Genomic DNA, 72,089 nt, shown 5'->3' on the forward strand with positions numbered 1-72,089 from the left:
TTACATCAGATGGATCTCAATCATGTAAGGCAACTCATGAGATCATTGTATTGAAGTGCATGGGAGAGAGAGTACCAACTAACTACTGCTAGAACCCGTAGTCCATGGGGGAACTACTCACGGAGCATGATGGAGGTGATGGCGTCGATGGAGGCGGCTTCCGGGGGCACTTCCCCGTCCCGGCGGCGTGCCGGAATAGAGATTCTGTCCCCCGAAACGGAGTTTCGCGATGGCGGCGGCACCCCTGGAGTCTTTCTGGAGTATGATTGATTCGTATAGGGTTTTCGCATCGCGAGGAATATATAGGCGAAAGGGCGGCGTCGGAGGGGTCCCGAGGGGCCCACCCCATAGCTGGGCGCGCCCCCCTCCTAGGCCGCGCCACCAGGTGGTGTGGGGCTCCCTTGGCCCCTCTCCGTCTCTCCTTCGGTGTTCTGGGTCCGTCTCGGTAAAATAGGAGGTTTGGATTTTGTTTCGTCGAATTCCGAGAATATTGCCCGAACAGCTTTTCTGGAACCAAAAACAGCAGAAAACAGGAACTGGCGCTTTGGCATCTCGTTAATAGGTTAGTGCCGGAAAATGCATAAAATCATTATAAAGTGTTAGCAAAACATGTAGGTATTGTCATAAAACTAGCATGGAACATAAGAAATTATAGATACGTTGGAGACGTATCAAGCATCCCCAAGCTTAGTTCCTACTCGCCCTCGAGTAGGTAAACGATAAAAAGAATAATTTCTGAAGTGACATGCTACTAACATAATCTTGATCATACTATTGTAAAGCATATGAGATGAATAAAGTGACTCAAGGCAATGATCTATAGTTTGCTAACAAATAGATAACATATAGCAAAAACTTTTCATGAATAGTACTTTCAAGACAAGCATCAAAAAATATTGCATAAGAGTTAACTCATAAAGCAATAAATTCTTAATAAGAGGTTTTGAAACAACACAAAGGAAGATTTAAGTTTCAGCAATTGCTTTCAACTTTCAGCATGCATATCTTATGGATAATTGTCAACACAAAGTAGTATAATAAGTGCAATGAGCAAGCATGTAAGAATCAATGCACAGTTGACACAAGTGTTTGCTTCTAAGATGGAAAGAAGTAGGTAAACTGACTCAACATAAAGTAAAAGAAAGGCCCTTCACAGAGGAAAGCAGGGATTAAATCATGTGCTAGAGCTTTTTAAGTTTTGAAATCATATAGAGAGCATACAAATAAAGTTTTGAGAGGTGTTTGTTGTTGTCAACGAATGGTAGTGGGCACTCTAACCCCCTTGTCAAACAGACTTTCAAAGAGCAGCTCCCATGAAGGAAGTTATCTCTACCAGCAAGGTAGATCATCCCTCTTCTCTTTTGTTTACACATGTATTTTAGTTTTATTTATAGATGACACTCCTCCCAACCTTTTGCTTTCACAAGCCATGGCTAACCGAATCCTCGGGTGCCTTCCAACATTTCACATACCATGAAGGAGTGTCTATTTGCAAAATTAAGTTGCTTACTGATGAATCAGGGCAATACATGTGAAGAGAATTATTAGTGAAGGTTAACTAATTGGGGCTGGGAACCCCGTTGCCAGCTCTTTTTGCAAAATTATTGGATAAGCGGATGAGCCACTAGTCCATTGGTGAAAGCTGCCCAACAAGATTGAAAGATAAAACACCACATACTTCCTCATGAGCTATAAAACATTGACGCAAATAAGAGATAATAACTTTTGAATTGTTTAAAGGTAGCACATGAAGTATTTACTTGGAATGGCGTAAAAATACCACATAGTAGGTAGTTATGGTGGACACAAATGGCATAGGTTTTGGCTCAAGGTTTTGGATGCACGAGAAGCATTCCCTCTCGGTACAAGGTTTTGGCTAGCAAGGTTGTTTGAAGCAAACACAAGTATGAACCGAGTACAGACAAAACTTACATAAGAATATATTGCAAGCATTATAAAACTCTACACTGTCTTCCTTGTTGCTCAAACACTTTTACCAGAAAATATCTAGACCTTAGAGAGACCAATCATGCAAACCAAATTTCAACAAGCTCTACGGTAGTTCTCCACTAATAGTTTAAACTACATGATGCAAGAGCTTAAACATGATCTACTTGAGAGCTCAAAACAATTGCCAAGTATCAAATTATTCAAGACAATATGAAGCATTTTCTGTTTCCAACCAAATAGCAATAAGTGCTGCGGCTTTCAGCTTTCGCCATGAATATTAAAGTAAATTAAGAACACAAGTGTTCAAATGAAAAAGCGGAGCGTGTCTCTCTCCCACACAAGGATTGCTAGGATCCAAATTTATTCAAACACAAACAAAAAATAAAAACACACAGACACTCCAAGTAAAGCACATAAGATGTGACTGAATAAAAATATAGTTTCACTAGAGGTGACCTGATAAGTTGTCGATGAAGAAGGGGATGCCTTGGGCATCCCCAAGCTTAGACGCTTGAGTCTTCTTGAAATATGCTTGGGTGACCCACGGGGGCATCCCCAAGCTTAGACTCTTCACTCTTCTTGATCACATTATATCACCCTTCTCTCTTGACCCTTGAAAACTTCTGCCACACCAAACTTCTCATAAACTTCATTAGAGGGGTTAGTACTCAAAAAACTTTAATCCACTTTAGTTCTGTAGTGACACATGGCAAGAACTCAATAAAACATTAGGTACAGCTCTCAACGTCTAGAAAGCCTTACTTAAAGTCCACAAGAGACAATGCAAAAAACAGAGACAGAATCTGTCAAAACAGAACAGCCAGAAAACACGAATTTTTTAGAGGTACTTCCGTTGCTCAAATAAGAAAACTCAAAACTAATGAAAGTTGCGTACATATCTGAGGAAAACGCATGAAATTTTGCAGAATTTTTAGAGTCTCCTACAGAGAGATCTACTCAAATTCGTGACAGCTAAAAATCTGTTTCTGCGCAGAAATCCAAATTTAGTATCAACTTTATATTAGAGACTTTACTTGGCACAACAATGCAATAAAATAAAGATAAGGAGAGGTTGCTACAGTAGTAACAACTTCCAAGACACAACAAAACAGTAGCAAAATAAAACATGGGTTATCTCCCAAGAAGTGCTTTCTTTATAGCCATTAAGATTGGCTCAGTAGATTTTAATGATGCTCACATGGAAAATAGAAAATGAAGCAAAAGGAGCATCAAGAAGCAAATTCAAAACACATTTAAGTCTAACAGACTTCCTATGCATAGGAATCTTGTACACAAATAAATTAATGAAGAACAAAGTGACAAGCATAGAAAGGTAAAACAAGAGTAACTTCAAAAGTTTCAGCATATAGAGATGTGTTTTAGTACCATGCAAATTTCTATAACCATATTTTCCTCTCTCATAATAATTTTCAGTAGCTTCATGAACAAACTCAACAATAGAACTATCACATAAAGCATGTTTTTCATGATCTATAAACACATAATTTTTATCAAGGTCAAAAGTAATAGGATCAAAACTTTCAAAACCACTTTTATCAATAATATAACAAGATGATTGATCAATCTCAAAAGATATGGGACTCCTAGATAAATTCAAGACCTCTCCAATCCCATTTTCATTAGTAGTACAATTAAATTTATCAAGTAACATAGGACCATCATCTAGAGCTTTATCATAAACATTTGTCAAGCAAAACTCTTTAGTACCATGCATTTCGACATCAGGCACAAACAAAGCATTATCATCAGATTTATCAAAATAGCATGCATTATCATACATAACAGTAGCATAATTATTCTCACAAGTTTTACTCATAGGGAATATTTTAAGAGAATCTACAGGAACATAACATTCATCCTCCTTTGGTAAGCATGGAGGACAATCAAATAGTGTAAGAGATAAAGAGTTACTCTCATTAGAAGGTTGGCATGGGTAGCTAATCCATTCTTCCTCCTTTTGTTCATCACTCTCCTCCTCTTTTTCATCCAATGAGCTTTCGGGTTCATCAATTTCTTCTTTCACAGGTTCCTGCAAATTGTGAGTGCATTCTTGTGCATGAATGAGTCTCTCTTTATAATCAATGATATAAGGATTATTGCTGTAATGTTCTATGCAAAAATCAAGGATAGAAGAGACATAATCTTTAAGGTCCTTACAAGCAACACAGGTTTCATAATTTTTAGACATGAAGGATTCTATTTCGAAGCTCCCATAAATAAAACAAATTGTTCTACTTCTTCGAACCCAAGATGAATATAGTTATTCCAATTATAGTTCATAATTAGAACTTCCTCACTAAAGCCACATTGGAATTTAAGATGTTTAGTATCCTGTTTCGAGCAACAGTTTATATCATGGCATTTAAGCAAGATTTTAGCAATTGTATTCAATTTTTCTATCACGGCACTCATGACTTTACCCTTTCTCGATTCTCTATAATTCATATATAATTCAATACGCTTCAAATAGGTTGTGGGTTCTTCCATAACAATAGTTTTTAATTTTTCGGTTTTTCAAATTTTTATGGATTTTCGGGTATATAGGAAAAATAAAACAAGACAAAAACAAACTAGACAAAAGTAAACTAAGCAAAATAATACTAGACAGAAATAAACTAAGCACGAATAAACTAGACAAAAGTAAACTAAGCAAAACAAAATAAAATAAAAACAGAGAGAGAGGTAGAGTGTACCCCCTAGGTGAACTTATGAGTAGAGATATGCCTCTCCGGCAACGGCGCTAGAAAATAGTCTGGCGTGCAGTTGACGTGGGAGTTAGAAATCTATGTGGTGTAACTTTTCTTCAGGTCCCCGGCAACGACGCCAGAAAATAGTCTTGATAACCCACAAGTATAGGGGATCGCAACAGTCTTCGAGGGAAGTAAAACCCAAATTTATTGATTCGACACAAGGGGAGACAAAGAATACTTATAAGCCTTAACAACTGAGTTGTCAATTCAGCTGCACCTGGAAAAGAACTAGTAACAGGGGTGATGTGAAGCAGCTGTAGTATGAGAGCAATAGTAACAGTAACACAGCAGCAGTAGCAGTAACACAGAAGCAATGGCACCAGAAAATAGTTGATACTACTTCTAATGACATATAGGATCGAGTGAGTATTTGATGATGAAAGATGGATCGGGGTTCCCAGCTATCTACACTAGTGGTAACTCTCCAATAACAAGTGACAAGTGTTGGGTGAACAAATTACAGTTGGGCAATTGATAGGATTGAAATAGCATTAAGACACAACATCAAGTCTATTAATCATGTAGGCATGTTTTCCATATATAGTCATACATGCTCGCAATGAGAAACTTGCATAACATCTTTTGTCCTACCAGACGGTGGCAGCAGGGCCTCAAGGGAATCTACTGGTAATTAAGGTACTCCTTTTAATAGAGCACCGGAGCAAAGCATTAACACTTGGTGAAAACATGTGATCCTCATATCTAAGCCATCCCCTCCAGTTATCCCAGTTGCTATCACTCTGGGGCCTCGGGTTCCGGACATAGACATGTGCAAACAACTTGTAGATACAATCTAAGCAATAATTATAGAGCTTAAATCTAAGATCATGTCACTCGTGCACTAGTGACAAGCATTAAACACAACAAGATTGCAACAACAATAACTTCACAAACTTTATAGATAGACTGATCATAATGTAACAATTAATCGGATCCCAACAAACACAACATCGATTACATCAGATGGATCTCAATCATGTAAGGCAGCTCATGAGATCATTGTATTGAAGTACATGGGAGAGAGAGTACCAACTAGCTACTGCTAGAACCCGTAGTCCATGGGGGAACTACTCACGGAGCATGATGGAGGCGGTGGCGTCGATGGAGGCGTCTTCCGGGGGCACTTCCCCGTCCCGATGGCGTGCCGAAACAGAGATTCTGTCCCCCGAAACGGAGTTTCGCGATGGCGGCGGCGCCCCTGGAGTCTTTCTGGAGTATGATTGATTCGTATAGGGTTTTCGCGTCGCGAGGAATATATAGGCGAAAGGGCGGCGTCGGAGGGGTCCCGAGGGGCCCACCCCATAGCTGGGCGCGCCCCCTCCTAGGCCGCGCCGCCAGGTGGTGTGGGGCCCCCTTGGCCCCTCTCCGTCTCTCCTTCGGTGTTCTGGGTCCGTCTCGGTAAAATAGGAGGTTTGGCTTTTGGTTCGTCGAATTCCGAGAATATTGCCCAAACAGCTTTTCTGGAACCAAAAACAGCAGAAAACAGGAACTGGCGCTTTGGCATCTCGTTAATAGGTTAGTGCCGGAAAATGCATAAAATCATTATAAAGTGTGAGCAAAACATGTAGGTATTGTCATAAAACTAGCATGGAACATAAGAAATTATAGATACGTTGGAGACGTATCAGTATGGTGGACCTATCGGGTCTAGACAATGAGGATTGGGCTCTACGCTACCACCTTGAGGGCCAACTCCTACACCTCTCCAAGGCGGAGGAAGAATACTGGCGACAACATAGCAGGGCTAATTGGCTCACCCAGGGTGACTCAAACACGGCCTTTTCCACGCGTTTGCTAATGGCCGACGCAGATTCGGGGATCATTGTAGGTGAACGGGACTTGCATGCACATATCTATGACTTCTATCGAGGTTTGATGGGTGCTCAAGGGGATCCGAGTTTCCTCTCGCTCTCTTCATCGGTTTGGCACACGATTCGACGGATGTCGGAGGAAGAGAATGATAGCCTTATGCTCACCTTCTCCGGTGAGGAGATGGACAAGGTGCTGGCTAGTATGAAGATAGATACAGCCCTGGGCCCGGATGGGTTCCCAGTGTTCTTCTTCAAAGCCTTCTGGCAACTGGCAAAGCCCCTCATTCTGGCTATCGCCAATGGTTTTGCTTTTGGGAGAGTAGACATTGCCAGGCTCAATCTGGGCATGCTTTCGCTCATTCCCAAGGTTCATGGGGCGGATGATATTAGACAGTTTAGGCCTATCGCGCTTATAAATGTCATCTTCAAGTTTGTGGCTAAAGCTTATGCAATTAGGTTGTCTCGGGTTGATCATAGGACAATTAACTCGACCCAATCGGCGTTTATCAGGGGTCGACATATCCATGAAGGGGTCCTGGCTCTGTAGGAGATCATTCATGAGACCAAGTATAATAAACTTAGGGGAGTTTTCTTGAAACTAGACTTTGAGAATGCATATGACTGTGTGAACTGGGCTTCCCTTCGGGAAGTCTTGCTTCGCAAAGGCTTTGAACTAGGTTGGGTACATAGAGCTTTGAGTCTTGTCTCGGGGCCCAGACTGCTATTACGATCAACGGGGAAGTTGGGAACTTCGTTCGTAACGGATGTGGGGTGCGTCCGGGTGACCCTCTGTCCCCGCTTCTCTTTGACTTTGTGGTGGAAGCCCTTGCTTCTATCCTTGACAAGGCCAGAGAGCCAGGTCACACTACCGGGTTGATCCCGCACTTGATACCTAGGGGGGGTGTATCTCACCTACAATATGCGGATGATACCATCATCATGTTCTAGCCAGATGACCTAGCTATCGCCAACCTCAAATACATACTTCTCTGCTTTGAGAATATGTCGAGCATTAGTATTAACTTCCATAAGAGTGAGGTTATGTTGGTGGGAGGCGACGTATCTGAGGGGACCAGGATTGCCAATATGCTAAATTGCAAACGAGGCACCTTCCCTTTCACTTATCTGGGTCTGCCGGTAAGTGAACGTGCTTTGTGATGTCTACGCACGCTTCTATTCTTGTAGATAGTGTTGGGTCTCCAAGTGCAGAGGTTTGTAGAACAACAACAAGTTTCCCTTAAGTGGATCACCCAAGGTTTATCGAACTCACGGAGGTATAGGTCAAAGATATCCTTCTCAAGCAACCCTGCAATTATGATACAAGAAGTCTCTTGTGTCCCTAACACACCCAATACACTTGTCAGATGTATAGGTACACTAGTTCGGCGAAGACATAGTAAAATGCAAGTGATATGGATGAATATGAGTGATAATAACAATCTGAAATAAATATGGCAGCAAGTAAATATGCAGTAAAACAGTAAATAAACGGTGATACGATGTTTGGAAACAAGGCCTAGGGATCATACTTTCACTAGTGGTCACTCTCAACAATGATATCATAAAGGAATATAAATATAAGCACTTCACTATGCTACTCTGAACTACTCTCCGGCTAGATAACGAACACTAATTCACCGCATAGGGCTGCAAAAGCAAACCTTAAAGATGTATTCCCAAGTACTAATGAACACCCCCATGATGTCACTTTGAGCATTCATAGGAGGTACTAACACACCACAATTTCATAGAGACATCCAACTCAAATCATAATTCAGTGAACAAGTATTCTGTGAAATATAGCCTAAGAGACCCACATGCACACACTGTCACCTTTACACACGTAGGACAAGGAGTATCCGGAGATCACATAAGTAAAATCCACTTGAATATCATAACGACATCTAGATTACAAAGTTCATGGTCACATAAAGATCAAACCATGGGAGAGAGAGATAAACCACATAGCTACCGGTAAAACCCTCAGCCTCGGGGGAGAACTACTCCCTCCTCATCATGGGATTCAGCAACGGCGATGGAGATGGCGGTGGAGTCGACGAAGATGGCTCCGGGGGCAATTCCCAGTCCCGGCAGGGTGCCGGAACAGAGACATCTATCACCTGGATCTTGTCTGCGATAGCAACGGAGCTACGTAACTTTTCGTGGATGGAGGCCGATTCATTTAGGGTTTTTGCGTCGGGAGCTTTATATAGGCGGAAGGGCGAGGTCGGTGGAGGCCTGGTGCCACCCTGTGGCCCTCCTTCGTCTCTTCTCTGGACTCCGTCTTCGCTCCGGGAAAAATAGGAATTTTTTTTTTGACCGACTAAAAAAAATAGGAATTTTGGCTTTTGTTTCGTCCAATTCCAAGAATATTCCTGTATAACTTTTCTGAAATACAAAACAACAAAAAATAGGGAACTGACACTGCGACATCTTGTCAATAGGTTAGTGCCGGAAAATGCATAAAAGTGCCACGAAGTGTAAACAAAAATATAGTTTTAATTGGTGTAAAACAAGCATGGAGCATCAAAAATTATAGATATGTTTGAAACGTATCACTTTGCTAGCCTCAGATTGGGGTCTGTTGACTAAGAAGGTCGCCAAGCGTGCGGATCCCTGGATGGGAAATCTTATGTCTTCCGCCGCCAGGCTGACGCTCATAAACGCATGCCTATCGAGCCTGCCGCCGCATGCGATGGCTGGTTGCCTCTTGGGGGAGGGCACTCATGGCCTGATGGATATAAGGCTAGGTCTCGTTTCTATTGGAAAGCTAACAGGACGAAGCGCAGATATCATTGGGTTCGATGGTCTGCGATGTGCAAGCCAAAATGTCTGGGGGGGGGACTAGGTATTGTAGACACTAGAATAATGAATGTTTGCATTTTGGCCAAGTGAATTTGGAGACTTTATGCTGGGGAGCAAAGTCTCTGGGCGGATATTCTCCGGGCCAAGTATCTTATGGAAAAAGACCTTCTCTCAGATAGGCACTGGTAGGGATCTCAATTCTGGAACGCAATCCAGAAAATCAAGCATGTCTTTAGCTTGGGGGCTAGACACTGTCCACAACGGTCGTGCCACCAGATTCTGGTTGGATTGGTGGCATGCGAGGGGTCCCCTCAAGGACAGATTCCCAGGGCTTTTTGACATTGCGACGGAGACCTTGGCTACTGTTGCTGTGCTTTTTCGGGATAACGCTTGTAGAGTCACCTTCCGACCAAAACTCAGCTTTGGGGAGCGAGTAGAATGGGACAGTCTATCTCGCTTGGTGGAGGACCTCCACCTGTCAGAAGCGCGGGATGCGATTTCCTGGTCCCTGGAGCCGGACGGGAGGTTCTCCGTTCGATCCCTGAAGAGGCCATGCTAGGGCACTCCCCTCAAACACTACGGTGCTGTGTGGGAAATCAAGGCTCCTCTCAAAGTACGCATCTTCCTCTGGCAGTTGACTAAAGAGAGACCCCCATCCAATGACAACATCCGGAAGCGTATGGGCCCTTCCAATGGTGTTCCAACGGGGCGACACTTTTCGGACGCCCAAAAATGGTCGCAAGCGTCCGTTTGCATCGCCTCGCGGACATATTTTGTCCGCGCGTCCGTTTGCGTCTAGGTGTGCGTCCACCGAGGCGACCCATTTTTAGATTTGCAACATATTTGAAAGCAAATATAGTAGTACATTTGATAGCATAGAAACTATACAAAGTAACCTAAAATACTACTTGCTGCCTGACGGGCCAGCCCCGCCGTTGCGTCGCTCCCTCGCCTGCTTCTCCGCCGCCTCCCGTGCGGCCGCTATGGCTTGGTGCGCCACCGCGTCCTCTTGCAAGCAATGTTGCAGCCTCGCGTTGGCGGTGTCGTCCTTGAGCATCTCGAAGGACTCGACTATAGCTCTCTGCTCCGCCGCCCTCTCCTCCGGGGTAGGCGCATCAGGGTCATCAGAAGACCATGATATGTCGGTGTCGGAGTCCTCTGCGGCTGCGGCGGCCGCCATCCTCCGCTGTTCCATCTCGGCGTCGAACGCCGCGTGGGCCGCCCGCTCCTCCTATGCTTCCTTCTCCGCGTCAGCCGGGAACTTGGCGTCCCTGATCGGGTCGAGGAGGTCGCCCGTGCTGTCGTCGGAGTCGAACTCCTCGTAGGAGCTTGAGGCCGGGGGAGGTGGAGGTGGAGGTGGACGCGCGGTAGCCTGGTCGCGGCCGGCGCTGCTCATGGTGGCTGCGGTGGAGTCTGAGCGGCAGCGGCGCTACGGTGGAGGTTGTGCGGCGGCTAGGGTTTAGTGGGGAGGAGATGAGATGCTCGCGCCCCTAATTATATAGATCGGAGGCAGGGCGAGGGCCGCGGCACGCGTGGCATCGACATTACTTCGTGCGCAGAGGTAGGCGACGGCCGCGCGCCACGCGAGGCATCGCCATTACGCGGCCGCAGACTGCCGAAGCGACGCCTCGGCGCCAGTATGCGGCGGAGAAGACGCATAGACGCTGGGTCACTGCCAGGCGGGCAAGAAGAAACGTCCGCCAGACGCGAGCGGACACTTTGCGCGTCCGCGCAGCGTCCGCAGAGACGCATTCGAGGCGCATATTTGGGCCAGGTTTGCGTCGCCGCGGATGGCCCGGTCACTATGCGTCGCCCCGCTGGAGGTGGTACCAGACGCATTTTCGGGCCCGGTGGACGCAAACGGTCGCTCAGCGTCCGTTTGCGTCGCCCCGTTGGAGATGCCCTTATGTGGGGAGGTGGAAGATAATAACCACATCTTCTTTAGCTGCCCGCTGGCCCGCTTCATGTGGAGCGCGGTCAGAGAACTGTTAAATTGCTCTTGGAATCCCTCGTGCTTTGCTTATATCTTTCGGTTTATGTACGTCCATGTTGGCCAAACTCGGAGAGTTTTCTGGCTAGCATGTGCCGCCCTGCTATGGACCCTGTGGAATCTTAGAAACAAATTCACTATAGAGGGCGTGTTCCCGGCCCATCCATCTGACAGCCTGTAGAAAATGACAATGTATCTGCAGGTATGGAAGCTTCTGACTAGGAGAGACGATTGACAGGCGGTGGAGTTGGTGATCGGCAAGATTAGAGCCCTTCATGCTTCTCTGTGCTTTCTATCAGAGACGTGCTTCTTCTTGCCTGGTGTTGTGTGGCTGTAGGTGTGACCTTGGGGCGTGACCTATGGGTGTGCCTAGACTATCTGTATCTTTTTCTTCTTCTCAGGTCTGATGGGGCGGCTATCGTTTACCTTATGTTGTGTGAATTCTGCCACTGGAGTTTTATTAATTTAAAGCCGGGCTCTGCTCGAGGCTTATGTTTAGATATTGCTATTTCCGTCTCTTTTACCATATTTTTTGTAACGAATATAGATTGAAGTGGATAATAGTTGGATGCGGATTCGGATGCGAATTATATCGGATTATGGATATGGAACGGATTCGGATCGGACTCGGATTATAAAGCAAATATACACATAAAAATAGAAGTACATTTTTTGTATAAAATATATTTTTAATTATTGATAATAGCTGTTGTACACACTTGCTCGTACAACAAAGCAAATTGTGTGCTAATAGCATACATAGTTTAGCCGATGAACTAACTATATTGTGCGAATATTTAGGGTTAGGATAATTTTATTGGATTCTCCTCTTTGTGGACCTCAAATAATCCGCGAAAAATGGCGGATGATCCGTATCCATCGGATATTATCAATACTATATCCGCTACCGTATCCGTCAGCTATCCGCTTCACCACTATCCACATCCGCATCCATATCCGGCGGATTTCTAAAAATGCATACCATATATCTGTATCATTTACACCCCTATATACACCGACTAGGTCGGTGCATACCAGGCGTCGCACACCCTGGTCGGCTATGGGCCTGGCCCATTTTCATTTTTTTCTCTCTTTCTTTTTTCGTTTCTCCTTCTATTTTTCCTTTCTATCTTTTTGTTTGTTTTTTCTGTTTTTTTTTTCATTTTCTGTTTCTCTTTTCAGTTTTGTGAAACTAGTTTAAATTTTAAAAAAGTTTAAATTTAAACATTATTCAAATTTGAAATTGTTCGAATTTGAAAAATATTCAAATTTAAAATCGTTCGTATTCGATGCTAGTTCACACCACAAGATTTCACGTGGTTCAACATGTGATTCAGCCCCAATATACCCCAACGTCAATCCTTTGATTTTAAAAGCTGACCGTGCCGGAGAACGCCATCTCTCCCTTCACACATGTTCTCTACCTTGCCGCCGAATGTACCACGCATCGGCAACAACTAAATCGTTGACACTCTATTTCAAAAAAAAAAAAAAAAAAACTAAATCGTTGACACTCAGATTATGAAGACCGGGTGGGGACTATAAATCCTTGAGAAGAAGTTCCTTAAGAATGACAGATCCCAATCTATCGACCTCCATGATTGGACCAATTATCTCATTCAGACCTAGCGATTGCCGAACTTCTTTTGCTCTAGTACATCTAAAGATCAAATGACGAATACATTGAGCACACAATGGGCATTGTCCAGCCACCGGGATGTGCCTATTAGCGAGGATAAAATAGAGAGGAACAGTCCGATGCAACACTTTCCATAAAATTATTTTAACTTTACTTGATATATCTTCAATTTCCAAAGAATATCGTCAGGTATTGGCTCTAGACTAGAATTGTGTTTTTCTGAAATTATTACGTTCAAAAGTTGTGGTTTTTTTTTTACCCTACGGAGTCGGTAGGAGGTGATAGAAAGGCGGCCAGGAAAACCCATCTAGGGTTCTGTCCCCTCGCCAGCGACGTTGTCGGTCCGTCCGCCTCCGGTGGCCTTGTTTCCTTGGAGGTGTGGCGGACCACGGCCTCTCGTCGGCGGAGGGTTTTCGTTTCTTGTTAGGTTATTTTCAGTGTCTTCTTCGGGATGGTGAGGTGGCGGCTACATCCTGAAGTCAGAATAAGGTCCTCCCCGCCCTTTCCTCGCTTCGGTGGTGTCTCTTGCATCGGCGGAGGGCGCGTGGAGTCGTGTGCCCGGCGGATCTCATGGGATCCGAGCGGTTTTCGTATTCCTTTGTGTGGTTTAAGGGTCAGTCTCTTCCGATCTACGATTGTCATCTTTGGCAACGGTTGCTGCTCTGGTGCGCTGGTCCTGTGGGGCCTTAGCACAACGACTTCCCGTTTATCTAGTACAACAAACTCTACTACCACAAGTTTTGTCGGACTCCGATGATGGAGTGACGAGGACGGCGGCGCGCCTTCGGCTCGTGTCAGTGTCCGTAGTCGTCGCTAGGTGGTCTAAAGACCTACTTGTAATTTTTATTCCTTTTGCATCTGTTTGTACTACTATTGATGAATATTAATAGATTGGCGAAATTTTTGTAAAAAAAATTGTGGGTTTTTGTCATAGGTGCGTGGTTTTGTGTAATTAACTCTGCATCATTCAAAAGATAAAACTAAAAGACTTTTTGTGTTGACCATGTTGGACTACCGCGGACCGTAGTCGTCCTCCGCCGGCTCGACACGAACACGCCAGCACCCACCGCAGTGCCGTCCCTCTCATCCTCCTCCTCCTTCCCCTTCCCTTTCCCCAAGCTAGCAAGCCAAGAAGAGCCGGGAGCCCCGAGATCAGCCAGCCGCCCGGAATCGCCAGCAGAAGCCGCCTCTTCTCTTCTGGGGCCGGCGATGGCCAGCAACGTGGCCGTCACGGGCAACGCCGGATCCGGCGCGGATGGGGACGCGCCCAGGAGGAACAGGCCCAAGTGTGAGTGAGATCTAGCCGCTTTTTTTCTCCGCTTGCTTCTTACTGCCCTGTTTCCTCTTGCGGTTGGTGCTGCGGTACGGAGGAAGCGTAATTTAGCTGCACTACACCCATTGCTAAGCAGCGGATTGACAACCCTAGTGATTGATTGATTATTGCTCGTTTGGCCCAGCAAAATACGTCCAATCTACTGTAGTAGTTTGCAATCTAGGAGCGGCCATATGTTGTGGCCAAGAGGGGCCATGCCCCCCACCCCCACCCCCAGCCCCAGCCCAAAATATTACTACCTGATGAAATTATTTGGGATCAGGGTGTTGATATAGTGTTGTTGCCAACAACTTGTTGGAACTCCTGTACTCGTGGTTTGAGTTTGTGTTATGTAGGTCGATACTTACCACTGAATTCTCATGCGCAGATTCAAAGTTCACCCAGCAAGAGCTGCCGGCCTGTAAGCCGATCCTGACTCCAAAATGGGTATGCTTACTCGTTCTACAGGCTATGGTGCTGCTACTTCCTAGAGGACACAAATAAGCATTCTGGACCAGCTCACATATGTTTTGGCTTGTCCTGCGCAGGTTGTCTCGGTGTTTTTCCTTGTGGGAATCGTGTTCGTACCAGTTGGCGTCGTTTCGCTGCTAGCTGCACGAGATGTATGGCACCGGGTGTCTTCTACGCGTAATGTTAAGATAGGCACTCTGTCACTTTCTGGCTTTACCTATGCTTACTGAATGCAGGTTGTGGAGATAATTGACCGGTATGATCATGCATGCGTGCCCCCTAACATGACTCATAACAAGCTTGGGTACATCCGCAACGAGACCATATCCAAAGACTGCACAAGGACTCTCAGGGTAATACTCATAACTCAATGATTGGGTTACAATAAATTGTTCAAGCTTACTACACATTTATAAAATTGGGGTGCGTCTGCGGCTATAAGCAATTTTTGGCCAGTTTTGGCAGGCAAAGTGACCTTCTTAGGGAAAAAATTATTGGCATGGGGGGCTGTGCCCCCACCCCTGAGGCCCTGACATTTTCTTATGTGTGCAGGTTAAAAAGGATATGAAGCAGCCAATCTTCGTGTATTACCAGCTTGACAACTTCTATCAAAATCATAGGAGGTAATATTACTTGATGTCTTCTGGAGGCATATTACGCAACGTATTAACCAATGACTTTGACTACCATATGCTAAGAATAGCATGTATTGGGGGCTTAGCACCATAGCGTGTGTAACACTTCCGATTTCAGGTATGTGAAGAGCCGAAACGATGCACAGCTAAGGGATTATAAGAAGGCAAATCAGACAACGTCCTGTGAACCTGAGAGGTTCACAGCGGATGGAAAACCAATTGTGCCCTGTGGTCTGATTGCCTGGAGTCTGTTCAATGACACATATAGCTTCACTCGCGGTAATGAGAACTTGACAGTGGATAAGAAGGACATCTCCTGGAAAAGTGATAGGGAGCACAAATTTGCCAAAAATGTCTACCCAAGCAACTTCCAGAATGGTGCGCTCATAGGTGGAAAAATGCTTAATGCAAGCATCCCGGTATGCAAATTCTTACTCTGTACTATCACATTGTTGCATATATATGTGTAATGTAGGCTACACGTGTTCACTTCGTACATGACCCTCAACATCTTAATTTGGAACGACAGTTCGTTTGAGTTCTTTCACTTGGATAAAGAACTTTCACTGGGTATGGAATACCTGTAAAGAGTTATTTATGTAATTTCTCATTTTATGCGACAGTTGAGCGAGCAAGAGGATCTTATCGTTTGGATGCGGACGGCAGCACTTCCTACATTCAGAAAGTTATATGGGAGGATATCTGTTGATCTGAAGGTGAATGATACCATAATAGTGAAGCTCAGTAACAACTACAATACATATAGCTTCGGTGGCAAAAAGAAATTGGTCCTCTCCACTGCAACCTGGCTTGGAGGAAGGAATGAATTTCTTGGGTTTGCATACCTTATAGTTGGTGGGCTGTGTATTTTCTTGGCATTTGCATTCACCTTGCTATATGTGATAAAACCAAGGTCAGTATAACTATTTAAGCACGCTGCATCGTTATTGCTCTCGTTGACCTATCTGAATGAGAGCCTTTTGACGTCTAAATTATGGCCTTTTGCAGGAAACTGGGGGATCACAACTACCTGTCCTGGAACAGACACCCTTCAGGCCGCTAAGATTCAGGTGTAGGCGGACACGTGTCAGGCTCCTCTCTGAACCCTGAAGCTTTCGACACTCAACTAGGTTGCCCTGTATGTACGACCGTGGTTCCTACTTACCGCCTCACTGTAATTGCCTTGAGCTATGTAAGCTGAGACAGTTCCAGGGGCGGAGATGGGGGGACGCCCCCCCCCCGCCCCCATGATCTGCAGCACTACGTATATGTGTTGGTATTTTCTGATCAGACTATTTGGCCTAGAGAATTACTCTATTAGAACTTACAGCGCATGCCTAGCTATGTAGAAGCACCGAAGGCCAACAAAACAGCCCAGTTCAGGCCATCTTGCACTCCTTGAGTTCCGGTTTGTGGCCAACATAAGTTGTCGTTCAGGCCTGTTAGATGGGCTAGCAGAAAATTCAGCAATTTTCATCTATAATTTGTATGTCAACTTTGATAACAAATTATCTACACATGAGATATTGTTCAGGTTCACTAAGACTGTATACATGTGATGTGTCTGCAAGGGTGAACTAGATTTTTTTTGAGAAAAAAAATCTCCGGCTGCAACATTTTATCTACCTTGGTGGCCCTGTTTCAAAAAAAAAAAAAATACACTGACTGAAGCATTCTGCCAGGCCAAGGATATGTAACAAGCTCACGAAAATTCATATTGGATCCTGGGCACTAGTGCTCTTGCCAGATTAAAAAATTCAAATTTTTTTTTATATGTTAATTTTTTTTTGTAATAAAACTCTAAAAGTATCTAATGATGTACCCCACTAACCTACAAAATCTCAATTTCAAATGTTCTGTTTTTTGACCTATACAAAAATGACAAAATATGTTTCTTTTTGTAGATTTGAATCACTATACTCAGATCTATGCATTTGTTATTTTTATGCAGCCTAAAATATACATTATTTTCAGTTGAAAATTTACACGATTGTGAGATACAATACCGGCTACATCATGATTTATTTTCCTATTTTTGTGAATCTTAGAAATATGATTTTTAATTTATTTTTTGAAGTGAGATCACTGGTGCTCATGTGCACCAAATCTCTGTCCCATACTCCACCATTTCGAACATTGCAGAAGTTTCAGAACAGTTCGGGGTCCAAACAGTTTCCTACTGCTATAAATAAAATCACTTGCTGTAAGCAATAATGTTGGCATTGTGGTGAAATCTGGGCACATGGACCCAAATGTAAACAGAACCCTAATACCCTATACTACCTGCAATGCAAGAACAAACAACCTGACACTGAGCAACAACATATAGAGCAAGCACCTGAAGGTCAGCTGATGCATGTTTCAGCTCTAGCCCCAAAGGATTTATGGGAGGAAAGAAAACTACTGAACTCATTGATACCAACAGCAACAGCTCATTCCGGCCTTGTTCAGCTAATCCCCACTCGAAGTGGATGGAATCTAATACCCCTCAATACACCTCAAACCCCGTGGATTTTCCTGAAAACCGAACAAGGCCTGCTTCACATGAATTTTCCTGTCAAAGCTAACATTTTTATGTCTGTAGCACCATCATATTCAGTAACGGTGGTTCGAGGAGGATAGTTAGTTTCTGCTGCTGTCAGCAACGGCCATGGGAAACATGAATTCTCCCACACTGAGTATCATGTGCTGGACTGCTGGATGGTAGTATGTATCTTACACGGAAAGAAAGTTGGAGGTTGTAAATCACATATTTGTATCTTGTTATAATCACCATAATAAAAGACAAATGAATAATGGTAGTGAGACCTAGCCTAAGGAAAACAATACTAATGTAACTAGCTTCTCCTCATGCCAGTCCACCACCTATAGGTGTATGACCTCTCCTCCTTGACCTCCTCCGGGGAGGGCTTGAGGTCTTCGTCAAGGCCGTAGTCCATGCGGGGCAGGTAGAGGTGCCTGAACACCTCGGGGTTGCGGGCGAAGCACTCGCGTAGCGCCGCCGTGGCCTTGACGCACGCCTCCACGTTGACGCTCCGGCCATGGTTCTCGCGGGGGTGGCACTCGCTCGTCGCCGTTCGGAACGCTTCCAGGCAGCCGCCCTTGTCCACACGGTTTTGGTGGAAGATTTTGTCGTCCACGCGCGCTTCTACTTTTCCTAGGGACGTGCCGATTAGCAGGGACACGACCAGCCCCATGGCCTCACGCCGGCGTTAATTAGCCTGTGTTTTAGGGTTTAGCTCCCGATCGATCGGCTGCTCTAGCTAGCTACTTGGTTTGCCCTCCCGGAGAGTTAATTATTATCTATCCAGTTATCCACAAGACGTCCCGTGCAAGGAATCATTGTCATGTCGATCTGAGTAGGAATAAAACACCAGTCCTGGTACGTGAACTCCGCCCTTGATTCAGAATCGATCGATCCAAAACCGACCAGCAAATGGTTATCGCGCGCGCGTCATCTTTCTCTCTCGTCAGTTACAGTGACAGACTCGATCAGCTTGTGTTCGAGGAGCGCTGTCGCCGCAAGTCACCTCCTGGATTGGTCGAACGCCGCCACCTCTAGTTAATCACTTAATCCTCATTTCAGTCCATGGCGGAGGAGCGCGGGCTGGCGCTGCCCCCGGCCGTGACGCGCGCGCTCCAATCCTGGCATTGCTCTTCAAGGATGATTTACATCATCAGGTGGAGAAGAAAAGAGAAGTCTTTCTACTTTGATGACTGATGAGGATGATTGGACAGCCATATTTCTAAAGATTTCAATGAGTACCATGAGTGGGGCTGTGTCAACTTTTAATTTTACACCTTTGTCCAAGCGATCTTGGAGAGATCGATTTCCATTATAGCATAAAGCAAAACAGGGAACAGCATCCAGGTACAACGAGAAACTGTTAATTTTTCAACTGCGGAAATGTAATATCCCAGGTATTGGGGTTACAAAAATAGAGGAAACAGATGTGTGCATTGCATTCATGCATAGAAAATCTGGGGAATTTTCGCGCTTTAAAGTAAAACTGTCACAGTAACTGAAGTTTCACTTGACCTTGGTGGAATTGAAGTAGTTCATCAAGTCAAGTGCTATAAACCTCAGTGTGATCTTTGTTAAAACCTGTTTTGGGTAGAGATAATTTGATCTAAGGGGTTAGATCAAATGGAATTAAAACCAACACAAGAACATATGAATCAAGGATCAACTACTTGATCTTAAAAAAGATCACAACATGGTATTCCTTGCCATAACATATGAACACTCATTTAATTGGAAATCAAGTAACAATAAATGAAGAAACTATTCTTCACTTATCTTTTCCATAGACTAATCTATGATCCTACCATGAAACCTCATGGTATTCATTCAACTTCCACATTAGAAACATGACAAGGAGATGAACTCTAGAAATATATATATCCTTCTCTATTCCATATTGTTGTACATCAAACCTAGAGAGGTGAGAGTTCTATTATAATTACTAAAGAAGCAATAACAAAACTTGAGTTAAACCTTGGATATACATCCAAGTATTCAAATCATCATCTTCAAAACAACCCTAGAGAGAGATAACCTAATATCACATAGAATAATAACATATCCATGAATTGATAAAATAAGGAGGAGATTAATTCAACCAAGATAGCCAAGTGGAGTTTTAGACTTGATATCTATCAAGATATGGTGAATACACCATAAACCCTAGAATAAACCATTCCATTAGAAATACTTTAGGAAGCCAAATCTTTGATCATTATAAATTGGGTAATGATCATAAACCCTAAGGACTTGAGGTAGAAGACATTAATAACAAGTTGATCATGTCCAATCCATGATCATACCTTGAACATAAATAATTATAAGTTAAACCCTAGTGGGTTAAACAAATTATATCCAACACATAAAATCATAGGGGGACTATTGGAAACCTAAACCATTTCTCATATGATAATTAGAGAGACAACAGAATAGAAACAAACCTTGTATGGTTCAGCCCCTATATCAATCCAAATGATCTTGGATTGAACCATCCTATGTGTGGTGAAGAAGAGCAACCCTAGATAATTCAACAAGATGTCCACTTACAATTGGAACCAACGACCTATCCAAAAACCTAACTTGTGTATCACATGGGGATCACAAGTCTAATTCTAAAACCATGCCTAAGCTCAAATATGAATAAGGGGATTGTTTAAGCCAACCCTGAAATGAATCAAGATATCAACTTAAACTATTGTTTCCCCATTAATAGAAGTCTCATGAGAGGAATAAGATCCACCTTAACCATTTTAAAATAAAAGGTTTAGAAGATGAGATTAATACTGTAAAATAGCTTAAACAATTATCCAAATCCATAACCACCATGAGCACATGAAATAATGTCATGAGAGCATATGCTCAAATAAGAAACTAAATAATAAGCCATGCATTGTAAAATCTTTTTCGCAAGGTAACAAAAACTTAACTATCAATAGGTACTTGGAAGGGCCTATTGATAAATAGTTGGACCACCCTAAATAGATATTGGAAATTATGACTATATAGGCCCAATCCCAAACTCTAATAACATTTAATAAACCAGGGGTGTCATTATACATATTAAATATTTTTAAGATCTTATATGAAGTTAAATTAGTATCCTTATAAACTCCCAAAAGGATCCACACATTCAAAATCCTGCAAAACAGAACTGAATTAAAACAGAATTCAAAATAGAAAATTAAAACGAGAAAAGGAAAATAGAAAGAAGAAGAGATGGACTTACCTGGACCTCACCTGGATGTAACGACCCAGACAAACAGCCCGGCAGCAGCCCAACCGAAGCCCAGCAACTCCAGTCCAGCCCGACCCACGTAACCCTTCGTATAAAGAAGAAGAAAATCACCTTCTTCTTCTTCCCTGAGAACGACACGGCGGTGGAGCGCCCCGGCCACGTCCTGGACGCCGATAAGGATGATCTGGACGCCAAAATCATGTCCAGAGTTCGATTCAAGTTGCTCCGCGTCCGTGGCTATCTCTAACGCGCCAAGATATGTGCCGAGACGTGCTTGTCGACGTCGCCGCATCCCGGCCGTCTCCGACGGCGTACCATCGCCTCAGAGCACGTCACAGGCTATAAAACCATCAGGAGGAGCACCGTAGAATGCTTGATCTTCGACACCTCACCACAACCTCTCTCAGAACCTCCATCTCTCTCAATCTTCTACACACACCGAGGTCGCTGTCGGAAAATTCTCCGGCTAGCCGCCAATTCAAGCCACCCCGGAGGCCAGGGTTAGAACCAGGAGATGCGCCTCGACTTCTTCTTCATTCTGGCCAAGCTACGCATCCAGGGAACCTCAGAGTCGATCCAATTTGAAGTTTTTCCCCACATAAGTTCGTCGGAATCGGCGACTGTGAGGTCTCCTCCGTCGATAATCCTCTTCGCCGTACCTTCTGCAAGCCTCAAGGTGAGCTTGCGATCGTTTAGAGCTCAATTTCGCGTCCTATCAACCTCTGTAGGCCATATCCGATCAATGGCCGGAGCCCGCCGCCGCAGATGGTGATCACCGGCGATGTTCCGGTGGTCCCCTGCGAGAAACAAGACCACCATCGTGATCAGTACGTCATGGGGGTTCGAATAGTACTAGTTGCGCTTGCTGGGGTGCCGTAAATTGGCGGCGCCGCCTCGCGCTGACCCGCCGGCGTCTAACCGCCGGTAGGTCAAACATCGTGGTCAAACCTGACCAGTCTCTGATTACATGGCAGCTGAGGTGGACACAGGTCCCACCTGTCTGCGTCGTAGGGTAGGATCCAACCGGTGCATTTAGTATTTTAGTTTAATTCGAATTCTAGAAAAAACAACTGAAACTTTACATGAATTTATAAAATTCATATTAACTCAGAAAAACTAAAATAATATATCAAAATTCTTAGAAAAGAAAAATCTATCCAATAAAAATATAATATGAAATTTTTATTTCTAATAAAAATTTAATCATTTTAAACTTAATAATAAAGCCTTTTCTTTTATTCTTAATTAAATTAAAGTTTAATAATTAGGAAAACCTCCTAGAATAAATAAAAACCAGTAAGAAAATAAAGAAAACATTAAAAGTAATTTTCTTTAATTGTTATTTTATTAAATCCTTAATAAGAGGATTTAAACCCTAATTAATAATTGTCTTAATTATTAATTCTTTAGAAAAATAAGAAAAAGTCAAATCCAATATTATTCTTAATTCAAAGTTATTATAACTTCAACTTTATAATGAAGTTATCAAGCTAAGAACTATATGGTGATTAGAAAACCCTAATTCTATATTGAATAAAGAACACAACCTCATAATTATATGTGAAACTAAAACCCTAATTCCACTAGAAACCCTAGCTTCACTATTTTATGTGTGAAACCTAAATTATTCCCAAACCTAAACCCTAAGTAACATGTGATCATGTTACTTCATTAATAATCATAGATTCATATCTAGCAACTAAATACTAGTTCAAATCCACATACAATAGGGGGACCCTATCACTAATAATTAGCATCCCATGTGTTCATCATCATCAGACCTAAGTAATCAAGTAGGGTTAACCAAGTATAAACCCTAGATCCTATTACTAAAACATCAACCTTAACCATTCCTATTTAATTAACATCACACCATGGTGATGATCCCTAATAGCAATTATGCCTAATCCTGAGCATTACCTAACCATATTTCACTAAACCCTACTAGTGTTGGATACTTATCAACCAACCTATTTAGGAGCTTATTATTCCTTACTCAATAGAACCAACAGTAAAACCTAAACCACCTCAACCTAATTGTTATACTTCTTATTATTTAAGAAGTATGTTCTTCAAAAGTTATTCTTTTGAAGAAAATAAGGAATCATCAACAATCCACGCTCATAATGACCTATAAACCCTAGCTAGCTATCACCAACAAGATGAACCAATCTTAATAGCAACCTTGTATGATTAATTGCTTAGAGTGCCAGGCTTAGCTCAACCTTACAATTACTAGTTTCGATAAATCTCACTATGTTGTAATCCATCTTATACTTACTCCGAAACTAGATGAAACCATAGTCAACCATATAACCCACCAACTTAATTATCATACTTATTCTTTATTAAAGAATATGTTCTTCAAAAGTTATTCTTTTAAAGTATATGATAATCAATCATTAACCATGCCATATAGTACTAAAACTGACCACTGTTCTTTACTTGTTAACATTATGCCAATAATCATTCTCTTTGTGCTCAATTGATTATTATGCTTTATTATCTACCTGTTTATAATACCAAGTAATCACACCTGAATAAGAACCTTGTATGTGAATCACTCTAAAAGTACAACACACCCTAAACCAATCATTACCACTCACTAATCCTAAATCATCGGGGTTAGGACACGCTTAGAACGATTGCATCTCATACTTATGCATTATTGCATCCTTGCCAATCTTTTAAACATCGTCCTTACCGGACGATGATGCTATTTCAGAATTTGGAGTTATTGCGTATCGAAGACCTTGTCTGCATAATCTTGCAGTCAAGAAAGGCAAGTTCATCACTTGCTCATGTCATTTGAGTATTTCTATCAAATTACTTGCAAAGTACTATGATTATCACTATTGCATAAAAATCAAAACCACTACTTTCATAACTATGAATATGACTATGTGGTGGGCAATGGAACCATGGATTGTGTTGATATGGTGGAGGTTCCATTGCACGGGTTTATATCCATCTAGGATTAAACAACAAATGTCGCCGATGATTCTTGTGCCGTAATACCCGTGTTAACCATAAGATCCGGAGTGGGACGGAGTAGTCAAAAGTGTTTCCACCTCTCGTTCATCAACGGATGCGCTTTACCGTAGACACTTGTATCTATCGGCGGCAAGCGGTAGGGCTGGGAAGCCTTAAGTCCCCACGGCACGATCCGTAGACACTTGTCGTTCGAAGAACAAGCGGTAGGTTGGGGAAGCCTTAAGTCCCCACGGTATTGCGGTCTATGATGGGTTGCAGCCACCGGCGTAGGAGTGTATGGTAGAGCCCAGCATCGTTGTCGTGGTCGGGGTCCACCCTGAAATTACGGGAATAATGGGACCGACGTGGACCCAGGGTCGGCGCATGCAACAAAGGGTGGGTGTTCGAGGTAGCGGAGGAACATGATTGGCTAGACCTTATACCGGGCCTCACACCAAAGGAAGTGTGGACGAGAACTATAGACTCGATTGGCACCAAGGTTAAGATCTCTTATGGGTAAAGCAACACACCTCTGCGAGTGTAAAGAACCGTGACCTGTCACTCCCTGTTCGGGATATGGAAGCTGCGACACGCTGCGGAAAGGAGCTCCATGAAGTTCTAGTAAACCGGTGAAGGCTGACGGACATAGCTCTTCTGAATAAAAGCAACCTTTTGAAGAAATGGTTATGAAAACTTGCATTGGTATTAGACTTTCTGGTCTAATGTTGTAGCTAGTGCATTAAACACCTCTTTCCTATAATGAACTTGTTGAGTACGCTCGTACTCATCCCACTCTTAAATCCCCTGCTTAGATATGGAGGCCATTAAGGAGGATCTCTAGTACAACTCGAAGACCGAGGAGTCAACAACTACTTCAAGGAACGAAACCTCGCCGGAAGAGTCATATACCACATCCACCATGGAGAAAACCTAGATTAAGCGAGTAGAAGGGAACTAGCTTCCTAAACCTAGCTCCTATTTAGCTAGAATCTATTCATAGCCTCGGTAGCTAGTTAAATACTCTACAAATAGAGTTCGTGTTAGGATTAGACTACGAGTCGTTCTTCTGGAGTTTATTTGCAGTTTTACCTCATTGTAAAGTAGGAGGCTGTGTGGATCTGTTGTAAAGAGTCTATGTTGTAATTCTATAGACATGCCTTGGACCCGCATATGTTTCTGTTGTACCACTCTGAGCGATATAATACGAGTGAAACGGTGTTTCATTGGTGTTATATCAGACTTGCATACTACACCATGCAGTGGTATGTCGGGTCACCACAGTTGGTATCAGAGCAAATGCTTTGACCTTAGGATTAAAACCCTTTAAAGGAGACCTATAGGATTGGTAGTGTCTATAGGAAGTCATCTTAGTTAAACCAAATACTTCTTATGACTTGAGAAGGATATTCACTTGAGAATAATCCTGACACACTTGAGTCAACATGTCTTACCTATCCTTCCAAAGTTAGTTAGCTAATGCAAAACATGTAGCACATCAATACGTCCTTAAAATAATAGATGAGTAGATCATAGTTGGTATACAATACATGGTAGTCCAAAGAGAGGATACAACCATAAGGAAGATATCCTATTGGAAGATGTGTACCAACACATGTTATAGTTAAATAAGAATTACTCGGACTCGCACTAGAAGTAATAACAAGTGATGTAGATAATTAAGATACCCTAATAGAGAATGTAGACCAAGCTAAGTAATGAGTAAGTAAAATATCTCAACTTGTAAAACAATTGATAACAAGTGAGAACTATGAGTCATGTGTGGTAATATAGACCATGACGAGTCAATCATGGGAGATAAGGAAGAGAGATATGAATAAAATATGATTACTTACATGGTAGAGTTGTTAATCATATATTATTCACGTGAGAATCATTATGTGATGGAATAGAACATTATAAGTATTTTGGAGGAGTACAATAAGAAGCCAAGTGCTAAACAATAGTGTAAGAATTATGTTCCAAAAAAAATAAATATGGGAAGTGTGCCAAGCACATCATGTCCATAGCCTTACGATACAATAACTTGGAAGTATAGGAGCTATATTCCAATAGTTATGTGTCTAGAATAGTGATGTTAGAACCAGACATATCATTGAAGTAGTCCTCAACAAAATGGAAGCTAAGTTAGTACTTCCAAAGAAAATTAGGTTAACCACAACTATCCTAGACCACCTTGTTTCAAGTTTATCTCATTGCAAATATGCAATTAAGGTAAAGGTTGAGACAAATAGTAGAATTCCCTATATTCGTGCTAAGTATCACGATATAAACCTATATTATGTGGTGTTCTATACTACACACCAGAGCCTGATGTTTAGAGATGTCTTACTCAACAATCATATTCAGGCTTATGATGATGTGTACTATAAACACAAAGCTGAATCTTTTTGGATTTTATTGGATTTTAATTGTTTGACTAGATCCATGCATGAAGTTTAACTTCGATATTCAAATGCATGTTGCAATATCAAGTTCTTACTTGATGCTATAGATCTAGAGGGTAATGGAAAACGTGTGAGGAAGTGACGATTTCTGAAGATTATGAAGACAAGAAGAAGGTTCATCAGATAAAGGAAACAAAGTTGTGGGAAGCAACCACAATACTCTGAATGAAGTACAATCAGAAACTCATGCTTATCTCAACAGAGGAGTACTTTTGTACGAAAGAAGCATGAAGGTGAGAAATATAATGATTATGGTGAAGCTGAAGCAGATCCATAGTCAACATAGAAGAGGGAATGCATGGGAAATCACTTAGGATACAATAATCATAGTTTCAGCTAGTGGTTTTCTTGCAAAATAAACCCTGAATGAAGGAAGGTGATATATGAATAGCAGACATAAGAAGACCATAGTCGATATCAGAAGACCACAATTGGTATAATATCAATACTGCGAGATAAAGTAGAAGATGTCTCGTCCAGTTGATCGGAACCTATAACGAATCCATTTTTAGATATCAAATAGCCACAGTTGGTATAATAACCACAATGGTATCGGTTGGTATTACAAATAGTCCACGATTTAATTATTTGTAACAAAAGTTTGTGAACAAATAAAAATCTTGTCAGCCAAATAGCTAGATCTATAATCATTTAGTTGAAGGATTCACATTGGATGTCCACAATTGAGTGGATACACCACAAGGATTCTTCACAAGACCTTAGAAGAATATAAACCATACGCCACACCTAGACTAATATTCCAACCATAAGTCCAATAGTTGGAAGAAAGGGAGTTGAAAACCATAAGAAAACTCTAAGGGGTAGAGAAAACATTGAGTTGGATGTACAATAACTCAATATTTTGAGTAAGGTAGAAGAAGAAGTTCTGAACTGAGAGGAAGTTCGATCTTATTTTCATAAGATTATTGAACACTACTTTCAGAAGGATGTTCGACCAGAAGCCGAGGTTCATACCTCGAGGAAATAAGAAGGGGACTATAACTTGAGAAAGTGAGTAGTATTTACTCAGAAGTACGAAAGCTCAAGTAAGTTAAGCATAAAGAAGTTGGGCGAAGAAAATACCATATACCAAATACAGCTCAAGAAGGTCAAAGATTGAAGGGATTTGACCATACCAGAATCAGAGACAACATGAAAGATTCCTTTCATGGAACCTAAATGAATCAAAACAGTTATAGGTACCAACTATAAACCATGATTGGATGGACTAAATGAGTCTAATCCATTCCTAGGAAAATAAACCATCACGACCATTTCCATGGTCAGTACCTTACCAAGTTCCATTATTTTAATTTTGGTAGTAAGGGAAAACAAAGACCTATTTTATCAAATAGGAGAATGTTATCCAATTAGTCCTCAATTAAGACTGCCAGGACAAGACGAAGTCCCAATCATTGAATCTTCAATGAGAAAGGAAACAAGATTATAATATAAAAAGAAATCGTGGAATTGAAGTAAAAATCCATGGTTCAGAGACAAGCCATAATGGATTCCAGGAAGAATCTGGACAAAGGATATATTCAATTATATCTAGTGAGATCACTACGGAGTTCGAGAAAAGTCGTAGTCTGCACAAGTCAGATCCACATTCCGGAAACGTGAGAGAGTTCAAACTTCGAGGACGAAGTTTAGTTTAAGGGGTAGAGACTGTAATATCCCAGGTATTGGGGTTACAAAAATAGAGGAAACGAGATGTGTGCATTGCATTCATTCATAGAAAATCGGGGAATTTTCGCGCTTTAAAGTAAAACTGTCACAGTAACTGAAGTTTCACTTGACCTTGGTGGAATTGAAGTAGTTCATCAAGTCAAGTGCTATAAACCTCAGTGTGATCTTTGTTAAAACCTGTTTTGGGTAGAGATAATTTGATCTAAGGGGTTAGATCAAATGGAATTAAAACCAACACAAGAACATATGAATCAAGGATCAACTACTTGATCTTAAAAAAGATCACAACATGGTATTCCTTGCCATAACATATGAACACTCATTTAATTGGAAATCAAGTAACAATAAATGAAGAAACTATTCTTCACTTATCTTTTCCATAGACTAATCTATGATCCTACCATGAAACCTCATGGTATTCATTCAACTTCCACATTAGAAACATGACAAGGAGATGAACTCTAGAAATATATATATCCTTCTCTATTCCATATTGTTGTACATCAAACCTAGAGAGGTGAGAGTTCTATTATAATTACTAAAGAAGCAATAACAAAACTTGAGTTAAACCTTGGATATACATCCAAGTATTCAAATCATCATCTTCAAAACAACCCTAGAGAGAGATAACCTAATATCACATAGAATAATAACATATCCATGAATTGATAAAATAAGGAGGAGATTAATTCAACCAAGATAGCCAAGTGGAGTTTTAGACTTGATATCTATCAAGATATGGTGAATACACCATAAACCCTAGAATAAACCATTCCATTAGAAATACTTTAGGAAGCCAAATCTTTGATCATTATAAATTGGGTAATGATCATAAACCCTAAGGACTTGAGGTAGAAGACATTAATAACAAGTTGATCATGTCCAATCCATGATCATACCTTGAACATAAATAATTATAAGTTAAACCCTAGTGGGTTAAACAAATTATATCCAACACATAAAATCATAGGGGGACTATTGGAAACCTAAACCATTTCTCATATGATAATTAGAGAGACAACAGAATAGAAACAAACCTTGTATGGTTCAGCCCCTATATCAATCCAAATGATCTTGGATTGAACCATCCTATGTGTGGTGAAGAAGAGCAACCCTAGATAATTCAACAAGATGTCCACTTACAATTGGAACCAACGACCTATCCAAAAACCTAACTTGTGTATCACATGGGGATCACAAGTCTAATTCTAAAACCATGCCTAAGCTCAAATATGAATAAGGGGATTGTTTAAGCCAACCCTGAAATGAATCAAGATATCAACTTAAACTATTGTTTCCCCATTAATAGAAGTCTCATGAGAGGAATAAGATCCACCTTAACCATTTTAAAATAAAATGTTTAGAAGATGAGATTAATACTGTAAAATAGCTTAAACAATTATCCAAATCCATAACCACCATGAGCACATGAAATAATGTCATGAGAGCATATGCTCAAATAAGAAACTAAATAATAAGCCATGCATTGTAAAATCTTTTTCTGCAAGGTAACAAAAACTTAACTATCAATAGGTACTTGGAAGGGCCTATTGATAAATAGTTGGACCACCCTAAATAGATATTGGAAATTATGACTATATAGGCCCAATCCCAAACTCTAATAACATTTAATAAACCAGGGGTGTCATTATACATATTAAATATTTTTAAGATCTTATATGAAGTTAAATTAGTATCCTTATAAACTCCCAAAAAGGATCCACACATTCAAAATCCTGCAAAACAGAACTGAATTAAAACAGAATTCAAAATAGAAAATTAAAACAGAAAAAGGAAAATAGAAAGAAGAAGAGATGGACTTACCTGGACCTCACCTGGATGTAACAGCCCAGCAAACAGCCCGGCAGCAGCCCAACCGAAGCCCAGCAACTCCAGTCCAGCCCGACCCACGTAACCCTTCGTATAAAGAAGAAGAAAATCACCTTCTTCTTCTTCCCTGAGAACGACACGGCGGTGGAGCGCCCCGGCCACGTCCTGGACGCCGATAAGGATGATCTGGACGCCAAAATCATGTCCAGAGTTCGATTCAAGTTGCTCCGCGTCCGTGGCTATCTCTAACGCGCCAAGATATGTGCCGAGACGTGCTCGTCGACGTCGCCGCATCTCGGCCGTCTCCGACGGCGTACCATCGCCCTCGAGCACGTCACAGGCTATAAAACCATCAGGAGGAGCACCGTAGAATGCTTGATCTTCGACACCTCACCACAACCTCTCTCAGAACCTCCATCTCTCTCAATCTTCTACACACACCGAGGTCGCTGTCGGAAAATTCTCCGGCTAGCCGCCGATTCAAGCCACCCCGGAGGCCAGGGTTAGAACCAGGAGATGCGCCTCGACTTCTTCTTCATTCTGGCCAAGCTACGCATCCAAGGAACCTCAGAGTCGATCCAATTCGAAGTTTTTCCCCACAGAAGTTCGTCGGAATCGGCGACTGTGAGGTCTCCTCCGTCGATAATCCTCTTCGCCGTACCTTCTGCAAGCCTCAAGGTGAGCTTGCGATCGTTTAGAGCTCAATTTCGCGTCCTATCAACCTCTCGTAGGCCATATCCGATCAATGGCCGGAGCCCGCCGCCGTGAGATGGTGATCGCCGGCGATGTTCCGGTGGTCCCCTGCGAGAAACAAGACCACCATCGTGATCGCACGTCATGGGGGTTCGAATAGTACTAGTTGCGCTTGCCGGGGTGCCGTAAATCGGCGGCGCCGCCTCGTGCCGACCCGCCGGCGTCTAACCGCCGGTAGGTCAAACATCGTGGTCAAACCTGACCAGTCTCTGATTACATGGCAGCTGAGGTGGACACAGGTCCCACCTGTCTGCGTCGTAGGGTAGGATCCAACCGGTGCATTTACTATTTTAGTTTAATTCGAATTCTAGAAAAAACAACTGAAACTTTACATGAATTTATAAAATTCATATTAACTCAGAAAAACTAAAATAATATATCAAAATTCTTAGAAAAGAAAAATCTATCCAATAAAAATATAATATGAAATTTTTATTTCTAATAAAAATTTAATCATTTTAAACTTAATAATAAAGCCTTTTCTTTTATTCTTAATTAAATTAAAGTTTAATAATTAGGAAAACCTCCTAGAATAAATAAAAACCAGTAAGAAAATAAAGAAAACATTAAAAGTAATTTTCTTTAATTGTTATTTTATTAAATCCTTAATAAGAGGATTTAAACCCTAATTAATAATTGTCTTAATTATTAATTCTTTAGAAAAAATAAGAAAAAGTCAAATCCAATATTATTCTTAATTCAAAGTTATTATAACTTCAACTTTATAATGAAGTTATCAAGCTAAGAACTATATGGTGATTAGAAAACCCTAATTCCATATTGAATAAAGAACACAACCTCATAATTATATGTGAAACTAAAACCCTAATTCCACTAGAAACCCTAGCTTCACTATTTTATGTGTGAAACCTAAATTATTCCCAAACCTAAACCCTAAGTAACATGTGATCATGTTACTTCATTAATAATCATAGATTCATATCTAGCAACTAAATACTAGTTCAAATCCACATACAATAGGGGGACCCTATCACTAATAATTAGCATCCCATGTGTTCATCATCATCAGACCTAAGTAATCAAGTAGGGTTAACCAAGTATAAACCCTAGATCCTATTACTAAAACATCAACCTTAACCATTCCTATTTAATTAACATCACACCATGGTGATGATCCCTAATAGCAATTATGCCTAATCTTGAGCATTACCTAACCATATTTCACTAAACCCTACTAGTATTGGATACTTATCAACCAACCTATTTAGGAGCTTATTATTCCTTATTCAATAGAACCAACAGTAAAACCTAAACCACCTCAACCTAATTGTTATACTTCTTATTATTTAAGAAGTATGTTCTTCAAAAGTTATTCTTTTGAAGAAAATAAGGAATCATCAACAATCCTGCTCATAATGACCTATAAACCCTAGCTAGCTATCACCAACAAGATGAACCAATCTTAATAGCAACCTTGTATGATTAATTGCTTAGAGTGCCAGGCTTAGCTCAACCTTACAATTACTAGTTTCTGATAAATCTCACTATGTTGTAATCCATCTTATACTTACTCCAGAAACTAGATGAAACCATAGTCAACCATATAACCCACCAACTTAATTATCATACTTATTCTTTATTAAAGAATATGTTCTTCAAAAGTTATTCTTTTAAAGTATATGATAATCAATCATTAACCATGCCATATAGTACTAAAACTGACCAACTTGTTCTTTACTTGTTAACATTATGCCAATAATCATTCTCTTTGTGCTCAATTGATTATTATGCTTTATTATCTACCTGTTTATAATACCAAGTAATCACACCCGAATAAGAACCTTGTATGTGAATCACTCTAAAAGTACAACACACCCTAAACCAATCATTACCACTCACTAATCCTAAATCATCGGGGTTAGGACACGCTTAGAACGATTGCATCTCATACTTATGCATTATTGCATCCTTGCCAATCTTTTAAACATCGTCCTTACCGGACGATGATGCTATTTCAGAATTTGGAGTTATTGCGTATCGAATACCTTGTCTGCATAATCTTGCAGTCAAGAAAGGCAAGTTCATCACTTGCTCATGTCATTTGAGTATTTCTATCAAATTACTTGCAAAGTACTATGATTATCACTATTGCATAAAAATCAAAACCACTACTTTCATAACTATGAATATGACTATGTGGTGGGCAATGGAACCATGGATTGTGTTGATATGGTGGAGGTTCCATTGCACGGGTTTATATCCATCTAGGATTAAACAACAAATGTCGCCGATGATTCTTGTGCCGTAATACCCGTGTTAACCATAAGATCCGGAGTGGGACGGAGTAGTCAAAAGTGTTTCCACCTCTCGTTCATCAACGGATGCGCTTTACCGTAGACACTTGTATCTGTCGGCGGCAAGCGGTAGGCTGGGGAAGCCTTAAGTCCCCACGGCACGGTCCGTAGACACTTGTCGTTCGAAGAACAAGCGGTAGGTTGGGGAAGCCTTAAGTCCCCACGGTATTGCGGTCTATGATGGGTTGCAGCCACCGGCGTAGGAGTGTATGGTAGAGCCCAGCACTCGTTGTCGTGGTCGGGGTCCACCCTGAAATTACGGGAATAATGGGACCGACGTGGACCCAGGGTCGGCGCATGCAACAAAGGGTGGGTGTTCGAGGTAGCGGAGGAACATGATTGGCTAGACCTTATACCGGGCCTCACACCAAAGGAAGTGTGGACGAGAACTATAGACTCGGTTGGCACCAAGGTTAAGATCTCTTATGGGTAAAGCAACACACCTCTGCAGAGTGTAAAGAACCGTGACTCGTCACTCCCGTTCCGGGATATGGAACTGCGAACGCTGCCGGAAAGGAGCTCCATGAAGTTCTAGTAAACCGGTGAAGGCTGACGGACATAGCTCTTCTGAATAAAAGCAACCTTTTGAAGAAATGGTTATGAAAACTTGCATTGGTATTAGACTTTCTGGTCTAATGCTGTAGCTAGTGCATTAAACACCTCTTTCCTATAATGAACTTGTTGAGTACGCTCGTACTCATCCCACTCTTAAATCCCCTGCTTAGATATGGAGGCCATTAAGGAGGATCTCTAGTACAACTCGAAGACCGAGGAGTCAACAACTACTTCAAGGAACAGAAACCTGCCGGAAGAGTCATATACCACATCCACCATGGAGAAAACCTAGATTAAGCAGTAGAAGGGAACTAGCTTCCTAAACCTAGCTCCTATTTAGCTAGAATCTATTCATAGCCTCAGTAGCTAGTTAAATACTCTACAAATAGAGTTCGTGTTAGGATTAGACTACGAGTCGTTCTTCTGGAGTTTATTTGCAGTTTTACCTCATTGTAAAGTAGGAGGCTGTGTGGATCTGTTGTAAAGAGTCTGTGTTGTAATTCTATAGACATGCCTTGGACCCGCATATGTTTCTGTTGTACCACTCTGAGCGATATAATACGAGTGAAACGGTGTTTCATTGGTGTTATATCAGACTTGCATACTACACCATGCAGTGGTATGTCGGGTCACCACAGGAAAGGAGATAAACTATCCCAGTAATAAATTTGTTCGTTATCTGGTACCCTGACTAAATAGCTTGGATTGGACTGGATCGCTTCTTCTCTTTTCTGTCCTCGATATTGATAATCTGGCTTTCACTATTCAGACGAGCAAGCAACACACCGTCAACGTTGACGTTAGTTCACCCACTACTGAAATTCCAACTATTTATTCAGACCAACTGCACAAGTTACCGGAAAAGGGGGCGACTGGCCTGTATGATGCAAATTTATTCTCTACATTTACCTGTTCAAGAACAAATTCTACCAGTCATTGCTAGAATTCTTGGCCGATTTCAGGATGTTTTCTCTGAACCTCAAAGGTTTACCTCGTAGCAGAGACCGTCACCACACAATTCCATTGAAAGAAGGATCTGTTCCTCCTTGTATTAGGTCTTACATAGTGCCATATAAACAAAAGAATGAGGTTGAACCACAAGTAAGAAATTCAAAAGCTAATGCATGAAAACGTGATTGGAAAAGGGCAAATTCCAGATGCCTCCCTAGTGATTCTAGTTTTTTTTTAAAGGACACAACATACAGGCAGTGTGTAATATGAACATACTATTAAAAAGAAGTTCCCTATCCCAGTTATAGAAGACTTGCTTGATGAATTGCACAGGTCTAAAATTTTCACCAAACTGGATTTAAGGTATGTATATCACCAAATTATAACGTCTCCTGAGTTTATTCACAGAATACCATTCACAACCTATTTTGGACATTTTGAGTACTAGGTCATGTCTTTTGGGCTTTCCAGTGCACCTGCATTCTTTTAAGCACTTTGAATGTGGTCTTTGAAAAGAATCTGAGGATAATGATCTTCGTTTTCTTTGATGATATTTTGATCTACAGGAAAGACTTACAAAGTCACATGGAAGTTGGAACATCTCACTGTACTCTAGGAAACATTCACTGTGAGCTAAAATGAGCAAATGTTCTTTTGGAGTTCAGCAAGTTGAATAACTTGGTCATGCCTTCAGTGGGGAGGTTTTGCTACTGATCCTGCCACAGTACAAGGAGTAGCTAATTGGACAACTCCAAGCAAGACAACACAACCTAGATGCTTACTAGATATTTCAGAAGGATATGGTTGGTTCAGCTAGGGAGGCAGACCCGGTTTGCTCCTTTGCTAGCCAGCTAGGAAGCATAAAGATGAGTAATACTTGATATAACCATGATTATTGTTGGCTGAAACACGATCCACCTAATCATGATTATTCTTGGCTGAAACATGTCCGGCACATGCTGAATTGCTGTACTGCAAATACTACCAGAGACAGGGAGTAGCTCCAGATAATCAAAATAGCCTATTTCTTCACGTTACTACAACACAGCCGTTTCTTTGGATCCCTCACTCCACAGCAAGAGCACATAAGGAACTTTCCAGGGGGCAAAATTCAGAGTTTCTCGGACATCCTGCGCAGCAGTGCAGCTGCTAATGGTTCCTCCTCGGGTTCCTCCTTCGGGTTCTTGGTGAGCCATGCTTCAGCAGCTTCCAGATCCGGGAGCACCGGCGCACCGGACTGCTTCCAGCTCTCGGCGTCAGCAGTCTTGAATCGATCCAGGAGCAGTGCATGCATCCCGATGCTCCTTGCAGGGACATAGTCCTTACGCATGCTGTCGCCTATGTGGAGTGCCTCTTCTGGTGCGATGTTCCCTGCCATTTCCAGCGCAATCTTGTAGATCGTTGGGTCAGGCTTCTCGACACCAACAATTCCCGAAAACACCCCGAAGTCCCATTCCGAGCCCTATGTGCAAAACTAAGACATGCATCAGGTGACTGCTTTCACATACTAATGGTTGAAAGGTAGTAACTGTCAGGTGTATTGTTATCAAACCTGATTCAGCCCCAATGCAGGCAAGATGACCTCTTTGTAACGATACTCTGCATTGCTGACGATCCCAACTGTGATCCCCTTTTCTCTCAGCCCTCTCATGAAGGGCTGTGCATCAGGAAACACCGAATATGGTGCAGAGGAGCCGAAAGCAGAATAAATACGCTTGAAGACTTTCTCAAATGTCTCATCGTCGTAATCATAGCCAGCCTGCAGTACACCGAGCAATCAGATCACTTGGAGCATAAAATAGGTGCTGGTATTTCCAGAAATACCTCCATATTTGCAAAGATGGTTTACCTTAACAAACGAATCCTTGACACAAATCCGCCACCATTCGATCGTTGGCATCTTTGCCGCAAACCCAAAGCATGGGTATTTTCTAGCCATCTCAGTGTATGCAAGCTTGAAGCCTTCGTGCATTCGGTTATAGTCGGGGCATGGCTTTCCAGCAGACTTGGCTGCCATACAGTAGTAATCACCAAGCCGGCCTTTGTAAGCAATAAGAGTGCCAGTTACATCCACAGTGACCAACCGTAATTTCGAAAGCAGTGACATGTTTGATAATGACCTGAACTACCGCCTTTGTTATACTATCTGTCAGCGAAGCCACAAAATGAATCAGAACAAGATGCAGACAGGCAGTCCACACATACAGCATGCACTTCAGTAAGTACATAATTACTTCTTTTTCAGGGTAAGTACGTAATTACTTATGCACATAACGGAGTTCATAGATAAAATGCGCAGAAGGAAGCAGCAGCTTAAACTAAATCTTTTACACCGGCAATTAAATTTTTAGTAACAAACCCCACCCTTTGACTAATTTCCATTATTTTCTTGCCTCGCCGAATTAATACTATTGCAATGGAATGTAACATGAGGTATTCCACAGGAAGAAGCAAGTGTACGAAATTTGCAGGCTAAGCTAAATGACTCAGAATTGATCCCTCCAATGGAGACAAACCAGATCACACTATAAAAGGGGGGCAGAGTGGACATAGTAGAAAGTAGCAGTCCAAATACTAGCAATTCACATTATCTGTTTCTAATAACCAATCACACTATCACATAATGCATTAAGAGGACAACAAGGATAAATGCGCTTACAAAAGAGGGGCCAAAGAGTTCAACCTGAATAGAACACTCGTTACTGAACAAAAAATTGATGCAATGAAAAATAATATGTAGCTACTGCATAGGACTGGCTACATTCTGGGATCCCCCTTGTTTACAACTAAGATTATTATCTCCTTTTTTTCACTGAACTGAACTGATTGCAAATCATGACAACTCAAAAGTCAAAACAAGTTTAAACAAAACGGTAGTGTGATTGTATAGTACTATATCCTAGTCTAACATCCCCAAATCCAAAGCAAATCTTATCCGGTGCCATTACCTTCAACAGAGGATCAAAGATTACTTAACCGGCCACCAAGAATACCAGCAATTATATCCGTTGCTTGACGGAAAGGGGTCAAAGCCTGGTTGGGAAAAAAAAGTACCTGCAATAATAGCACGGACACAGGATCCGCCTAGGCATCAGCGACAGCCCGAACATCGCAAGATCCTAGATTTTTGCACAAGAACAAAAAACAAAAGAAAGAATCGAAACCAGAGACTACCTCTCGGTCAGGCGATGCTGCTGCGGAGATTACAGTGTTCAGGTTTGGCTGAGATCTCAAGAAACGGAAAGGGAGCCTGATTCTCCCCCGTTTGGTGTGGGAGTGGGGCTGGGAGTTGGGATTCTGCTGTGTTGGTCGCCGACTTAAGTACTGGGAGTGGGTAGTGGAAATCTGTGGAATTTGGGAACGGAATACCGGCGGTGCTAGTCCACGGTTTTGTTGCTTCGTCGGGTCTCACGCTTGGGGAAGAGATGGAGATGGTGTGCTTTGGAAGAGATAGGTGCGCCATGTCAGCAATAGACCAGTTTTTTTTTTTTTTTTTTTTTTTTGAGAAACACGAAAAAAGCAGACGCTTACATACCTCCTCTGTGAACGCACACCCTACCTCTATAAGCACTTTCGAAAGACTGAGTCGGCGGATTGGATCTTGAAATTAACGAAGTCACCACAGGCGTCTCGCTATCGACGTGAACATCGTCTCCTACAGAATGAATATTTCGTCTTTATAAGACATACAGATGTCAAATCTAGGATTTTAATTCTGGTGGGCTGAGGGTACAACCAACCTCCTAAGTCCTAACCACCCAATCTCAGATTGGCTCTCACACCAAAGATTAGTTAATTCCGTATTTATACGTGTTGAATCAAAGGCTAGTGTTATGTGGTATAAACTTTATTGTAAGACGTATAATGATTTATGGAAAATCTGAAGTCTAATTACTAGGGACGTATATACTCTTTTTACACGAGAGACACATATCTCTTGTTGTTGTTGAGATTCGATCCACAGGGGTTTTCCCTCTCCAAAGTACTCGAATACAGTTGATAGAAACAAATATATATGGGGAGTGGTGTTTTGGCACATAAAAACATATATAATGCTCCCTTTGTTTTGAAATGCATATTATACATATTTTTAATAAATTAAAATTGAAACGAAAAATTTACACATTCGCTCTCACAAAGTCGTTTCATGAAAAATCAACTTATCATGTGACGTGTGTAAAAAAGACAAAATTCAATGTTACAAATAAGGCTTTTCAAAAGATACATTTTCCTTTTCTTACGCACACAAAAAAAATATTGGTCAAAAAAATTCGACATTTCGAAATATGATTTTTTTGTAGAGGATGCATATGCACCCGAAAGCCGAATTAAAACCTATATATAGTCCCGGCGAGTTCTTGATCAACCTTATAGATCTAGTTTAATAATGTACATGACGTAATAATATATATGGTCCTCGCCACCATTGGGTGGTGTTCTGGTGGGAGGGTGGGTGTTTGTCCTCTATCACATGTTACCGTTTCTTCTTTAAACTTAATAAAATGATGCACAGATCTCTTGCTGGTTCTTAAAAAAAAATAGACGCACAGAGTTCTCGATCGATCTAGAACTGTAATTTAATAATGTTTTTTACGAACCTAATATATATGGACTTCTTGATCGTTCTAGAACTAACTTAATTCTTCGTTAGATGACATTGTGACATCACCCAATTTTATTATAATTTACTTGTAGTAGGGAAAAAATTGCACACCCGTGTGTTCTCATGTGCATGATCCATGATGCAAATCTAATGGTTCTAGATTCGACCTAGAAATAATTTAATTCTTGGTCACCTAGGATTAATAAAAGGGATTGTATATGATGGGTTTCCCTATAACCAAGAAAGTAGATCTATCCTAATTCGTGTGTCCATTTGTTCATGTGTATTTCATCGAAATATTAACATATTATCAGCACGAGGCTCTGTTAGGATGCACGACGAGGAGGAAATGAAACTCTAGCTCGGCGTCAACCTTGCCATCGCCGACTTCCATCACCTTCTCGTCGACCATCTCTCGCGGGGACGATCGATCACATACCAGTACTGATCTTTACGTCATCATCCCATCCCACATCGAACAAAATAAAATGTGTGAGTTCACCATCATGATTTTTATCGATCAATTTCCAACTCCACCTCTAATACTAGGAAAATACTATATTACCGACGGCACACCAAATATTGGTGTGTCGATGCTGCCTAAATACCGTCGTTGCGCCGTAAAATCCAAGTTAGTTAAAAAATCCGAACGCCCCTTACTGCCAGCGCAACACTATAGTGGGCCGCTGATGGTATATTGATTACCACCAACGCCCCACTATAGTGGTGCGTCAGCGGTAAGTGGGCTCAGATTTGTGCTCCACACCCTTCCTGGATTGCCTTCTGAGTTTCAATAAAATAGTATTGCCCATCATAGCCCAAACATAGAATAAATGTTTCTAAAGAACAAGCAAAATGCCTCAAACATTGCCTCTAGAGGAAAAGTAAAGACATACAATGAAGTGTCTCATGGATTGCCTCTTGACAACTTATCTGTGACATTTTTGGAGTGTCTCATAAGTTGTCTATAGAATGAAAATTGCAATACCTTACAAAAATGTCCCAACTAATGTCCCTACATTTGAGTCTATTTCTGAAGTATCTCAAAAAGTGTCACTACCATATGCACAACGTCTTAATGTGATTTTTAATAAGGCAAAGTAGGAAGTGTCTCTAGTAAAATGTCTCTATGAAAGGTTTTTCTTGTTGTGTTTGTTGTGCTGGTGGTAGCCCCTTTTCCTAGTAGTTATTCAAAAATCAATTTCCATCTCCGCCTCAAGACCAGTTTTTTTCTTGAAAAAAAGTTCACATCTATATTTGATTTTCTTCTCTGAGACACACACACGACCCTTCGGGTACTAAATTTCCCCAATTATATCCTAGTTGTTCGGTAGACGTGCACGAATCGTACACGTTGTGGCATAAAACCCACAGCCTGTAAATCACCGAGTAAATAATAAGATCAGATTGGAATGATCTGATGGGTACCATTTTATTAGCCATTGAAGCATGGTTCCCTACTCTGGCACCGTCCCTTGCTACGCTCTCTTTTAACTTTTTTTTATAAAAGGTGTGTTATCACTTAAAAGATTTAAGTATTACATTCGGTCTCTACATAACTAGAATGCACACATCCGTTCAACATTTTAAAGTAGGAATACAAAAATAATAAGGCTAGATACACAAAATCAATAAAAGTGTATCGACTTCTAAGGCGGTGGGTGATCAATCCTGAGATTATGGTGCCACCCGTGTTGGATGAGTCCCTCGTCGTGTCCGTCAACCGTGTAGACACATCTGTAAAGAGGTTGCGGTTTTTCAAACGCTGAAGAGACGACTATGAGCATAATGAAGTGGTGCACGATGGATAACCTGCATGAGGGAAGAATTTTTTATCGGTAAACACCTTTTCATTTCTACATAGTCAAAACGACCAAATCACGACAAGTGCTCCCAGTCTAATAAGTATTTTAAACCTATGATCCACCACATTAAGCCAATTGGCGAAAATATTGGCAACGCTGCATGGTGGGTATTAGGTAGAACCTAGTTTTATGATTGACCATATATACCTTGTGAACTGGCATTGGAAGAATAATTATTTATTGTCGCATCCTAATGCCAAAATATACACTTATGTACTCGCTTCTAGTTACATTAAGGTTCTCCTTAGTGAAAAGAAAACCTCGACGAAGATACCATGTGAAAACCTTCATCTTCAACAATATCTTCATCTTCCAGATCTTATTATTATCCACTACTGACTCAATAGGCTGGATCAAAACTCTAGAATCCACAAAGAATTTACCATTCTTATTTTGGTTCCAACGAAACTCGTTCGTCCCTTCATCTTTAGCAATGTATTCCGAGATGCAAGTCAGGGTCCAACAAGGTCTCTTCTGAACTTCACACCCGGTGGGGAGGATTCCATCACCTTAGCTAAGGTATCGCCATTATGATGTACAATATTGTACAAAGCTAGATATTGCTCCCGGAACATGATATTTCCTAAACATTTATCCTCTCGGGACCTTATCTCAGATACATCCTTAACAGAGAAATAAACATATGTGAAGAAGTACTTCCTCGTCGCCATAAGGCCAACCCAAAATTGTGAATCCCCATATTTTTAATGAAATTGATATATTGCACGTGAGCCAACATATTTTATCCTCAGAATGGTGAGCCAAAACCTATCTTCTCGAAGTAGCTTGGCAAGCCATTTGCCCAGCAGAGCCTTGTTCTTAACCTCAAGGTCATGAACATCAAGCCTTCATTTATATTTTGTGAGACGAAAAATACTACATTTAGTAAGCCGATATTTCTTTTATCACTATCTCCTTGCTAGAATAATCGTGATCAAAAATAATTCAACTGATGCAAGACTCCTTTGGATATCTAGAAGAAGGAAATCATATATAGTACCATAGTTGTTAGTACTAAATTAATGAAAGCCAATGTTCCATCCAGAGATAGTAATTTGCCTTTCCAACAGCTAAGTCGCTTTTGTAATATCTTGTAGACGAGTTTCCATTCAACATTTGTAAGCATATGAAAATGAATTGGAGTGCATAAATAACTAATCGAAACAGACCCAATCCAAAGATAAAAAGCTCATCATAAAGGTTGGCATCATCTTGGGCTCATCGAAACAGAACAATTTACTTTTGTGGATATTAATCTTCAAACTTGATAATTGCTCAAAAGCTGATAAAATTAATTCAGATTTCTCATGTTCTCAAGGTCATATTCCATAAAGAGAATCGTATCATCGGCATACTGTAAAATCGATAGTCCAACATCCACAAGGTGCGGAATAACCCCTTCAATTTTTCCATCAGCTTTTGCACGCTCAATAATTATAACAAGCATATTGCCCATTATATTAAATAGAATGGATGATAATGAATCGCCTTGCCTTAAACATTTTTCTTCTGGAAGTATCTACCAACTTCATTGTTTACTTTGATGGTTACACTTCCCCCGAAAGAAAGTTATGAATTGGAGCACGCCACTTGTCAGAAATAATTCTGAGTGTTCGTTAAAGGAAATACCACTTAACTTTATCATATGCTTTTTCAAAGTCGATCTTTAGTATGAAACCATTCATCATTTTGCGATGTAACTCATGGATTGTTTCATGCAAGGATACTACCCAATCCTGGATATCTCTTTCTTGCATGAAGGTAGTCTGAGTAAGGCGAACCACATGATCAGCCACTTAATTAAGGGAGTGATGTTTTGGCACATGGGAGCGTATGCTCCCTTTATTTTGAAATACATGTTAGACACATTTTAAAATGTCAAAAAAATTGAAATAAAAATTTCGCACGTACATCTTCATGTGCTACGCGCTCACAAAGTCGTTTCATGAAAAATTGACATGTCATGTGGCGTGTGTAAAAAAGACAAAATTCGGTGCTGAAACAAAGACTTGTCACAAGATAAATTTTCTCTTTTTCGCTTAGACTACAAAAAATATCATTTTTTCGTGAAACTTGACGAATACACATATATTATGGAGATGTACATGTAAATTTTTTTTTCAAATTTTTTTAACACTTCAAAATATGTTTTTATGGTAGAGGGATCATACGCACCCGGGAGCCGAATTGAGTTTCTGCTTAATTAAGCCTCATAGTAGCCTGCTTCTATGAAAATCTTAAAAGCAAGCATTAAGAAGGAAGATCGGTATGTAATGTTGAATCCTTTCTACTCATTAACCTTTGGCAATAGAATAATATCACCAAAATTAAGGCGAAAAAGCTCAATTTGTCCAACATGTAGAGCTCTGAAAAGCTTCATCAAGTCCTCTTTGATTATCTCCCAGAAATTCTTGTAGAATTCGACTAGAAACCCATACCTGGTGCTTTATTGTGCTCCATCTAGAGAATTTCACTTCCCAGCCTCTACACCGACTAGGTATGCACACAACCATTGTACATGAGTACTATAGGTGGGCACGGGTGGCCCGATCCAGCTCGTCATGTCCCGAATTGCATGTCGGGGCAGGGTTAGGTCGGACTATTGAGCCCAAACGTTGGGACGAGATTTGGACCTACAAAATGCACAATTTAGGCTGCAGTCAGGCCGGGGCAGGCTTTTTGGTGTTTCGGGTAGTCTTGGTCCTGATTTCTAGACCCGGTAGTCGAGCCTAGGTTTTCAGCTTCATGCTTTTTAAGGTCCGGCCTAAAGCACGCCCCAGCCCGAGTTTTGCCCAGGTATGATGAGTACTAGGATCTTTAATCTTGGTTAAGATTAAAACCTAGTCTCAAGGTAAATTGTATGAGTATCAAGATCTATCTGAGCCTTAATTATAAATAAGAATATAAATTCGCGTTCGTGAGGATTTGAACTCAGGTGTTAGGTTTGTACATCCACTTCCCCAACAATTAAGCTACACCCACTTCATAATTAAAAATGGAGAGAATTTACTTCGTGGCATTAGCACCAACTTGAGATGCACACAATAATTAAGATGAGTAGTAGGATTTTTAATCTTGGCTATGATTAAAGCTTAGTACTTAAGGTAAATTACATCAGTTCATTATTTTGCCTCTTTTGCAACGAGCTTATGGTATGTTAGTGTAGCCTTAGTTATTTAATGATCTTCCATCATAAGTATGTGTGAATTTTTTCCTATTAAAACTTACTTAATCAGTTCTTAGTGTGAAAAAAAATCCTAGCTTGTTCGCTTGTGCGGTGGGATTTGGCCAAGCAGATTTTCTCAGTTAACCTAAATAGAAAATCCATGACGAATATGAAACAGTGGTCTTTTGAGATACATGCCAATGTCCTCGACTCCTCGTTGTAACGGGCTAGCATATCTGGGAAGTACGAAATAATTCCTAGCATGGCAATGGCCTTTTCCATCCGGAGCGAGTGGCAGGAAAAATTTAGGCCTCTGTTGATAAAATGGTTCTGCATTGCTACAAAAAGAATTCTACCACCAGGTGTGATTCCTCTCTGGTTCGTTGGATTTCACCACCGGCGGGCACAATTTGTGTGAATGTGGAGGCAGCTATTTTCTTTGATGAACAAAGAATAGGGTGGGGGTGCAGTGGTTGGTGATCACAATGGCACCTTCCTACTAGTAGCATCCGAAGGCATGGCTGGTAACTGGGAAGTACTCTGTTCCTTAAATCTTGATCAATAAAGCGCCAAAATTCTCTCTCAAAAACAGTTGGTCTTCGTGATCAAACCTGCAGGGTCTATATATTCACGGTTTGGATTTCCGGTAGATAAGTTGGTCTTTGTGACTCAAATGCAGAGTGTGGGAGAAGCCAGACAAACAATAGATACACAATCAGAACAATAGATCATGCACACATATAATAAAAACCATGTAGCCAATCCACATTTTTATTGATTGATTTTGGGTTTTAATATTGCCACACTTCTAACGCGCACTCATATGCCTAGCAATGATCCAAGGAAGTAATCCAGCACGACCTTGTTCCGGTCCCGCTCAACCAAGGGGTACAACGGCGGCCGGTTCAGCCATGGCGCCAACATACGGTCCCTGCAGTTCTCTATGCCCGTCATCCCTTTTCTGTACTCGTCGGCGAGCCCTCCGAAGAAGCAGTTGGGGAGACTAGTCACGTAGATGAGGTCGATTGAGTTCACCGCCATGACGTAGTCCTGCTGGCACCTGATAACCCACAAGTATAGGGGATCGCGGCAGTCTTCGAGGGAAGTAAAACCCAAATTTATTGATTCGACACAAGGGGAGGTAAAGAATACTTATAAGCCTTAACAACTGAGTTGTCAATTCAGCTGCACCTAGAAAAGCACTAGCAACAGGGGTGATGTGAAAGTAGCAGTGATATGAGAGCAGTAGTAAAAGTAACACAGCAGCAGTAATAGTAATATGAGAGCAATGGCACCAGAAAATAGTTGATACTACTTCCAATGACATGTAGAACGAGTATATGATGATGAAAGATGGACCGGGGTTCCCAGCTATCTACACTAGTGGCAACTCTCCAATAATAAGTGTTGGGTGAACAAATTACAGTCGGGCAATTGATAGGATTGAAATAGCATTAAGACAGAATATCAAGATCATTAATCATGTAGGCATGTTTTCCAATTATAGTCGTACGTGCTCGCAATGAGAAACTTGCACAACATCTTTTGTCCTACCAGCCGGTGGCAGCCGGGCCTCTAGGGAATCTACTGGATATTAAGGTACTCCTTTTAATAGAGCACCGGAGCAAAGCATTAACACTCCGTGAAAACATGTGATCCTCACATCACCGCCATCCCCTCCGGTTGTCCCGATTTCTGTCACTTCGGGGCCTTTGGTTCCGAACAGTGACATGTGCATACAACTTGTAGATACAATCTAAGCAATAAGTATAGAGCTTAAATCTAAGATCATGCCACTCGGGCCCTAGTGACAAGCATTAAACACAACAAGATTGCAGCAACAATAACTTCACAAACTTTATAGATAGACAATCATAACGTAACAATCCATCGAATCCCGACAAACACAACACCGATTACATCAGATGAATCTCAATCATGTAAGGCAGCTCATGAGATCATTGTATTGAAGTACATGGGAGAGATGATACCAACTAGCTACAGCTAGAACCCGTAGTCCATGGGGGAACTACTCACGGAGCATGATGGAGGCGATGGCGTTGATGGAGATGGCTTCCGGGGCACTTCCCCGTCCCGGCAGAGTGCCGGAACGGAGACTTCGTCCCCCGAATTGGAGTTTCGCGATGGTGGCGGCGCCCACGGAGTCTTTCTGGAGTTTCGTCAAAAGGTGTCGCGTTTTTAGGTCGAAAGGACTTATATAGGCGAAGAGACGGAGTCGGAGGGGCGACAGGGTGGCCCCACACCAGGCCGGCGCGGCCAGGGTGTAGGCCGCGCGGCCCACCTGTGTGGTGGCCCCTGGCTCTCCTCAGACTCTCCTTCGGTGTTCTGGATGCTTCCGGGAAAAATAGGATGTTTGGCGTTGATTTCGTCCAATTCCGAGAATATTGCCCGAACAGCCTTTCCGGAACCAAAAACAGCGTAAAACGGGAACTGGCACTGTGGCATCTTGTTAATAGGTTAGTTCCGGAAAATGCATAAAAACATTATAAAGTGCAAGCAAAACATGTAAGTATTGTCATAAAACAAGCATGGAACATCAGAAATTATGGATACGTTGGAGACGTATCAACATCCCCAAGCTTAGTTCCTACTCGTCCTCGAGTAGGTAAACGATAAAAAGAATAATTTCTTTAGTGACATGCTACTTACATAGCCTTGATCATACTATTACAAAGCATATGAGATGAATGAAGTGACTCAAGGCAATGATCTATAGTTGCTAACAAATAGATAACATATAGCAAAACTTTTCATGAAGAGTACTTTCAAGACAAGCATCAAAAGCCTTGCACAAGAGTTAACTCATAAAGCAATAGATTCAAAGTAAAGGCATCGAAGCAACACAAAGGAAGATTTAAGTTTCAGCAGTTGCTTTCAACTTTCAACATGCATATCTCATGGATAATTGTCAACATAAAGTAATATAATAAGTGCAAATAAGCAAGTATGTAAGAATCAATGCACAGCTTGACACAAGTGTTTGCTTCTAAGATGGAAGGAAGTAGGTAAACTGACTCAACATAAAGTAAAAGAATGGCCCTTCGCAGAGGGAAGCATTGATTGCTATATTTGTGATAGAGCTTTGGTTTTGAAAACATAAAGAGAGCATAAAAGTAAAGTTTTGAGAGGTGTTTGTTGTTGTCAACGAATGGTAGTGGGCACTCTAACCCCCTTGCCAGACAAACCTTCGAAGAGCGGCTCCCATTTTATTTTTATTTTTGTGTGGCACTCCTTCCAACCTTTCTTTCACAAACCATGGCTAACCGAATCCTCGGGTGCCTGCCAACAATCTCATACCATGAAGGAGTGCCTTTTTATTTTAGTTTTATTATGATGACACTCCTCCCCACCTTTGCTTTCTCAAGCCATGGCTAACCGAATCCTTCGGGTGCCGTCCAACAATCACATACCATGGAGGAGTGTCTATTTTTGTTAATTAATTTGGGACCGGGAATCCCATTGCCGACTCTTTTTGCAAAGTTATTGGATAAGCGGATGAAGCCACTAGTCCATTGGTGAAAGTTGCCCAACAAGATTGAAAGATAAACACCACATACTTCCTCATGAGCTATTAAACATTGACACAAATCAGAGGTGATAAATTTTGAATTGATTAAAGGTAGCACTCAAGCAATTTACTTTGGAATGGCGGAGAAATACCATGTAGTAGGTAGGTATGGTGGACACAAATGGCATAGTGGTTGGCTCAAGGTTTTGGATGCACGAGAAGCATTCCCTCTCGGTACAAGGCTTTGGGCTAGCAAGGTTATTCGAAGCAAACACAAGTATGAACCGGTACAACAAAACTTACATAAGAACATATTGCAAGCATTACAATACTCTACACTGTCTTCCTTGTTGCTCAAACACTTTTATCAGAAAATATCTAGACCTTAAGAGAGACCAATCATGCAAACCAATTTCAACAAGCTCTACAGTAGTTCTCCACTAATAGGTTTAAACTACATGAAAAAACTTAATCATGATCTACTTGAGATCTCAAAACAATTGCCAAGTGTTAAATTATTCAAGACAATATGAGGCATTTTCTGTTTCCAACCAAATAACCATAAGTGATGTAGCTTCCAACTTTTATCATTGAACATTAAAAGTAAAACGAACAACAAGTGTTCATATGAAAAAGCGGAGCGTGTCTCTCTCCCAAACAAGGATTGCTAGGATCCGATCTGATTCAAACAAAAACAAAAATAAAAGCACACAGACGCTCCAAGTAAAGCACATATGATGTGACCGAATAAAAATATAGTTTCAATAGAAGAAACCCGATAAGTTGATGAAGAAGGGGATGCCTTGGGCATCCCCAAGCTTAGACAGCTTGAGTCTTCTTGAAATATGCAGGGATGAACCACGGGGGCATCCCCAAGCTTAGACTTTTCACTCTTCTTGATCATATATCATCCTCCTCTCTTGACCCTTGAAAACTTCCTTCACACCAAACTTCTCATAAACTTCATTAGAGGGGTTAGTACTCAAAAAACTTGAATCCACCTTGGTCCTGTAGTGACACATTGCAAGAACTCAATAAAACATTAGCTACAGCTCTCCACGTGTAGAAAGCCTTGCTTAAAGTCCGCAAGAGACAATGCAAAAAACAGAGACAGAATCTGCCAAAACAGAACAGCCAGTAAAGACGAATTTAAAAGAGGTACTTCCGTTGCTCAAATCAGAAAACTCAAAACTAACGAAAGTTGCGTACATATCTGGGGAACACGCACGTAAATTGGCATAATTTTCTGAGTTACCTACAGAGAAAACAGCCCAGATTCGTGACAGATAGAAATCTGTTTCTGCGCAGAAATCCAATTCTAGTATCAACCTTCGATTAGAGGCTTCACTTGGCACAATATTGCAATAAAATAAATATAAGGAGAGGTTGCTACAGTAGTAACAACTTCCAAGACACAACAAAACAGTAGCAAAATAAACACATGGGTTATCTCCCAAGAAGTGCTTTCTTTATAGCCATTAAGATGGGCTCAGCAGTTTTAATGATGCACTCGCAAGAATAAGAGTTGAAGCAAAAGAGAGCATCAAAAAGAAAATTAAAAACACATTTAAGTCTAACCCACTTCCTATGCATAGGAATCTTGTACACAAATAAATTCATGAAGAACAAAGTGACAAGCATAAGAAGATAAAAGAAGAGTAACTTCAAAATTTTCAGCATATAGAGAGGTGTTTTAGTACCATGCAAATTTCTACAACCATATTTTCCTCTCTCATAATAATTTTCAGTAGCTTCATGAACAAACTCAACAACATAACTATCACATACAGCATGCTTTTCATGATTCACAAACACATAATTTTTATCAAGCTCAAAAATAGTGCGATTAAAACTTTCAAACACACTTTTATCAATAATATAACAAGATGGTTGATCAATCTCAAGAGATATGGGACTCATAGATAAAATCAAGAACTCTCCAATCCCATTTACATTAGTAGTACAATTAATATTATCAAGAAACATAGGACCATCATCTAGAGCTTTATCATAAACATTTGCCAAGCAAAATTCTTTAGTACCATGCATATCGACATCAGGCACAAACAAAGCATTATCATAAGATTTATCAAAATAGCATGGATTATCATAAATAACAGTAGCATAATTATTCTCACAAGTTTTACTCATAGGGAATATTTCAAGAGAATCCACAGGAACATGACATTCAACCTCTTTCGGTAAGCATGGAGGACAATCAAATAGTGTAAGAGATAAAGAGTTACTCTCATTAGAAGGTTGGCATGGGTAGCTAATCCATTCTTCCTCCTTTTGTTCATCACTCTCCTCTTCTTTTTCATCCAATGAGCTTTCAGGTTCATCAATTTCCTCCTCTTTTTCATCCAATGAGCTTTCAAGTTCATCAATTTCTTCTTCCACAGGTCCCTGCAAATTGTGAGTGCATTCTTGTGCATTAATGAGTCTCTCTTTATAATCAATGATATAAGGATTATCAGTGTAACTTTCATTGCAAAAATTAAGGATAGAAGAGACATAATCTTTAAGGTCCTTACAAACAACACAAGTTTCATAATTTTTAACCATGAAGGATTCTATCTCGGAGGCTCCCATAAATATGACAAATTGTTCTACCTCTTCAAACCCAAAATGAATATAGCTATTCCGATTATAGTTCTTAATTAAAAATTCCTCACTAAAGCCACATTGAAATTTAAGATGTTTAGTATCCTGTTGAGAGCAACAGTTTATATCATGGCGTTTAAGCAAGATTTTAGCAATTGTATTCAGTTTTTCTATCACAGCACTCATCACTTCTCCCGCTCTTGATTCTCTATAATTATTATAATATTCTATAAGCTCCAAATAGGTTGTAGGTTCTCCCATAATAGCAGTTTTTAATTTTTAGGTTTTTCAAATTTTTATGGATTTTTGGGTATATGAGAAAAGTAAAACAAGACAAAAAGAAACTAGACAAAAGTAAACTAAGAAAAATAAAACAAGACAGAAATAAACTAAGCACAAATAAACTAGGCAAAAGTAAACTAAGCAAAACAAAGTAAAACAAAATAAAAACAGAGAGAGAGGTAGAGTGTACTCCCCAGGTGAACTTATGAGTAGAGCTATGCCTCCCCGGCAACGGCGCCAGAAAACAGTCTTGATAACCCACAAGTATAGGGGATCGCGGCAGTCTTCGAGGGAAGTAAAACTCAAATTTATTGATTCGACACAAGGGGAGGTAAAGAATACTTATAAGCCTTAACAACTGAGTTGTCAATTCAGCTGCACCTGGAAAAGCACTAGCAACAGGGGTGATGTGAAAGTAGCAGTGATATGAGAGCAGTAGTAAAAGTAACACAACAGCAGTAATAGTAATATGAGAGCAATGGCACCAGAAAATAGTTGATACTACTTCCAATGACATGTAGAACGAGTATATGATGATAAAAGATGGACCGGGGTTCCCAGCTATCTACACTAGTGGCAACTCTCCAATAACAAGTGTTGGGTGAACAAATTACAGTCGGTCAATTGATAGGATTGAAATAGCATTAAGACAGAATATCAAGATCATTAATCATGTAGGCATGTTTTCCAATTATAGTCGTACGTGCTCGCAATGAGAAACTTGCACAACATCTTTTGTCCTACCAGCCGGTGGCAGCCGGGCCTCTAGGGAATCTACTCGGATATTAAGGTACTCCTTTTAATAGAGCACCGGAGCAAAGCATTAACACTCCGTGAAAACATGTGATCCTCACATCACCGCCATCCCTCCGGTTGTCCCGATTTCGTCACTTCGGGGCCTTTGGTTCCGGACGATGACATGTGCATACAACTTGTAGATACAATCTAAGCAATAAGTATAGAGCTTAAATCTAAGATCATGCCACTCGGGCCCTAGTGACAAGCATTAAACACAACAAGATTGCAGCAACAATAACTTCACAAACTTTATAGATAGACAATCATAACGTAACAATCCATCGGATCCCGACAAACACAACACCGATTACATCGGATGAATCTCAATCATGTAAGGCAGCTCATGAGATCATTGTATTGAAGTACATGGGAGAGATGATACCAACTAGCTACAGCTAGAACCCGTAGTCCATGGGGGAACTACTCACGGAGCATGATGGAGGCGATGGCGTTGATGGAGATGGCTTCCGGGGGCACTTCCCCGTCCCGGCAGGGTGCCGGAACAGAGACTTCTGTCCCCCGAATTGGAGTTTCGCGATGGTGGCGGCGCCCCTGGAGTCTTTCTGGAGTTTCGTCAAAAGGTGTCGCGTTTTTAGGTCGAAAGGGCTTATATAGGCGAAGAGACGGAGTCGGAGGGGCGACAGGGTGGCCCCACACCAGGCCGGCGCGGCCAGGGTGTAGGCCGCGCGTCCCACCTGTGTGGTGGCCCCCTGGCTCTCCTCAGACTCTCCTTCGGTGTTCTGGATGCTTCCGGGAAAAATAGGATGTTTGGCGTTGATTTCGTCCAATTCCGAGAATATTGCCCGAACAGCCTTTCTGGAACCAAAAACAGCAGAAAACAGGAACTGCACTGTGGCATCTTGTTAATAGGTTAGTTCCGGAAAATGCATAAAAACATTATAAAGTGCAAGAAAAACATGTAAGTATTGTCATAAAACAAGCATGGAACATCAGAAATTATGGATACGTTGGAGACGTATCAGCACCCGCCGTATGCGTCCCTCTCTGGTCCAGAGAGCGAGGTGTTTCTGCTGCAGTTGGATCCTCAGCGCCTCCAAGGTGTCGCGGTAGGACGCGGAGGTTTGGTTTGCCGCCAGGATGGCATACACGGTGGTCTCCTCCGTGTGCAATGGGGATGGGTCGATGCCGCCACTCCGCATTGCGTTGATCCAGAGGTCGTACATGAACTTCGTGTTGCACGCGCGGCGGCATGCATTCATCGTGTTGACGTGCGGCACGTCGGGGCACTGGAGGCGGGTGGCGGCCATGCAGAGCGGTGCAAGGACAAGGAGTAGGATGATGATGATCTTCATGGGTGAGGGGTGGGGGTGGTAGGCGGTATGTTTTGGTCGTTCTCTATGAGATCGAGCATGCACTCCATTGCACTGTTTATAAGAGGCTTGCTTTAATCATCCACATAAATGTTGTAATTACATGCCTTTTAATTGATTTTCTGATTTGACAAAAGGACAAGAACTTTCAGGTCAACATATGGTGGCAACCGCACAGGGAAATAGTATGCATGGTGACAAGTCACTAATATACAGTTTTAAAAACGGAAAGAATATATTCAACATTAATATATATAAGATTGTCTAAATTAATTATACAATTAATAATGTGCTCTTTTAGGAGTACACCCTAAGATGATTATGTCCTGTCCATTCTCCTCTTTAATGGTTTAGATTAACTTATACTGGCACACCAAGACACGAAATACAAAGGAAAATAATCTGCTGGAGTACCAAATATTCACATATATCCGTTACATTTTTCGATAAAGGGCGCTTTATTACTCAAGTTTAAGCAATACACCCGGCCTCTGCATAACTGGGATGCACACAGCCGTTCAAGTTCGCACACAGTGATAATAGAAAAACACAAAAAAGATTTGATCTGGAACTAAAACAAAATCCTAGACGTTTGGAGGTAATATTCTTTGATTATGCAGCCACCCATGTTGGGTAGTAAAATCCTTGGCCGTTTCCTCCAACCATGTAGACACCTTCGTAAAGAGGTCGCGATCCTCCAGGCGCTGAAGCGACGACCATAAACAGAGCAAAGCTATAGACCTGCAGATGAGCTGCATAAGAGACGAATTTTTGTTATCAAAAACCTTGTCATTTCTACATAGCCAAAGCGACCATATAATAGCAATCGCTCCTACTCTGATAAGAACTTTAAACCTAGAATCCACTCCATTAAGCCAATTGCCAAAAATATTTGCAATGCTTTTTGGTGGGTATAGGGTAGAGCCTATCTGAATGATGGACCATATAGATCTCGCAAACTGGCAATTGAAAAAAAGGTGTTTTATTTTCTCCTCTTCGTGACAGAAAACACACTTCGTACAACCATGCCAATTCCGCTTTACAAGGTTATCCTTAGTAAGAATCACACCCCGCCGAAGGTACCAAGCAAAAACCTTGGTTTTCAAGGGAATCTTCATCTTCCAAATTGATTTGTTATTTACAACCGACTGAATAGGTTCAATTAAAGCCTTATACATTGACCCAACTGTGAATACTCTGTTTTTGGTTAGGCTCCATCGGAACTCGTCTGAGCCTTGTAATAACTGGACTGAAGCTAATCTTTGTATTAGCTCATTCCAAGAAACCAAACGAGGTCCAACGAGGTCATGCCTGAACGTCATATTCGGAGGTGATGTTTCCATCATCTTTTGCAAGGTATCATGTTTATGACGCACTATATTGTACAAGGCAGGATATTGTTCTCGGAGTGTGGTTGGTCCCAACCATTTGTCCTCCCAAAACCTTATCTCTGACCGATCTCTAATGGAAAATGAACCAAAAGGGAAGAAGTATTTCTTTGTTGCCATAATGCCGGCCCAAAAAAGTGAGTCCCCCGGTTTCCATATAACCTGAGAGATTGCATTTGAGCCACAATACTTCCTTCGCAACAGCTCCTGCCATACACCATCCTCAGTTAGTAACCGAGCTAGCCATTTACCTAGCAAAGCTCGTTCTTAACTTCAAGATCATGAACACCAAGTCCACCTTGATCTTTTGGACGGCAAACAACATTCCATTTTGTCAACCGGTATTTTTCTTCTCACAATCTCCTTGCCAAAAGAATCTTGATCGGAAGTAATCCAATCTATGCAAGACTCCTTTAGGCAACTGGAAGAAGGAAATCATATAGAGTACCATATTCGTAAGTACTGAATTAATGAGTACCAATCTTCCCCCTAGAGATAGGAGTTTGCCTTTCCAGCTACTAAGCCGTTTCTATAGTCTTTCCTCAACGAGTTTCCATTCAGCAAGTGTGAGCCTTCGATGGTGGACCGGAATGCCCAGATAGCTAAGTGGAAAACTACCTAGCCCACATCCGAATAATTCGGCATATAGGCTGGCCTCGTCTTGGGCCTCGCCAAAACAAAACAATTCACTCTTATGGAAGTTTATTTTTAGCCCTGATAATTGCTCAAATGATGTCAAGATTAGCTTGAGGTTTGTAGCTTTTACAAGGTCATGATCCATAAAAATAATTGTATCGTCGGCGTATTGAAGAATTGATAAACCCCCATCAACTAAGTGAGGTACCACTCCTTCAATTTGACCATCAGCTTTTGCACGCTCAATTAAAATCGCCAACATGTCCACCACAATGTTGAATAACATTGGAGATAGGGGATCACCTTGCCTTAAACCTTTTTTTGTTTGAAAGTATCTACCAATGTCATCATTAACTTTGATGGCGACACTTCCTCCAAAAACAAAGTTATTAATTAAAGTGCGCCACTCCTCAGAAAAACCTTTCATCCGGAGAGTTTGCTGAAGGAACAACCATTTAACTTTATCATAGGCTTTTTCAAAGTCGATCTTAAGGATAACCCCATTCAACTTTTTGCGATGCAACTCATGGATTGTTTCATGCAGCGTGACGACTCCATCTAGGATATGTCGTCCTTGCATGAATGCAGTCTGAGTGGGGCACCACATGGTCAGCCACTGAATTTAGTCTAATTGTAGCCACTTTGGTGAAAAACTTGAAGCATACATTTAGAAGGCATATAGGTCTGTATTGTTGAATCCGTTCCGCATCATTGACTTTAGGGAGTAGTATAATTTCCCCGAAGTTATCCGTTACCGTCAAGCTATTCTGAATACTATCTCCGTCACTAATTTGTGTTTAGATATATCCATATCTACATAACCAAAACACTTATTTTAGGATAGATGGAGTATGATGGATATGTACATCATGCAAAAAATGGTGAAGTATCCACGATGGTCCTGGAAGACATCTACATTTTTACTGAAGAGCTCCGTCCAAATCACATGTAAGCATACCGGCACTCGTTGTAACCTGCCGAGGAAAAAGAACGACCCAAGAAAAGGAAAAATTACTCAATAAAACCTTGTCAAATATGCAAGAGCACGAATAATGAAGATGAAACAGAGATAAATAAAGAATTCGCCCACTCCTATTTGAATGGAGTATTCATGGGTCATCTCAGAAAGTTAGGCCCGCGTCCTTCAGTGGGCTGTTATGTTCAGCAGGCCGTAGCCCAAGCAACCTCCACATCATTAATATCGCGTCATTCCAAAGAAAAAAAAAACAAATACTTACTGGGGTCTTTGGTGATGAGCATGGCGGAGCCGGCGAAGTCGCAGGTGCCACCGGCGGCCTTGGCGCGCTGCCAGTAGCTGTTGAAGGCGAAGGAGGCGTGCGCCATCAGCGTGTCCGGCAGGTAGCACGGCCCGCCGGGGGCAGCCATGCCGCAGTCGGCGCCCGACCCGCACGCGTAGTCCATGGCCGCCTGCACGTCCACGCTCTCGACCGTCGGGTTCGCCACGCACCAGAGCCCCGCGTGCGCATCCGGCGGCGCTGTACCGGTTGTAGGGCTTCCCGTCGTAGGAACACCAGCCGGAGGGTCCGCGACGGGGCTCGTCGGCGCGTTGGCTGGGGGGCTGCCGGCCGGTGCCGTGGACGGTGGCAGCACACCGGCTGGAGGGGGGATCGACGGCGCCGCCGGTGAGGTTGGATTCGCGGGGGGAGGGTACGCGCAGTACGGCGGCCGCGTGACGTCGTGTGCCGGATCTGGAGCCCCGCCTCCGATCACGTCTTCGTACGGGGCCAATTGCGGCGAGCTCACAAGGTTTGGGTACAGTTCTCTTGTTCCTGAGGCGCCATCTGCCCAATAATCTGCTTCACATGCATGCATGGAAACAAAGATAAACTTTTTGTCTAGAAATTCAAAGGAAACAACACATATAATTGCACAAAATGCATGGGAGACAATGCACTATACAAAAAAAAACAAGGATGACAAGATAACTAGAGTAGAAAAAGATTATAGAGCAAATAATGAATGTGCACTTGTAGTCCGGTAGGGATTTCACTAATTACCATGTCGTATGGACAAGACGATAGCTAGGAGGATCATGTTCTTGATCATCATTGGCTCAATGGGTCTGGACGGCATGAGCCAAAGTAATGCTTAGCATGCATGCATATATGAGGCATGGGGGCCCTTGAAATTTGTAGTGCTAGAAAGGAATATGGGGGGAGTAGTACACAAGTCAAGTGGTCAGATAAAGTGGAGGCACAGAGGCTGAGAGGCCGCAAAGATTCATTTGATTTGCATCGTGATTCGTGGTAGTCATGAGTTGCAACTGAGATTTGATAACATCATATGAGTGAGAACGAAGTTAGCTCTCAGTCGACTGAGAAATAGTCACACCCAAATCTTTTACATCGTGATGATGTATATATTTGAACGAAGTGAAACAAATATACATCACCAAAAGTGGCGATGTATATTTGTTCCAACATGCCGCGTAGCACACTGAATCTTTCCACGCAACTCTTCCTTGTTGCTGACCGTGTGCCCACTGCCGCCGCCGATTCCCGCCGTCCCTACTACCACGAAACCACCAGATCCGTTGAAGCCTAATGCGTCGTTCAACCGCCAAATCGCGCGGATTTCCAAACAATTCGCCACCGCGCTGCTAGGGAATGCAGCCACGCCGCCGCGGAAGCCCGCCTCATCGTTCCCCCGCCGAATTGCGCGGACTCCCGCCGATCCGCTACCGCGCCTCTGCCCTAGGTCATCGACATGTTTCCCTAGCCCGCGACATTGAAACTTTGGATGTTTTGCTACGAAGATAACCGTGGACAACATCCGTTGGTGGCTCGGGACATTCTCGTCGCTGGAGCTCGCCGCTCGCGCCTAGGACTTCGGCGGCTGGACATTTGGCCAGCCGCGCTCCAAGATGAACTTCCCCGATGTGAAGAGCCTTCGGGAGGCCGCTTTCCTCTCGCCTTAGCTAGGTGCGCATAGTCACTCGCGGGCAGGAGAAGGATAATCACCGCACCTTCTTGCAGATCAGGGCGCACGAGGCCAACGAGGAGACAATGGCGAAGATTCGTCATGATCACCCCGAGCCCGTTCTATTCAAGATTGAGTACTTCGCGGCGAGGGAGAATGCCAAGAAGACGAAGAAGGAAGAGGCTGCGGAGACAGAGGTTGGCCCCTCTACCATCGATCTCTCATCGGGATCATCCTCCAAGTTAGACTCGGACTTCTGGAATAACCTGAACAGTTCTGACGATGATGACTGGGAGTGAACTCCCCCTCCACCATCGATGTCTATCTATCGTACTGTTGAAGTTTATGGTTGAACTATCGAAGTTTAGGGTTCAAGTGTGCGTTGAATTTTAGATATTATCATGTCAATGTAGAATTTGGATATATCACATCTATCTTTATAAACTAGAAGTGTTTGAGTTAAATTACTGGAATTTTTTATTTCAGCTTCACTTGCTCAATTTAAAGTTTGATATGTCAAAAAAGAAGGATTTGTTACAGATGTGTTATATTTTACATCACCTGCTGCAGCAAGAGTGATGTAAAATACATCATTTGTCATATGCAAACGTTTTTCGTGATGTACATTTTTTGCAATGTGATGTAGAACGTTTTACATCACCACTTTTTGATACATCATATGTTAGAGATGCTCTTAGACTTATGCAACTCCCCATAGCACCCCATAGGCCCAATGGAAGCCCGGAAAAGGCCCTAAGAGGTGCAACCCATCCGTCGGGGCTACCCAAAAAGTTTCTGACAACCCCATATCCACCCAAACCTTCGGGCGATGGGTTGTCAGGTACGCCCGAACATGACCATCACGTAGGACATTTAAAGGTGGGTCAAGCCTATCATGGACACCCCGTACACCACCATTCTTCATATCGGGGCTTGTCCTCACAAAGTCGGATCCACAAAAAGCATGGATCGCCGAAGTTTGTTGTCCCCAAGCCAAAGCCATATGATGGCTTCTTCATTCCCAAGCCGGAGGCGTGTGGGGGGGGGGCGCCCGCGTTACCGGACGCCTGCGACACAGCCACACCCTTTGTGCGATCGCGATGACCCGGCCGACACGCTGGGTTTCTGGACTGTTGATAACCCACAAGTATAGGGGATCGCAACAGTCTTTGGGGGAAGTAAAACCCAAATTTATTGATTCGACACAAGGGGAGGTAAAGAATACTTATAAGCCTTAACAACTGAGTTGTCAATTCAGCTGCACCTGGAAAAGCACTAGTAACAGGGGTGATGTGAAAGCAGCAGTAATATGAGAGCGAGTAGTAACGAGTAAAACAGCGAGTAGTAATAGTAACACGGAGGCAATGGCACCGGAAAATAGTTGATACTATTTCCAATGACATATAGAACGAGTATATGATGATGAGAGATGGACCGGGGTTCCCGACTATCTTCACTAGTGGTAACTCTCCAATAACAAGTGTTGGGTGAATAAATTACAGTTGGGCAATTGATAGGATTGAAATAGCATTAAGACAGAACATCAAGATTATTAATCATGTAGGCATGTTTTTCATATATAGTCATACGTGCTCGCAATGAGAAACTTGCATAACATCTTTTGTCCTACCAACCGGTGGCAGCCGGGCCTCTAGGGAATCTACTGGAAATTAAGGTACTCCTTTTAATAGAGCACCGGAGAAAAGCATTAACACTTGGTGAAAACATGTGATCCTCATATCACAGCCTTCCCCTCCGGTTGTCCCAATTTCTGTCACTTTGGGGTCTCGGGTTCCGGACATAGACATGTGCAAACAACTTGTAGATACAATCTAAGCAATAAGTATAGAGCTTAAATCTAAGATCATGCCACTCGTGCACTAGTGACAAGCATTAAACACAACAAGATTGCAGCAACAATAACTTCACAAACTTTATAGATAGACTAATCATAATGTAACAATCCATCGGATCCCAACAAACACAACACCGATTACATCAGATGAATCTCAATCATGTAAGGCAGCTCATGAGATCATTGTATTGAAATACATCGGAGAGAGAGTACCAACTAGCTACTGCTAGAACCCGTAGTCCATGGGGGAACTACTCACGGAGCATGATGGAGGCGGTGGCGTTGATGGAGATGGTTTCCGGGGGCACTTCCCCGTCCCGGCAGCGTGCCGGAACAGAGATTCTCGTCCCCCGAAACGGAGTTTCGCGATGGCGGCGGCGCCCCTGGAGTCTTTCTGGAGTTTCGTCAATTGGTGTCGGGTTTTTAGGTCGCGAGGGATTTTATAGGCGAAGAGGCGGCGCAAGGGGGTGCCTGGGGGTCCCACCCCATAGGCTGGCGCCCCCCCTCTAGGCCGCGCCGCCCTGTGGTCTGGGGGCCCTGGGCCTCCTCTCCGGCTCCCCTTCGGTGTCCTGGTCCGTCTCGGTGAAATAAGATGTTTGGCTTTTGTTTCGTCGAATTCCGAGAATATTGCCCGAACAGCTTTTCTGGAACCAAAAACAACACAAAACAGGAACTGGCACTGTGGCATCTTGTTAATAGGTTAGTCCGAGAAAATGCATAAAATCATTATAAAGTGTGAGCAAAACATGTAGGTATTGTCATAAAACTAGCATGGAACATCAGCAATTATAGATACGTTGGAGACGTATCAAGCATCCCCAAGCTTAGTTCCTGCTCGCCCTCAAGAGGTAAACGATAAAAAGAATAATTTCTGAAGTGACATGCTACTAACATAATCTTGATCATACTATTGTAAAGCATATGAGATGAATGCAGTGACTCAAGGCAACGATCTATAGTTTGCTAACAAATAGATAACATATAGCAAAACTTTTCATGAATAGTACTTTCAAGACAAGCATCAAAAAGTCTTGCATAGGAGTTAACTCATAAAGCAATAAATTAAAAGTAAAGGCATTGAAGCAACACAGAGGAAGATTTAAGTTTCAGAAGTTGCTTTCAACTTTCAACATGCATATCTCATGGATAATTGTCAACACAAAGTAATATGATGAATGCAAATAAGCAAGCATGTAAGAATCAATGCACAGTTGACACAAGTGTTTGCTTCTAAGATAGAAAGAAGTAGGTAAGCTGACTCAACATAAAGTAAAAGAAAGGCCCTTCGCAGAGGGAAGCAGGGATTAAATCATGTGCTAGAGCTTTTTAAGTTTTGAAATCATATAGAGAGCATAAAAGTAAAATTTTGAGAGGTGTTTGTTGTTGTCAACGAATGGTAGTGGGCACTCTAACCCCCTTGTCAAACAGACTTTCAAAGAGCGGCTCCCATGAAGGGTGTTATCTCTACCAGCAAGGTAGATCATCCCTCTTCTCTTTTGTTTACACATATACTTTAGTTTATTTAAGGATGACACTCCTCCCAACCTTTGCTTTCACAAGCCATGGCTAACCGAATCCTCGGGTGCCTTCCAACATTCACATACCATGAAGGAGTGTCTATTTGCAAAATTAAGTTGCTTACTGATGAATCAGGGCAAAACATGTGAAGAGAATTATTAATGAAAGTTAATTAATTGGGGCTGGGAACCCCGTTGTCAGCTCTTTTTGCAAAATTATTGGATAAGCGGATGAAGCCACTAGTCCATTGGTGAAAGCTGCCCAACAAGATTGAAAGATAAAACACCACATATTTCCTCATGAGCTATAAAACATTGACACAAATAAGGGATAATACAGTTTTGAATTTTTTAAAGGTAGCACATGAAGTATTTACTTGGAATGGCAGAAAATACCACATAGTAGGTGATGTCTACGGGAGCTTCTATTCTTGTAGACAGTGTTGGGCCTCCAAGAGCAGAGGTTTGTAGAACAGCAGCAAGTTTCCCTTAAGTGGATCACCCAAGGTTTATCGAACTCAGGGAGGAAGAGGTCAAAGATATCCCTCTCATGCAACCCCGCAACCACAAAGCAAGAAGTCTCTTGTGTCCCCAACACACCAAATAGGTGCACTAGTTCGGCGAAGAGATAGTGAAATACAGGTGGTATGAATATATATGAGCAAGTAGTAACGGCGCCGTGAAAATAGCTTGTCAGGCGTGTAGTTGATGGTGGTAATATGGTAGCAGTAGTAATGCGATAGAAACAAGTAAACAAGCAGCGATAGCGATATTTAGGAACAAGGCCTAGGGAATAGACTTTCACTAGTGGACACTCTCAACTTTGATCACATAACAGAATAGATAAATGCATACTCTACACTCTCTTGTTGGATGATGAACACATTGCGTAGGATTACACGAACCCTCAATGCCGGAGTTAACAAGCTCCACAATTTAATGTTCATATTTAAATAACCTTAGAGTGCATGAAAGATCAACACGACTAAACCAAGTACTAACACAGCATGCACACTGTCACCTTCACGCTATGTAGGAGGAATAGATCACATCAATACTATCATAGCAATAGTTAACTTCATAATCTACAAGAGATCATAATCATAGCCTACGCCAAGTACTAACACGGATGCACACACTGTCACCATTACACCGTGCAGGAGGAATAAACTACTTTAATAACATCACTAGAGTAGCACATAGATAAATTGTGATACAAAACACATTGCAATCATAAAGAGATATAAATAAGCACTTCACTACGCAATTCATAACAGTGAATAAGTATTCTGTGAAATATAGCCTAAGAGACCCACACGGTGCACACACTGTCATCTTTACACACGTGGGACAAGGAGTCTCCGGAGATCACATAAGTAAAATTCACTTGACTAGCATAACGACATCTAGATTACAAGCATCATCATATGAATCTCAATCATGTAAGGCAGCTCATGAGATTATTGTATTGAAGTACATAGGAGAGAGATGAACCACATAGCTACCGGTACAGCCCCGAGCCTCGATGGAGAACTACTCCCTCCTCATGGGAGACAGCAGCGGTGATGAAGATGGCGGTGGTGTCGATGGAGGAGCCTTCCGGGGGCACTTCCCCGTCCCGGCGGCGTGCCGGAACAGAGACTCCTGTCCCCCAGATCTTGGCTTCGCGATGGCGGCGGCTCTGGAAGGTTTCTCGTACCGTGGCTTTTCGTATCGAGGTTTTAGGTCAGGGGGCTTCTTATAGGCGAAGAGGCGACGTCAGAGGGTCGAAGAGGCGGCGACACCATAGGGTGGCGCAGGCCACACCCAGGCCGCGCCGGCCTATGGTCTGGTGGGCCTGTGGCCCCCCTCTGGTCCTTCCCGGGTGTTCTGGAAGCTTCGTGGAAAAATAGGATGATGGGTCTTGATTTCGTCCGATTCCAAGAATATTTCCTTACTAGGATTTCCGGAACAAAAAACAGCGAGAAAACGAGAACCGGCCCTTCGGCATCTCGTCAATAGGTTAGTTCCGGAAAACGCATAAATATGACATATAATGTGTACAAAACATGTAGATATCATCAATAATGTGGCATGGAACATAAGAAATTATCGATACGTCGGAGACGTATCGTAGGTAGGTATGGTGGACACACATGGCATAGGTTTTGGCTCAAGGTTTTGGATGCACGAGAAGCATTCCCTCTCAATACAAGGCTTTGGCTAGCAAGGTTGTTTGAAGCAAACACATGTATGAACCGGTACAACAAAACTTACATAAGAACATATTGCAAGCATTATAAGACTCTGCACTGTCTTCCTTGTTGCTCAAACACTTTTACAAGAAAATATCTAGACCTTAGAGAGACCAATCATGCAAACCAATTTCAACAAGCTCTACGGTAGTTCTCCACTAATAGGTTTAAACTACATGATGCAAGAGCTTAAACTTGATCTACTTGAGAGCTCAAAACAATTGCCAAGTATTAAATTATCCAAGACAATATGAAGGATTTTCTGTTTCCATCCAAATAACAATAAGTGCTGCAGCTTTCAGCTTTCGCCATGAATATTAAAGTAAATTAAGAACACAAGTGTTCAAATGAAAAACCGGAGCGTGTATATCTCACATACAAGGATTGCTAGGATACGAATTTATTCAAACACAAAAAAAAAACAGACAGACGCTCTAAGTAAAGCACATAAGATGTGACCGAATAAAAATATAGTTTCACTAGAGGTGACCTGATAAGTTGTTGATGAAGAAGGGGATGCCTTGGGCATCCCCAAGCTTAGACGCTTGAGTCTTCTTGAAATATGCAGGGATGAACCACGGGGCATCCCCAAGCTTAGACTTTTCACTCTTCTTGATCATATATCATCCTCCTCTCTTGACCCTTGAAAACTTCCTTCACACCAAACTTCTCATAAACTTCATTAGAGGGGTTAGTACTCAAAAAAACTTTAATCCACTTTAGTCCTGTAGTGACACATTGCAAGAACTCAATAAAACATTAGCTACAGCTCTCCACGTCTAGAAAGCCTTACTTAAAGTCCACAAGAGACAATGCAAAAAAACAGAGACAAAATCTGCCAAAACAGAACAGCCAGTAAAGACGAATTTTTAAGAGGTACTTCCGTTGCTCAAATCAGAAAACTCAAAATTAATGAAAGTTGCGTACATATCTGAGGAACACGCATGAAAATTGGCAGATTTTTCCGAGTTTCCTACAGAGAGACCTACTCAAATTCGTGACAGATAGAAATCTGTTTCTGCGCAGAAATCCAAATCTAGTATTAACCTTCTATTATAGACTTTACTTGGCACAACATTGCAATAAAATAAAGATAAGGAGAGGTTGCTACAGTAGTAACAACTTCATAGACACAACAAAAAAGTAGCAAAATAAAAACATGGGTTATCTCCCAAGAAGTGTTTTCTTTATAGCCATTAAGATGGGCTCAGCAATTTTAATGATGCTCACATGGAAGATAGAAAATGAAGCAAAAGGGATCATCAAGAAGAAAATTCAAAACACATTTAAGTCTAACCCACTTCCTATGCATAGGAATCTTGTACACAAATAAATTCATGAAGATCAAAGTGACAAGCATTGGAAGATAAAACAAGAGTAACTTCAAAATTTTCAGCATATAGAGAGGTGTTTTAGTACCATGCAAATTTCTACAACCATATTTTCCTCTCTCATAATAATTTTCAGTAGCTTCATGAATAAACTCAACAATATAACTATCACATACAGCATGCTTTTCATGATCCACAAACACATAATTTTTATCAAGCTCAAAAATAATGGGATCAAAACTTTCAAACCCACTTTTATCAATATAACAAGATGATTGATCAATCTCAAACGATATGGGACTCCTAGATAAAGTCAAGATCTCTCCAATCCTATTTTCATTAGTAGTACAATTAATATTATCAAGTAACATAGGACCATCATCTAGAGATTTATCATAAACATTTGCTAAACAAACTCTTTAGTACCATGCATTTCGACATCAGGCACAAACAAAACATTATCATAAGATTTATCAAAGTAGCATGGATTATCATAGATAACAGTAGCATAATTATTCTCACAAGTTTTACTCATAGGTACTATTTCAAGAGAATCCACGGGAACATAACATTCATCCTCCTTTGGTAAGCATGGAGGACAATCAAATAGTGTAAGAGATAAAGAGTTACTCTCATTAGAAGGTTGGCATGGGTAGCTAATCCATTCTTCCTCCTTTTGTTCATCACTCTCCTCCTCTTTTTCATCCAATGAGCTTTCAGGTTCATCAATTTCTTCTTCCACCGGTTCCTGCAAATTGTGAGTGCATTCTTGTGCATTAATGAGTCTCTCTTTATAATCAATGATATAAGGATTATTGATGTAACTTTCTATGCAAAAATTAAGGATAGAAGATACATAATCTTTAAGGTCCTTACAAGCAACACAAGTTTCATAATTTTTAGACATGAATGATTCTATCTCAGAGGCTCCCATAAATAAAACAAATTGTTCTACCTCTTCAAACCCAAAATGAATATAGTTATTCCAATTGTAGTTATTAATTAAAACTTCTTCACTAAAGCCACATTGAAATTTAAGATGTTTAGTATCCTGTTTAGAGCAACAGTTTATATCATGACGTTTAAGCAAGATTTTAGCAATTGTATTCAATTTTTCTATCACAGCACTCATAACTTTACCCGTTCTTGATTCTCTATAATTCATATATATTTCAATAAGCTCCAAATAGGTTGTGGGTTCTCCCATAACAACAGTTTTTAATTTTTCGGGTTTTCAAATTTTTATTGATTTTCGGGTATATAGGAAAAATAAAAACAAGACAAAAAAAAACTAAACAAAAGTAAACTAAGCAAAATAATACTAGACAGAAATAAACTAAGCACAAATAAACTAGACAAATGTAAACTAAGCAAAACAAAATAAAATAAAACAAAAACAGAGAGAGAGGTAGAGTGTACTCCCCAGGTGAACTTGTGAGTAGAGCTATGCCTCCCCGGCAACGGCGCCAGAAAATAGTCTTGATAACCCACTAGTATAGGGGATCGCAACAGTCTTCAAGGGAAGTAAAACCTAAATTTATTGATTCGACACAAGGGGAGGTAAAGAATACTTATAAGCCTTAACAACTGAGTTGTCAATTCAGCTGCACCTGGAAAAGCACTAGTAACTGAGGGTGATGTGAAAGCAAGCAGTAATATGAGAGCAGTAGTAACAGTAACACAGCAGCAGTAACAGTAACACAGAGGCAATGGCACCAGAAAATAGTTGATACTACTTCCAATGACATATAGAACGAGTATATGATGATGAGAGATGGACCGGGGTTCCCAGCTATCTTCACTAGTGGTAACTCTCCAATAACAAGTGTTGGGTGAACAAATTACAGTTGGGCAATTGATAGGATTGAAATAGCATTAAGACAGAACATCAAGATTATTAATCATGTAGGCATGTTTTTCATATATAGTCATAAGTGCTCGCAATGAGAAACTTGCATAACATCTTTTGTCCTACCAGCCGGTGGCAGCCGGGCCTCTAGGGAATCTACTGGAAATTAAGGTACTCCTTTTAATAGAGCACCGGAGCAAAGCATTAACACTTGGTGAAAACATGTGATCCTCATATCACAGCCTTCCCCTCCGGTTGTCCCAATTTCTGTCACTTTGGGGCCTCGGATTCCGGACATAGACATGTGCAAACAACTTGTAGATACAATTTAAGCAATAAGTATTGAGCTTAAATCTAAGATCATGCCACTCGTGCACTAGTGACAAGCATTAAACACAACAAGATTGCAGCAACAATAACTTCACAAACTTTATAGATAGACTAATTATAATGTAACAATCCATCGGATCCCAACAAACACAACACCGATTACATCAGATGAATCTCAATCATGTAAGGAAGCTCATGAGATCATTGTATTGAAGTACATGGGAGAGAGAGTACCAACTAGCTACTGCTAGAACCCGTAGTCCATGGGGGAACTACTCACGGAGCATGATGGAGGCGGTGGCGTCGATGGAGATGGCTTCCGGGGGCACTTCCCCGTCCCGGCGGCGTGCCGGAACGGAGACTTCTGTCCTCCGAAACGGAGTTTCGCGATGGCGGCGGCGTCCCTGGAGTCTTTCTGGAGTTTCGTCAATTGGTGTCGGGTTATTAGGTTGCGAGGGATTTTATAGGCGAAGAGGCGGCGCAAGGGGGTGCCTGGGGGTCCCACCCCATAGGCTGGCGCACCCCCCCTCTAGGCCGCGCCGCCCTGTGGTCTGGGGGCCCTGGGCCTCCTCTCCGTCTCCCCTTCGGTGTCTGGTCCGTCTCGGTGAAATAAGATGTTTGGCTTTTGTTTCGTCGAATTTCGAGAATATTGCCCGAACAGCTTTTCTGGAACCAAAAACAACAGAAAACATGAACTGGCACTGTGGCATCTTGTTAATAGGTTAGTCCAGGAAAATGCATAAAATCATTATAAAGTGTGAGCAAAACATGTAGGTATTATCATAAAACTAGCATGGAACATCAGAAATTATAGATACGTTGGAGACGTATCAACTGTCGTGCGTTAGTTAGATAATACAACGGATGACCACACATCATCATCGTCTTGGACGAACAAGAAGGCTAGGGCTAGGTTTAGTTTCTCTTGTGTTTATGTTGTTGTTTAATATTCTAAAATTTTAATGAAATGTTAACTATTCAATTTAACTTGTTTGTTAATTTGTTTTTTGGGAAAAGAGTAGGGGATAAACGCACTCCTACGAAAAGGCGGAACATTTGATATAATCATTAGGTTTTTTCCCTAAAGATTCTTACACATATATTTCTGTGAAAAAATCATCCACTTGATAATTACATTTTATTTTATCCGCCATGTGTCAAACACTATTTAAGGCTAACTCTTGTAGTTATATGACTCCATAGGATTCAATAATGGTCGTATTTTCGAAAAGACATTGTTTTCTAATTTTGTTTTAGAATCTTGCGAATTAAAGACGCCATGAGAAATTTTGATGATCCCATCCCTATGTTCCAAATGTTATCACTGAAAAATACAATGAAAAGAATTCATATGAAATTCAAACGGCCATTTTGGTTCTTTTCTCCGGCTGCAGTTTTGGCACATGTGCTTTACTTGGTCAGAGAGAGAAAAATCAAGGAACCGAATATAAGGGAAAAGGGCAAAAACACAAGATGTTATGATTATTTCGTTGCTTCGGTTCCACTCAAGCAGAGACAAGCCGTTCAGTACCCTGTTTAACTTGATACATACTCATATCCTGCAATTTCACTTTGTTTGGTTTGACATGTATGAACGCATGCAATGCATAGTCTAGTAACTAGCTTAGGTCTAGAGAAAAGTACGTGTCTTGTCAATCCCGGTGAGTTGACAACACCTTGGGATATATAGTGGCTCACACGTTATTGTTGATTTAACTATGTATGCATCATGTATGACTTTATGAAGAGAATTCATAGTACCTAAAATGAGTAGAGTAAATTAGCAGCATATATCACAGAAATATTTAAATTATACCCCCAATATTTATGATCACTGCACGCTTAGTTAGTGGGATTCTAAAAACACTGGAATTGAAGATGCAGGAGTATATATGTACAATGTGATAACGGTCAGTGTTTTTACTCCAAAGTTTGTTTAACCCAAAAAAGAAGAACTTCCAACATATTTGAGTGTGTAGCATTTCTATGAGTATATATAGTTCAAAGCAATGCTGTCGCAAAAAAAAAAATCATAAAAAACTTGCTTATTTTTTATAAAGAAAATATATTAATATCAAGGAGATATCAATTATATCTAGCCTCTACATCAAAGAGATAACCGAAGATAATGGAAAATTACTTATGCATCATGTGTCATAGGTCTGCCTTGGAGACGATGAATCCCCTGTTCTTCCAATCCATTTGCAGTTGTTTGCTGGAAGGATATCTCTACCCTAATTGGTATCCACCTGATGATGCTGACTTGGACATGCATGCCATATATATTCTCGGCCTTAAATCAGAGATTAATCTATGGAGATCATCATGTTGGGAGGATGATTTATCTAGACTTCACGTATTCAAAGGGGTTCAAGGGATGAGATGGCTCACCCTCAGCATAAACCAATTAATTCAACAATCCTATTCTGATATTAGAAACTGGGTGAATCATTTTCACTATTTTATTTTAGGGGGCATGAAGCCTTGTATTGGAGTTGCTGGCAATCTCTAGCACCTAGAACTGTATATCACTTTATAAGAAAATTCATAAATATATGAAGTGGGAAACCCATTTTTAAAGCTTAAAAAGAGATACAATTCAAAGCGTTTAAGGTTCAACAATGAGTTTTCCCGAGGGTTGATATTCAAGGGTTAGTTTGATACATGCCACAATAAATTATGTATATCAAAAAATGCCACCCGAAAAGACAAGTTGAGAAAAAATGACATTGTAATGAAGTGTTGATTCAATATATGCCACCGACACAATGGTATATTTCAGAATATTCAAGTGTTAGAAGTGACATTTTCTATTAAAAAATTCACAATAGATTTTTTCGAGTGCACGAAGTTGACAGTGCATACATTAAATTTATGCTAATTTTAATCCCACAAATGTGTAGGATTATTTCTGAAGCAAACATGCCCCGAGAAGAATCGTCAATATCATATAATAGCAATGACCAGTTTTAGTCTAAAGTCATAGCATCCTTCACAGGAAAGGGTACATTAAATTCCATTTTCTACGCGCTCGCTCATTTTTTTTTCAAATTACTTTGTCTATTATCTTTAGTTGAAATCATACTTTGTAAAGTTTGAGCAGAGAAATATAAACATCTACAATATAAAATTAGAATTATTTCAACCATCACAAACTATATTTCATATTGTATGCATTTGGTATCGTGAATATTGATATATATATTTTGACACAATGTGAATATAGATTTTGCTCTCATATTATTAGTCAAACATTTTAAAGTTTAATTTCAACCAAAACTAATACGTGCAGTAATTTGAAAATGAGGAATAAGTGGAGTAGCAGTATTATACTCGATCATTTCCTTCTACTATCCGACACATCAGCGTGTAGTCAATCATCCAATCTGCTCTTAGGTCTTATCACCGTGCATGCAGAATTAGCAGAGAATATGTGCCTGAGTGACCAAAGTGCGTCACTTTTAAATATCTATCCACTAATCCACACATATTTTCTCATGAAAATAAATAGCATCTGCCCACTCAGTGAAAGATGATGCCACTAGAATAGCTAGGGCTAGGGGCTAGGGCAAAGGATGCCAGGGGCCTATGGTCTTTGTCCTGGTGTGGCAGGTGAGATTGTACTGCTCCATCGAGTTTCTTGGCGAAGGGCGGCATAGAGATCAGAGAGGATGAGATGAGAGAATCCGGCAGCACCCAACCACGGGAGCTTTCTCCGTGGGCGTTGCAGGCCGATCGATCCGGTCAAGAAGTACATGTACTACTCCACTTCATATGTACCCCCTGGCCACAGTACTGAACTCATGTGCATTCCCTGTAAGAGAGATTCCTCCATTCTACTGTACTTTGCCAAATATAGTTCTACTGTACATGCACATCCCTTTCCACTCCTCACATGTAACTTTTCACAAAAAAAAATCAAACATATGATTATTGGTTAGAAAAAGAAAAAGAGATATATGACCGGCTATTTACTTCATCGTAGACCAAAAAATATAAAATAGATTTCCGATCTTTCTTGGTTATTAGTTAGTAGTACAAGTTTATTTTGTAAAAGTTTCTTGATGTCAATCTGGACACTGTTAATCCATGTCTTCACTTGCTCTCTACACATTTTATTGAAGAATAATTCACTGTCCTTTGGGAAAGTATGGTGATGCTCGCTTAGCTTCTTTTTTAAGCGAATTCCTAATATTCTTACATTATTAGATTTTTCGACCGAGAAAAGAAATAGAGCATAAATCGAAAAAATTGTGTAACTTCGATCATTGGTAGTGGTCGTGTTGGTCTAGCCTATTGATGGTCTCTTTAGGATTGTACATTTTGTATGGATAAAGTTTGAGGTCACAATTATAACACAGTTTATGGGTATGAAAAAGTTTTAACCAAGCCATTCCAGGGGAAATTAGATGTGAGCTCATTTATTTGGAATTACATGAGCTCGCATCTTTTATTTTGTCACTATCTCTAGGGCTAACGCAAGAATCAAAAAAACTTTATAAAGCATTAACACAAAAACAAATAATTACCTGAGTAAATAGACAAGAATTGGATGCCGTGTGTACTGAATTTTACACCAAACCTTAGAAAAAAGTAGGATTGCAGAAACGTGTTATTGTGTTCAATGCTCCACATTGATCTTGGTTAGAGAGAGAAGAGATAAGTATTTTTTTTATAAATATAACCCTCTGGGCAAAACTATCCCTCGTCCGATCCGACCCTTTTTTCGAAAGGAATACGGTAGGGGAAGCCCCTACAGTGATTTTGTTTTTAAATAATAAGAACCCAAATTCGTGTCCCTGAGGACTTGAAACTGGGTGGCTGGGTTGTACATCCACTTCCCTAACCAAGTGAGCTAGGCTCACTTCTTCCGACCCGACCCCTTGATAAAACTATTTCGGAATCTGACCCCTTCTTCCAGAACGGTGCTGAAGTTGTGCAAGCCAGCGATAAGACTACAAGGCGCCGAAGCAGGATCGACGCCAAGCCCCATGGAGTCAAAGCAAGGTCGGGGCGCTATTGCCATTGGTGCCGACCACCTAGAGTTTTTTCATGCTCTTTTTTCTCGCCGACCTGCACAACTTATGTGGCATTCTCGATGGCGCTAAACCCTAGGGATCTGATTTGAAATGGTTTCGCCGGGGGGGGGGGGGGGGA

The 72,089-nt window shown here is 41.4% G+C and overlaps 2 protein-coding genes across 2 annotated transcripts; one reads left to right on the plus strand and one right to left on the minus strand.

Moving 5' to 3' along the window:
• Window positions 1-14,037: 14,037 nt before the first annotated feature.
• Window positions 14,038-16,620, plus strand: LOC124700109 (ALA-interacting subunit 3-like). The gene is made up of 8 exons (XM_047232295.1): window positions 14,038-14,254; window positions 14,667-14,725; window positions 14,827-14,901; window positions 14,986-15,102; window positions 15,302-15,372; window positions 15,503-15,803; window positions 16,008-16,297; window positions 16,393-16,620. Exons 1-8 carry the CDS (start codon window positions 14,176-14,178, stop codon window positions 16,445-16,447), a joined length of 1,047 nt encoding a protein of 348 aa, XP_047088251.1. The 5' UTR covers window positions 14,038-14,175; the 3' UTR covers window positions 16,448-16,620.
• An 18,906-nt stretch (window positions 16,621-35,526) lies between these two features.
• Window positions 35,527-38,123, minus strand: LOC124700120 (haloacid dehalogenase-like hydrolase domain-containing protein 3). The gene is made up of 5 exons (XM_047232303.1): window positions 37,849-38,123; window positions 37,623-37,728; window positions 36,524-36,820; window positions 36,227-36,433; window positions 35,527-36,136 (listed from the first exon to the last, which is right to left on the minus strand). Exons 3-5 carry the CDS (start codon window positions 36,779-36,781, stop codon window positions 35,786-35,788), a joined length of 816 nt encoding a protein of 271 aa, XP_047088259.1. The 5' UTR covers window positions 36,782-36,820; window positions 37,623-37,728; window positions 37,849-38,123; the 3' UTR covers window positions 35,527-35,785.
• Between the last annotated feature and the right edge of the window lie 33,966 nt (window positions 38,124-72,089).

The sequence above is a fragment of the Lolium rigidum genome, chromosome 1, assembly GCF_022539505.1.
Source record: "Lolium rigidum isolate FL_2022 chromosome 1, APGP_CSIRO_Lrig_0.1, whole genome shotgun sequence".
Taxonomy (NCBI): domain Eukaryota; kingdom Viridiplantae; phylum Streptophyta; class Magnoliopsida; order Poales; family Poaceae; genus Lolium; species Lolium rigidum.

What these genes read in the sequence shown, in the direction of transcription:
- LOC124700120 (XM_047232303.1), bottom strand. Translation starts at nt 36,781, where the DNA reads ATGTCACTGCTTTCGAAATTACGGTTGGTCACTGTGGATGTAACTGGC. An exon ending in TCAAGGATTCGTTTGTTAAG is followed by an intron (nt 36,434 to 36,523) that starts GTAAACCATCTT and finishes GGTGTACTGCAG; the next exon opens with GCTGGCTATGATTACGACGA. An exon ending in CTGCATTGGGGCTGAATCAG is followed by an intron (nt 36,137 to 36,226) that starts GTTTGATAACAA and finishes TTTTGCACATAG; the next exon opens with GGCTCGGAATGGGACTTCGG.
- LOC124700109 (XM_047232295.1), top strand. Translation starts at nt 14,176, where the DNA reads ATGGCCAGCAACGTGGCCGTCACGGGCAACGCCGGATCCGGCGCGGAT. An exon ending in CAGGAGGAACAGGCCCAAGT is followed by an intron (nt 14,255 to 14,666) that starts GTGAGTGAGATC and finishes TCTCATGCGCAG; the next exon opens with ATTCAAAGTTCACCCAGCAA. An exon ending in CTATATGTGATAAAACCAAG is followed by an intron (nt 16,298 to 16,392) that starts GTCAGTATAACT and finishes GGCCTTTTGCAG; the next exon opens with GAAACTGGGGGATCACAACT.